Genomic DNA, 57,807 nt, shown 5'->3' with positions numbered 1-57,807 from the left:
CGATATTTATTAAGGAAGCATCTAAATTTATTGATCAGGCTAAGGCGCATGCTTTGAGGGAGAATATGACAAAGATCTTTTGTCCATGCCGTCATTGCAAGAATCAGAAATTGTTGGTAGATCCTGGTGAAATATTGGGTCACATAATGGAGTACGGATTCACCGCCAACTACAAGGTTTGGACCTATCACGGGGAATTCGCCAATCCGGAAGATGACGATGAAGAGTTAAGTTTTGAGATGAATGAGGCAGAGAATTTTATAATCGAAGACATGTCGCGTGAAAGAATGGATGTCGATGTTTCCACCGATAGTGATGATTTCGATGGTGGTTTTGATTTAGAGGATATGCTATGCCATGTTGAACCAGAGGTGCTAGCAGGCAGGTCACGAGGATTGGAGAATTGGCAGGCATTAGATAAGGCAACGAAGGATCTTCTTTACGATGAAACGAAGAGATGTGATAAGGATTTCACAATCTTGCGTTCAGTGCTTGAACTTCTGAGATTGAAGGCTAAACATGGATAGTCGGACACAAGTTTTAATGATCTGATGAGTTTGTTGCGTGTGTTGCTTCCTAAGCCTAACTTTGTACCATCGAACACGTATCAAGCGAAGAAACTCATATGCCCTTTATCTCTTGGTGTAGAAAAGATTCATGCTTGTAAGAATCACTGCATATTATACCGTAAAGAATATGCGGACTTGGAATGTTGCCCAACGTGTGGCACAAGTCGGTATAAAACGGGGAATGGGCCCGCAGATTCAGAGTGTACCGATCCAGATTCTGCTAATGGTAAGCGCGGGAAGATTCCTTCAATGGTGATGTGGTACCTACCAATTAAGGACCGCCTGAAGTGTCTATACTCAAACCCGACTGATGCTGAGTTGATGAGATGGCATCAAGAGAGCCGGAAAATAGATGGTATGATTCGACATCCCGCCGACGCTCGCCAGTGGAAGACATTTGATGCAAAACACCCAGAATTTGCTAAGGATCCTAGGAATGTAAGGTTTGCGTTGAGCACTGATGGAATGAACCCGTTTGGTGACTTAAGCAGCTCGCACAGCACATGGCCAGTCCTTCTCACAATGTATAATTTTCCAACATGGATATGTCAGAAACGAAAGTACATTCTTCTCACTATCCTCATACAAGGTCCAAACCAACCTGGAATCGACATAGATGTTTTCCTTGAGCCTTTGATGGAGGACATGGAGGAGCTTTGGAAAGAAGGGTTACGACTATGGTATGAGTTTAAGCGAGAGCACTTCAATCTACGTGCGATCATATTCGTTACCATCAATGACCTACCTGCAAACTTTTCATTATCTGGGCAGATTGAAGGGAAGACTGGATGTCTGATATGTCTGGAGAAAACTTCGTACAAATACCTGACGTCGTCTTTGAAGACAGTGTACATGCGACATCGACGGTTCCTACCACAAAGACATAGGTACCGTAAGATGGCTAGATTGTTCGATAATACAGTGGAGAATGACACTGCCCCAGTAGCAAGAGGTGGTACATACGTGTATGAGATAACAAAGAAGATGAAGGTTGTATATGGAAAGGGAAAGAAGAAGACAGTAAAGAGGAAGAAAGCTGATGGTGACAACGGTACTGCGTCGCCTTTCAAGAAGCACTCAATTTTCTTCAAATACTTAGATTACTGGAAGGACCTAGAGATTCGACATGCAATTGATGTTATGCACCTCGAAAAGAACGTGTTTGATAGCACCATTGGCACATTGCTGGACATCCCGAGTAAAACGAAGGATGGATTGAAGTCACGTAACGACCTTATAGATTTGTCCATACGGCATGACCTTCACCCAGTAGTGCTGCCAAATGGGAAGACCGAGATTCCTCCTGCTTGTTACTCGTTGACACTTGAAGAGAAAAAAGCCTTCTGTAAATGTTTACAAGGGGTTAGAGTGACTACTGGTTTCGCATCGAACATCAGGAAGCTAGTATCAATGAAGGATTTGACCATATCGGGATACAATGCGCATGACTGTCATAGGTTGCTAACGGTATTCCTACCAATTGCTATAAGGGTAGTCAAACCAGTCCATACAAAGGAGGTTATAACAAAGTTGTGCTACTTTTTCAATCGAATTTCGCAGAAGGTATTTGATCCTCTAGAATTAGGTCCGCTTCAGACATTTGCCGTCGAGACTGTATGCCAGCTTGAGATGTATTTCCCACCATCATTTTTAGATATGATGGAGCATTTGATCGTTCACATCGTCCCTCAGATTATTGAACTTGGTCCATTATACTTACATCAGATGTGGGCCTATGAGCGTTACATGTCGATCCTCAAAGGCTATGTACGCAATCGCGCTCACCCGGAAGGATCAATGATAGAGGGATACACAACTGAAGAGGCAGTCGAGTGTTGTATGGACTACATAAAGGATGCTAATGCCATTGGCATTCCTGTTCATCGACATGAAGGTAGATTGTCTGGAAGGGGTACTGTTGGTAGGAAGCAGTTCTTCGATAATGATTACAAAAAGGTGTCCGCGGCACACAACAGCGTTCTTCAACAGCTCGCTATCGTTGAGCCATTCATTGAGCGACACCTAGAAGAAATCAAAGCCTGCTTCCCAAGGCGGTCCAATGATTGGGTATCAAGAGAGCACAAGCGTCGCTTTCCTCTGTGGTTGAAAGATCTAAACCTGCCAGTTGGTGATTCTGTGGAGGAACTTACTCTACAAAGACTAGCATGTGGGCCTTCAAGTATTGTCAATTCATGGCAAGGTTACGACATCAATGGATTTACCTTGAATACGACTACGAAGGACATGAAAAGCACCGCACAAAACAGTGGGATCCGTATCGAAGTGATTGACACGAGTGGAGAAAAGAGGTCGTATTATGGGACCATTCAAGAAATATGGGAACTGGACTATGGCCTAAACATCCAAATCCCTGTGCTCCATTGTGAATGGGTTAAAGACACAACAGGGGTTTCCGTTGATGACTACGGGCTAACAATAGTCGATCACAGTAAAACAGGCCACAAGGATGATCCATGGGTTTTAGCAGAGCGTGTGGCTCAAGTGTTTTATGTGAAGGACCCTTCAGATGAAAGAAAAACTATTGTCATATCTGGAAAGCAACAGATCGTCGGCATCGACAACATCGAAGACCCCAATGATTACAACCAGTTCGACGATGTACCATTGTTTACTGATCTTCCTATGCGAATTAAGAAGGTTGAGAGAACAATCGATGAAGCGAATATGTCGTACGTTCGAGCAGATGGTGTTGCCAAGGTTATTAAGTCATAGTTATTTCGTAACCTTTAGTTCTCATTGTGTTCCAAATGTACGTGCATGAATTTAGGTCCCCCTTATGTTGTAATCATTAGCATGTAACATTTGGTTACGAGTTTTGAGCAATTTTCATGAGTTTTCTTAGTGCCAAAAACATTTGGAATGTATAATTGTGGCGAAATATTGGGAAAAAAATATATATGTACAGTTTACTTAGAGGAAATAAAAAATATGAGTTTTTTTTGGTAAAAAGATCTTTCCATGCGGACGACTTAAGCCAGCCGGATGGAAAGATCTTTTTCGCATGTGGCCGGCTTAAAAGACCGCATGGAAAGATATTTATTCCATGCGGTCCCTTAAGCCGCCCGCATGCGATGATCTGCGCCTATATATAGGGAGCGCGGGGAGCCAAAATTTTCTAAGTCCCGGCGCCCACGAAACCCTAGCCGCCAGGCTGCCAAAATCTCCCAAGTCACCGTCGCCGTCGTCACCGCCGCCAAGTAGTCCCCACCACCGCCGGCTCCTCCCCAAAGTTGCCCAGCCCCATGCCGTCGCCGCCGCCGCCGCCGCCAGGACCTCTCCACCCTCGCCGTCGCCGTCGCCGCGGCCAGGTCGCCGTCACCGCCGCACGGACCTCTCCCCCCTCGCCGTCACCGCCGCGGCCAGGTCGCCGTCGCCGCCGCCAGGTCGTCCCCGCCGCCAAGTCGTCCTCGCCACCGCCAGCTCCTCCCCGAAGTCGCCCCGCCCCTCGCCGTCGCCGATGCCGCCGCTAGGACCTCTACCTTCTCGCCGTCGCCGTCGCCGCCGCACGGACCTCTCCCCCCTCGCCGTCGCCGCCGTCGCCGCCGCACGGACCTCTCCCCCCTCGCCATCCCCGCCCCTCGCCGTCGCTGATGCCGCTGCCAGGACTTCTACCCCCTCGCCGTCGCTCGGTAACATTTACTTTTAAAAAAAAAGTGAAATGTGCAATTGTGGATTGTGGATTGTTTAATTGTGCATCGTGGATTGTGATATGTGCAATTGTGGATTGTTTAATTTTGAGAAGGTTTAATTGTAGATTGTTAAATGGAGATTTATGTTTAAATTGAGACTTATGTTAAATTGGGATTTATGTATAATTGGGACTTTTGTTAAATTGGGATTTATGTATAATTGGGACTTTTGTTAAATTGGCACCTATGTCAAATGGAGATTTCTGTTTAATTGTGACTGATGCTAAATTGGGACCTATGTTAAATTGTGACTTATGTTTAAATTGGGACTTATGTTAAATTGAGAATTATGTTAAATTGGGACTTATGTGAAATTAAGTTATTGGGACTTATGTGAAAATAAGTTAAATTGTGACCTATGTTAAATTGAGATTTATGTATAATTGGGACTTATGTTAAATTGAGATTTATGTATAATTGGGACTTATGTTAAATTGAGACTTATGTCAAATTGAGACTTATGTGACATTGCGTTAAATTGGGACTTACGTAAAATTGGGACATATGTCAAATTTTTTTACGTCAAGTTGGAAGATGTCGAACGAAAAGGTTCCATCGAACGCACCAATAGCGCCTCAAGAAGGTAACGCTCCTCAAAATTCCGGTAGCAATAAGCAGCCAGACGCTTGTAGTGAAGAAACGTGGCGCACACCAAGTGACCCGTTTCTAATGGAAATAACACAAGTCGACCCCCGCGATGATGATCCGGACTACATACCTATCGAACAGGCCGTAACTGCTGAAAATCGTTAGCCATACATTATTCCCTAACTATGATGTGACATGAACCTAATGGTGTATAGAGTTACCTAATCTGTGCAGATGGTAGTCCGACGCTGCTCGAAACGTAAAGCCGGGAGGAACAGGACAGAGCAAGAAGTTGAGATGGACACCGCTACGTCTGCACCTGAACGTACGGAGACATCTACAAGTGCAGGCGGGAGTGGGAAAAAAAGACGTGGTGAGAGAAGCAAGAATAAATTACCCAAGGAAACTTACAACGTGATTGCTCTCGATCAGGATGGGAAGCCCGTCGAGCCACCGATAGTGCGGTCCAAGTTCAGCAACGCCTGTGGCACTCTAGTCAGGACGCGTTGTCCCATTAATGTAAAGTTGTGGGAAACGGTGGACGACAACATAAAGACACTTCTCTGGAATGAGTTGCAGAAGTATTTTGTGTTCCCTCCTGGATCAGAGGTCAGGGGGAGAGATTACGCACTTAAAAAGATGGGAGATCGATGGCGACAGTGGAAGTCCGATCTAAATCGGGATTATGTTCAGAAGAATCTCCCACCATTTACGGATTATGGACATATATCGCAGGCTGACTGGGACACGTTTGTTGCGGATCATACAACAGCTGAAGCATTGGCTTTGAGGAAAAAAATGTCCGAGCTCGCGAAGAAGAATAGATATCCCCATAGATTGGGGTCGCGCAGATACGCTGGTCACGTCGATCAATGGCGGGAGATTGAGCAAAGATTTGCCGCGGCCGGTAAGCCCCTGCTGGTAGACCCCATGGTTGAACGTAGCAAGAACTGGGTTTGGGCGCGCAGCATAGGTCAAGTCTCGGATGAGGGAGACATACTATTCGAGACTCCAGACATAGAAGAAGTGACTACTAATTTGCAGCAGATAGTCGAGAAAGAAAGATCAGGACAGTTCGTCCCACGGAGGGAGCGAGATCAGCTTACTGCGGCGTTGGGGACGGCTGAACACTCTGGACGTGTAAGGGGTTTGTCCTCAAAGACAAGTTGGAAGGTCGGGTTTCCACAAGACGCACCAAGTTATAAGAAGAGAGACAAACACAAAGAACAACTATCGGACAAGATCTATGCGCAAGTGAAGGAACACTTCTACTCGTTGGCAGCTGAAAACCCGTCAGCCTTTCCAAGGTTATTCCCTGATGGCCAGCAACCCACACAATACGCACAGCAAACAACTAATGTAGCCAGCAGTGTAGGCTCAGTGCAGACAACTCCCTTCCCTGTGGATAGTATAACTGGACCAACTCCGTGCAGTCTCGTCATACCAATCGGCCGCGCTGGAAAGACTAAGGAGGTTGCAACGGGTTTAGCGATACCCGGACGTCAATTCCACAACACGGCAATCCCTGAGGATTACGCATGGGTACAGGTCGCCAAGGTCCATAGCGACCACGTTTCCTTGGAACTAGACATACCTGCACCTGAGGGGATTGAACTTCTCGGTGATGCAATGAATCAGTTTATCTTGTGGCACCGCAGAGACATAATCCTGAGCGCGGCCGTTCCTGCAGCAGGATCTTCAACCCCATCCTCATCTCAGGCAATGACAGCTGCTGCTCCTGCACCACTGTCGCCTCCTGAACCACCGTCACCTCGACATCCGTCGTCACCACCACCGCTTAGGTCACCGCCTCGCCAACCTACACCACCACCCTCCCCTTCTCAACAACCGCCTCTCCCGGCCCCGCAACCAGTTCAACCCTCTCCCACCTCCCCAGCTAAACAGCATGCTCCCCCGGCTCCGCCCTCAGTTCAAACCTCTCCACCTACACCCCAATCTGCTCTGGTAGAACAAGTGCACATACCAGATGGTACTACATCCGAACCGAAGTCTAATACTTTGGAACCTCGTCGTATAATTCCAAAGTTGATATCGACATACAACCCAAAGGAGATTGACAAGGATAAGGAGAAGTTCATGTTTTCAGCTTTCAGGAATTCTGAGAAGAGAAAAGAACTTGCTCACGTCTTGTTAGACTCCCAGAAGTCAGTACTAGTGGCCCAAGATGAAGTGCAATCCTGGTTATCTGCCGATGTGCCTGAAACTTATGAGTATGGCAAGCCATTCTTGCCAACTTATCTTATGAACAAGCTACCATGGGAAATGAGGGTAATGCACGAATGGTATATGAAGGCATCTAGGAAAGGGCTCGGTTTCATAAGCGTCGCCGTCCCGGAAGGCGCTTTCATGAGTGGTCCTAATGGGATATTTTTTATCTCTTTCCGAGACCTTTACGCCCTCTACAAGCTAGATAAAATGGACGTTAATCTCGTTGCGGCTTTCTGTCTGTAAGTCTGAACTCTTTATTACATGTTGCATGTTTCATTCGAAACAAATAAACCAAATCTCATTTCTTCTTTATTCATTGTACAGTATGCAATTCCACGAAGCTGATAGAACTGGAGCAAAGGTTGGATACGTCGATCCAACAAGAATATGCAAAACACAACACACCGTAGAGCTGAGAGAGGACTGCGAGCAATTGGTTGGCAAGACCCCTGAAGAAAAGGAATAATATGTGAAGACATTGCACAAGAGGAAGAAGCTAGAAGTAGCAACATACTTGGCAATAGCAATGTTGGCGCACGCCGACAAAGATGTCTTAATGGTCCCCTACCAGTTCACGTAAGCTCTCTCTTCTTTTTGTTTAATTAATTTATCTTCTTCGGAATTTTCTGTCTCCAATAAGCCTATCTTATATGTAGAGACCACTACATATTATTCCTTGTATATCCGAAAGACCAATTGATCATATCATTGGACCCCGCACACTATGACAAGGAGACATTTATGGAATTCCTCACTATTTTGAATTTGTAAGTGATAAACATTTCATTACTATAAATTGTTTAGGTCGATCACCAGTCTTCTAACTACTAATAAAACAATTGTTTCCTTCAAACAGAGCACACAAGTACTACCGCAAAAGAGGTGGACCAGTACATATTCCATCCCAGAAGAAGTTATCCGTCAGGACTGGCTGGCCGGTACTATCAAATTTATAACAATACAACTAATTATCGAACAGTACATATATACTAAATATATCTACTGAGATCGGTCCCCATAATTATATCGCAGTGCTACAAACAACCACCAGGAACCAACTTGTGTGGTTATTACGTGTGCGAGATGCTCAGAGTAAATGGGAGGTACAAAACAACCAGTAACCGAGTAAGTCATCGAACTCTTCTCTACAAAGAAACCCATCTCGCACACACTTCTCACTGAGTACCATTTTATTTTCCTTTCTGTGTGCAGATCCCCGAAATCCCATATATTGCACAACGATTCAACGACACTACTATCTTGAACGTGGCCGCTGACCTCTGCCGATTCATCCGTCGCGATGTCTGCAACGCAAGAGGTCTCTTCTACGACAACCAGAGTGAACTCGCAATGGACGACAAATTTAAACCTCTCAGAGAGTGGGAGAAAGAACATATGCAATAGCATGTACACTACTTATACATATGATGAAAAAACTGTGCCACTTGTATTATACATTTCGTATGTAAATTACGATTGAATTAATGGTTATGTATTACATGTTTGTTACTGCGGCACTTGTCTTATCTTATATGCTTACTACTCCGAAATACGATAATAAATCCCTCAATAATTTAATATTAATTACGAGACACATCTCACTAAAAGGCTAGAATAAATATTATTTTAGCTATTCGGAAATTGAATTTCGCATGCGGTCTACTTAAGACACCCGCATGCGAAAATAGATCTTCGCATGCGGTCTTATTAGGTCGACCGCATGGGAAAATATATCTTCGCATGCGGCTTCTTAGATGGACCGCATGCGAAGATCTATTTTTGCATGCGGCCGTCTTAAGTGACCGCATACGAAGATCGATCTTCGCATGCGGCTGCGACGGCCGCATGCGCAAATGGTGATCTTTGCAGACCATTTCGCGCATGCGGGCCGGCCAACCGCATGTGAAAATCGATTCCGCCCGTATGCAAAAACGCTTTTTGTAGTAGTGATTCTAGATTATTTAGCATATATTATGGTTTAAGAAAAAAGACAAAGATGCCCCTCACTAAATGATATATAGGTAAGAGTGGGATGATGGCTGAGGGTAGAATAGGGAAAAAACCAAATCAAAAGTAATTAATGTGACAATTAGTACTTTAGTGTGATAATTATATTGGGACAAATTTACAATTATTAGGAGATGGAGGTAGTATTACCCTTGCTAAATAGATGTATGTCGGTAACAAATACTATCTCCGCCCCAAAGTGCATATGCAAAACCCCTTATTTCGAGATAGAGATAGTAAAATACTCTTCTTATTACTTGATGTAGAACTAAACTATTTAAGCTACTTTCATTAATTCTTGTGCATAAGTTGAAAACAACTTATATGCATGTACGCTGGAAATTTTGACTTACAGGCATTAACTATTTTTTTTCCAAAAAAATAGAGGTTGTTGAGGCAAGACAAATAGTTTACTTGTATTTTAAATTTAAACATTAGTCGCCAACACATAAGTTGCATATGTTTATATTATCTCCGCTATACAAAAGTTTAATTTCGTGTTGAATATGTCAGCTGCTTTTGAATTGTTGTAAGTTAAATTGAAAAAGGTATTCATGTTTTACAACTTGCTAACTATTATTTTCAAAATTAACTTAATAAAATAGAGTCCAAAATGGATACAAATTTACGTCTATTAGTTTCGAACTTATAATGATTAAAAATAAAAACTAAAAAAATCATGATATTTGCGATTGCATATTTTATCTAATATGATTTTTAATAAGATTACGGTTAATACAATACGACCTGTCTTAACAACAGCTATATTTTTTAGGAGAGTTTATAAGTGTCAATTAGTATATAGATGTAGAACAATATATTCTCCCTTAGGCAAAATAGAGGGAGCTGTATACTTTATCCTTATTAAGTCATCATATAATCCTCCATCCCAAAAAAATACTTCCTGAATTTTAAATTTTGTCCCATAAAAAAATTAACTCTACCATCGATCCTACTTGCCCTCAGCACATAAAATAAGAAGTTTTATCTCTTCGATACTCTTTACCCACTTATCACTATTATATTATACTTACTATAATAATTAAGGGCATTTTAGTCATTTATACTCTACGCTAGTTTCATCTTGAGAAGTTAGGAATGAATTTTTTTTTAGGACGGAGAGAATAGTCTTTTTCTTTTTCAGCAATAGGTGTCAGATGATGTGATGTTGATAACAAAATTCAGGACCTTACAGGGCAGTTTAGGAAACAGGGACTTATTCCAAGTCCTTGTCACATCAGATGTTTGGGCACTAATTTGGAGTATTAAACATAGACTAATTCCATAACCTTGGACTAATTCACGAGACGAATCTTTTGAGCCTAATTACGATATGATTTGACAATATGATGCTACAGTAAACTTTTCATAATTATAGATTAATTAGGCTTAAAAAATTCGTCTCGCGAATTAGCTCTTATTTATGAAATTAGTTTTTTATTACTCTATATTTAATACTCCAAATTAGCGTATAAACATCCGATGTGACAGGGACTAAAAAGTAGACAAGACATCTCACCAGCTTAGTAGTAGTACTACTCCCTCATCCCAAAATAAGTGTAGCCATAAGTTTCCGTGTCCAACCTTAATCGTCCATCTTATTTAAATTACTTATAAAAAACTAAAAAACATAAGTCTCGTACAAAGTACTATTCATGTTTTATAATCTAATAACAATAAAAATACTAATTATAAAATATTAAATAAGACGAACGATCAAATTTAGACATAAAAACTTATGGTTGTGTTTATTTTGAAACGGAGGTACTAACTACTAATACTACTATTCTGAATTGTACTATCATGGTTGTGGAAGAGACCGCTGGCATACTTTTTGTGGGAACGGCATCCTACGTCAGAGGGACGTCCAATGCTGCTACACCGCTCGATCGGCATCGGACCGAGGAGAACAAGCACGGCAGACTTACTGTCTTCTTTACTGCTCACGCTGCGCTCAGAGACGTCGGCCGGCGCGGAGAACGACGGCGTCACGGCGACGTGCAGGTCGTCGTCGCGCGTAGGTGCATGTGGCTGGGAACATCAGCGTGTACGCTTCATGCCTTGGAGCGCACCGCCACCGCCTGCGCCATCCGGAGTGCGTGACCGCCTGCGCCATCCGGAGTGCGTGGATGCCCTGGGGGGATGCGAAATAAATCCCAGCCGGACGGCCGGTTGTGGCCCGCCGGAGACGTAGTCAACGTGGCCATGCAGCACCCATCCCGGCAGCAAGGCCCTCCTGACGATCACCATGCTCCATGCATGTCGTTCATCTTGCGGGGGTTCATCGCAAATGCCATTCATAGCACGCTTGCATGCATCCATGCTCAAAGCACAACCAAGATGTTGATTCTGCTATGAAAAGTGAGATTCAGCAGTGCTCCATTTGAATTGAGCGTGAGCTCGAGGAGGCAGCCATGGCCCATGGCTCGGGCAGAAGTGCTGGCCCCAGCGGCAGGAGGTCCGCATAGGCGAACCACGCACTCAACACGGACGGCGCCACCGCGGGATGCTGCGCTGCGGCACTGTCGGCGAAGAACTCGGCGGCATATGAATATATGATGAGGGAAGCGGTCATTAGTGAGCCTTTTCGTTTTCGTGGGTTGATTTTGTCGGCGTGGGCAGTAATGAAGCCAGTAAATCTGCCGTGTTTGTTCTCCTCCGTCCGATGCTGATCGAGCGGTGTAGCAGCATCGGACGTCCCTCTGACGTAGATCGCTCTACGTCAGAGGATCCCGTTCCCTTGTTGCGTGCATACAACACGCACACGCATATTTTTTTTAATACGTTGCACGTGCTCGTTGATGATACGGGAACAATCATGTTTTTCTTTTCTTTTTAGAAATGCTAAATGGTTGTTGATAAAAACATTAGGGCCAAAATCCAGTGAATTTCTAATCTTGGAATTCACGTCGTGATTCGTGTTCTGACTATCCAGCTTTTTCTCCCGCAACTCCGACGACCGCTGATTCGATGAGCTAGGATTTCTTTAGATAATGGAATAAAATATCCCAGCCTTTGCTTCATGAGCTACAGCCAATTATTATAGAGTAGCACATAAAATAAAAAGTTTCTCACACAAAAAAGAAGATACCTATCCATCCAAGATAAAGAGTACACAATTATTGAATTCTGTTTGTGAATCTCCATCTAAAATTGGTAATCAGTTGCATAACCGTTGCCTCAAGATTACAACTGTTAGGGTTATGGATAAGGTATATCCTCTATCTTTGGATGTACGTTGTATACTGATACGGTATACCCGCGCGTATACGGATAGTTTTCGTATACATTAAGAAAATTTATCACATGATAGGGATGGTATCTACGAATGGAAGGAGTTCTACTCAGACAAGACTGGGTCTTTACCATATCGTGAGGGGTCCGATATCTCCGAGTCCTACTTGGAGATCAACTGACCCGCGGTATATAAGGGACCCCCTGGGCAGGACCTAAGGCATCGAATATCACCGCCAACACACCCACCACAGCCTACGGAGCCGGAGCGTGCAGGAGCCAAGTCGCCGGGAGATCTAGTCGGACCAACTCGACTACAGTCTCGTCGGTATCATCGAGTTCTGCTATTCCCTTTGTAATCTGTGGTTTCCATCATATAATCCCACACCAACTGGATTAGGGCTATTACATACTAAGGGGCATGAACCAATATAATCCTTATCTTTTATTTGCTTGATGTCGTACTACGTCAATCCTCGTATCAACAGACCCCAATACCCTCTATATCCGGTCTACGGGTATCCCCCGTCGACAACGACATGCAACTTTTAAACAATCGCCCTCTTCATCACACTTTTATAGCAGTGCTCAAAATCTAAGCCAATGTGTTGCTCTCAAGATTACCTTGCCCTCCAATGTATTAGGATTTAGGGTCATAAGTTTAGGATGAGAGCAGGAGGGTGGGGGGAGGGGGAAGATCTCGAGTTTAGAGGGATGGACATGGAAGACGATGGGCGGTTGACACCGATGGGCAGAAATGTGGTGACAACACCAGAGCCACGGGGATAGAGGAGGACGGTGGGCCGGAATTAGCGGTGACTGGTGGTGAGAACTACTGAAGACGGAGAAGATAGTAGGGCGGGGGTACTCGCTGCTGGTGGCTTTGGGAAGAGAAAGATGGAGGGGGAGGCGAGGGGAGGGGAGGAGACCGGCCGGGCAGTGTGGGGCGATGGCCGATGGCGAAGGCATCACGCAGACAAGTAGAAGCTCGCGACTTGCGAGTTGAAGCAGCACTGAAATGATGAGAGAGGAGAAGAGGGGTTAGGATTAAATATATAGCGCATGAATTTTTGAAGCGTATTTAAAATTTGTAAGATTTAATTGATATTTTTCTGTCAAATGGCATACATGCATTTCTTTTTTTCATCAGCATATGCAATCTTTTGCGTACCTATTTGCATCATAATTGATACATGTACACACTGATGGGCCTTGACAGCAGATTAGTGAGGATCCCACCAGCAATAAGGCCTTGGCAGTCGAACGGGCTGTGCCAACAAACAGAATCAAGAACGCATTCACCTATAAGCCATCAAGCACAACCTAACTAGCCTGCCGTACCACGTACTTCGGCTAATTTGCTGTCTACTCCCCCCGTCTCATTTTAAGTGCAGCCATAGTTTTCCGCACTTAACTTTAATCGTCCGTCTTATTTAAAAAATTAAAAACATAATTTGTCGACGGGGGATACCCGTAGACCGGATATAGAGGGTATTGGGGTACGCTGGTACGAGGATCTACATAATACAACATCAAGTAGGCAAAAAACAAAGATTATACTGGTTCAGGCCCCCTGATAGGTAATAGCCCTAATCCAGTTGATATGGGATTATATGATGGAAACCACATATTACAAAAAAAATAGTGGAACTTGACGATACCGACGAGATCGTAGTCGAGTTGATTCGACTAGATCATCCGGCGACTTGGCTCCTGTAAGCTCCGGCTTCGTAGGTTGTGGTGGATATGTTGGCGATAAGATTCGATGCCTTAGATCCACCCGGGGGGTCCCTTTTATACCGTAGGTCAACTGGTCTCCAAGTAGGACTCGGAGACATCGGACCCGATATGATACAATGACGACCTAGTTCTATCCGAGTAGGACTCCTTACATCTGTGAACTCCATAATGAGTTTCCTTAACTTATGCCGAAAACGTCCGTATGCGCGCAAGTATACCATATCGATATGTGACGTATATCGAAGGGTGGAGGGTATACCTTACCCGTAACCCTGACAGTAGCCCCCGACTTCTGCTTAAATGAACTCGTGAAACCGATCGCGACTTCTGATGTCGAAGTTGTCATCGTTCTCGTCGTGAGGACCGAGAGACAAGGAGTGATCGAAAACGCCGGGTGAAGCTCAACGGTCATGAGTGAATTTAAATTGAAGTCCGAAAAACTGCCACGCGTAACGGACCCAGAAATTTCCGGCGGCCATCTCTCTTCTTTCCTTGGAATTCGCACCGTCGGAGGTGCGTCTATTTAAGGGAGTTTTGGGGATCCAATTTGAAGTCCGCCTGTTGTGAAAAAACTCTCCAGCCTCCAAGCGTCCCTAGTCTTCTCCGCTTCCACAAAAAACCCTAGCTAGCTCATCTCGGTCCTTTCTCCGGCAATTCCCGGCAGCAATGGATCTCGACAAGTCTACCTTCACCAGCGCGTCGCTGAAGAAGTTGCAGGAGGATGGCGCCCTTCCCGGTCGTGGGACCGTGGAGAGAGAAGTAGGAGGTACTGAACCCCAGCCTGTCCTGGGTCGCATGGTTCCGATCGAGGACTTTATTCTCTGTGGTTTTCTTCCTCCGCCTTCTGAATTTCTTCTCTTGGTCTTGAATTTCTACGGTCTTTCCTTGCTCCATTTGAACCCCAATTCCATTGCCTTCCTGAGTATCTTTTCGCATCTTTGTGAGGCCTACATTGGGGTAGAGCCGTTTCTTGACCTATTACGCTTTTACTATGAGTTACGCTGGATGGAACCAAAAAAGGTGTCTGGATGTGTCGGTTTCCGACTTCGGGATGGCCTGAAGTCATGATACATCCCCTTCCAGTGCCCCTCATCTCGCAACAAATGGCGGGGGAGGTGGTTCTATCTTCAGATAGAAATTTCGGATCCGGTCTTTATTGTTCCTGAGGAGCAACCAGACAAGATTTCATCTTGGACTGCCAAACCCGCCTTGACCCCATCCCTCCAATCTTTCATCGATATCATTGATGACCTCCGAGTACGGGGACTGTCGGGGTATGAAGTCACTACCGACTTCATTAGTAGGCAGATCCAGCCGCTCCAGGCTCGAGCCCATCCAGCCTTTGATTATTCTAGGCCGGAGGACGCGACCCGGGTTTCTCCTCAGGGTATTTTTCTTTTTAGTTAAATTGACTCCCTTATACGCGTGTTTTTCCCGACTTATCGGATTCTGGTCTCGATCTACAGGTTTGGACAACGCAACCGTGGAGCGTCGCGTCAGCCAACTGATGATCAGTGGCTCGACAACGGCGAGCAACGTCCCCGTCCCCCTTTGCGAGAAAGGGGCAGCCGAGCGCGACGCTGCCATCAATGTAAGTGTACTCAGCGGTCCTTTTGCATTTTTCTTCCGGGATCGCATTATGACTTCATGAAGCGTAGGCTCTCCCTCTGACTGATATCATGGGCCGCTCGTGGACCATCAGGTGGCGGTGTCGCTGAAGGAGAAAGTCACCAAGGAGGCGTCTGACGGTGTTTCCGCTGCTGTCACAACGAGTGGTGGCATCGTTACGAAAAAGGGGAGGAAATTCTCCTCTATGGTCGGACATTGTCGGAAGACACCCACCCCCTCGGTAAGTTCTCCTGTTCTTTGATCACGTAGTCGGAAAACTTCCACCTCACATCATATCGGTTGTACTCCAGGCCTCGGACGCGTGTCCCCCACCTCCGCGATGGCGGCGGCTAGTGACGCTTGGTGAGAAGTAAGTGGATGACTTTGAGGTTTCGTCACTTCTTCAAACTGTTGCAGCCTGTCTCAGTTGCAGCTTTTCGCAGGGCGGCGCGGGCGAAGGCGGCGCAAGACGGGTCTAGAGGGACCTCCAGCGCGTCTCCTGCCGTGGCCTCGACGGATGTCGTGGTCGTGCCCAGGAGCCGTGAGGCGACACCTAGCGGCCCAGCTAGCGATCTTGCGGCTGGTCGGGGTCTGCCGGCTACCGTCCTTACCTAGAAGGAGCTCCAGCTCGAGATGGGGCGCCTCCTCGAGGCTGGTGCTCGCGGCATTAGCCACGAGATCGTGGAGGCGAGGGCAGCGGCGACGTCGTCAGTGAATGAGCGCGCCGACCGGCTGGCGCTCGATTTGGCGGAGGTTCACGAGGACCTCCAGAAGATGCGGGAGCTGGTGGCTGGCAATGAGCGACAACGGCAAGGGCTCGAGCACCATATGTCGGAGCTTGAGAACCACATATTGGAGATCCGTGGCTCACTGCGGGTCACCTACACCGGTCTGCACCAGCTCGCCGGGGAGTGCGGCGTCAAGGCCACCATCCCGGCAAATCCCGACGAGTTCTTGCTGATGTCTTCGCTTGCGGAACTGGCGACGGCGATGGAGGCGATCCCCTCCAAGCACGTGGCCAGGATCGGAGAGGAGACGTCCAACGGGATCTATACCGGGGCGTGCCATGTCCTTGCGTGTGTGAGGCTGGCGCACCCTGAACTCGATCTGCGGAAGATCTTGGATCAGGGGGCGGCTAGCGATGCACGCAAGGATGTGATGGAGGAGGTCGGCGATCTGGGGTAGTCCGTCCTCCCGCTTTTTAAAGAGTAGGATCTTAGCTCTCTTGTACTCTTTAGTCATGCTTTGTAAAACTCTTATTGGTTCCAACTGCCTTTATGTGTGCGGTCATCACCTTAGCTTTCTTTAGCATTGTGATCTTGAGTACTTTGTTGTCGTTTGTAGAGATGTTGATGTCGAGGATGTCCAGCAGCGCGGGCAGTCTGAGTTGCCAGTGATCGTTCCGGCAACTTGCGTTCGAGCCACATGTGCCGGGGGGCGATGTAGATCAAAGTTCGCCTGTGGAAACGAGCGTGGCAACGACTCCCTTAGGTTGGTTGTCTTTGTTATCATTTCCTTTACCCTTCCATCTGGATCGACTTGATTTGTTGTATTCTCGAGAGAAGAGCAGCTTGACTTAATCGTTTCCATGCTGCGTAGACCTCGAGGGTGCGCTCGCTGACCAGGATCGTCGCATCCAGTATTGGAGGACGAAGTTTGAGGTCGCGGAACTCGAGAGGACTATGCTGGAAGTGAAGAAGGATCAGGCCGTAGAGACACTCCGGGGTCGTGAGGTGTGGTTCAACTCATATCTAAAGAGTTGCTGCACATCCATGTCTAGAGTCTGTAGAGAGCTCCGAGTACCCCGTGGGGATCCCGAGGAGTCGGCGGCCGGATATATCTCGTGGCTGAATGGGGCCTGCGCTTAGCTCGAAGGCATCGGTCAACGTATTGACGAAGCCTTGAAGCGGGAGTGTCGTCGATCAAGCCGATATGCCGGGGGGGCATTTGTTGGCTTTCCTACAAGATCATCGTCCACAGCTGCACCTCAAGTTCCTCCGCGAAGGGTTTTCTCGTTCTCGGAGAACTCCTACGGAGATAGATGGCCTGGCGAAGTCAATGGCGCCGCTGGCGGAGAAGGTCTTTCAGTCGATGGACTGGCGTTGGCCTTCCTGGTAGTCTCCGTGTCCTGTGACAAATGTCTTAGGGAAAAAGTGTAATATAATATTTGATTTTGATGGAATTGTAAGAAGTACTTGTGAAATAGAAAAGAAATCTATCTAACTAAGCTTTCTTACTCTGGATGTGGCGTGTATGAGTGTCTTCTCACTTCGCGACTTCAATTAGTCGTTTGAGTTATACACTCTCCCTAGCCTCCAGCCTTGTCATCGGAGAATTCTTCTCGGAAGATAAGGCTCTTGGACCTTTGACCTGCCTCGGTTGAACAAGCACTGATCCTAGCCCCCAGCCGTGAAGTTGGAAATTTTATTTCCGATTACACGGCTTGGTTAATACGCACGGCGAGAACTCTTACACGACCAGATCTTACATGGTCTTTCGTCTCACAGGATCCGACATGGCCTTATCGGCTCTGGGCATCCCTAGCCGAAGTTCCCTTAGGTTCCTCGGAGGCCTTGTCAAGACGGCGTAAAGGGACATGAGGATAGGTTTCAACGCTAGGTGTCATCTGGGTAAGGGATCATCGGGAAGGAACACTTTGATTGTGGTCTGGACCTGAAAAATAGGCTTTATTGAAGCTGTAAGATGTCTTACAAGTATGGATACTATTGACTTATACATATAATTTATGTAATTGATCAATGTTCTAGGAATTTGCCAACTCGCGACTATCGCCGTCTGCAATTTTAAATGCACCTGGCCACAGAACTTGTGTGATCGTGTACGGTCCTTCCCATCTGGGTGAGAGCTTGTTTCGCCTTGCTTGGCTTTGAACCCGTGGAGGACGTAGTCGCCGATCGAAAGCGTGCGTGCTCGGATGCGCTTCTCGTGGTAATGGCGAAGGGCCTGTTGGTAGCTGGCTGCTCGAACGGCAACTCGTTCACGATGTTCCTCGAGTAGATTCACATCGTTGTTTCGCTGCTCCTCCTGATCCTCATCGGAATACTTCTGTACTCGTGTACTTTGATGTCATAACTCGGTGGGGAGCATGGCCTCTGAGCCGTACACGAGGAAGAAGGGTGTCTCCTTGTTGGATGTTGTCGGTGTGGTACGCACTTCTTATCATGTGACATGAGCCTGTCGTAGACGCAGGTCTTGATTCCTTGTAGTACTATGCCGTTTGCCCTCTCGACTTGTCCATTGCTCTGAGGGTAAGAAACCGAGGCGAAGTAGATCTTGACTCCCAGCCTGATGCAGTAATCTTGGAAATCGGCACTGATGAACTGGGAGCCGTTGTCCGTTATGATACGGTAGGGCAATCCGAATCTGCAGAATGTCCCTTTGATGAATTTGATGGCGTTGTCGGCCTTGATTTCCCCCGTGGGTGTCGCTTCAATCCACTTAGTGAATTTGTCGATCGCCATGAATAGGAACCTGTAGTCGCCCTGTCCTCGTGGGAATGGCCCAAGTATATCTAGCCCCCAGCACGAGAACGGCCAAGTGAGAGGGATAGTCTGGAGTGCTTGCGCTGGTAACCTTGTGTGTTTACTGTGGAATTGACAGGCTTCACACTGTTGAACCATGTCGCAGGCGTCTTTGAGGGCGGTTGGCCAGAAGAACCCTTGTCGAAAAGCTTTTCCGACTAATGTCCGACCGGCGCCATGTGACCCACAGATGCCTTCATGTATGTCGAGGTGTCTGCCGTCGTCGGACGAGACACATTTTAGGAGTACCCCGTTTGGTGCCTTCTTGTATAGATCCTTGCCGATCATACAGTAGACTTTTGCTTTGTGGGATATTTTCTCGGCTTCTGCGTCGTCCTCGGTAAACTCTTCGCTGCCTATGAAATTTAATGAGTGGGGTGCGCTAGTCGTCTGTGGTCTCGATATCGGCAACGCGCGCTCTGCCTCTGTAACCCCCGAGCTGATGTTGGGGGCGACCGGGCTATCTTCGCCGCTTGCCTCTTTCACTGATGGCCTAGTCAGGACGTCCAGAAAGGTGCTAGGTTCAAGTGGCTCTCGTCTGGACGCACACCGTGCTAGATCATCCGGTTCGATGTTGTCTTTGCGGTATACATGTCGGACCTCGATCCCATCGAACCTTTTTTCCAGCTTCCTGACTTCTGCGAGATACTTGGATAACTCGGGGCTAGAGCACTTGTAATCTTTATGCACCTGGTTCGTGACTAGTTCTCAATAAACTGGATCTAAAGTGAACATATTCCGATGGAACTAGGGGCTGGCCTTGGCCCACTAAGATGCGATGCATTGAAGGACAGAGCTAGTGGGCTCTTTGACCGGCGCAATCTCAACATAGGCTGGCCGACACAATGCACGGCCCACACGGCGACGTCGCTTGCTTACTACAGGTGAAATCAGTGTGACAGCTCGGCGGCAACGACCAATGTGTTTTGTCTCCTCATCTGGGGATGACGCCGCCGTGCAGTGCCGACTACTGCTACCACAAAGTGCATCTCTATCCAAGACACCTCCACTACTACTAGTACTTGCAGGAATCCCCTTTAACAATTAGTCGCGTAACTCCGAATGCAGCTGCAGCTCTTATCCCGGTGAGTAGTCCTTCATACTCGGTTGTGTTATTGGTCGCCCTGAAGTTGAGGTGAATTGCATGCTTGAATTGATCTCCCGAAGGTGATGTCAAGATGAATCCTACCCCTACTCCTTGGCTGTTGAGTGCGCCGTCGAACGCCATTGTCCATGTTTCGTTGTCGATTTGGTTGTCTGACCTGTTATCAGACATAGTCCAATCGGCTACGAAGTCAGCAAGTACCTGGGACTTGATGGCTATTCGTGGCACAAAGCGGAAATCAAATTGGCTTAGCTCGACTACCCATTTCGCAATGCGGCCGACAACGTCTTTGTTTCTCACTACTTCACCGAGAGGGAAGGAGGATACAACTGTGACCCTGTGGGCTTGGAAGTAGTGGCGTAGCTTTCTTGATGTCATGATTACCGCGTAGAGCAGTTTTTGGATCTGTGGATATCTTGTCTTTGTGTCGTGGAGAGCTTCGCTGACGTAGTAGACTAGTCGTTGCACCTTCTCTCTCTCGACAACAATGACAGTGCTAACGGAATATGGCGTGGCGGCAATATAGAGAAATAATTCTTCATTAGGTTGGGGGCAACAAGTACAGGAGGATTTGATAGGTAGCGCTTGAGTGCAATGAATGCCTCTTCGGCTTCCTCTGTCCATACAAATTTGTCTTGCTTCTATAGCAGAGCGAAGAAAGGTTGTCCTCGCTCTCCCATCCTAGTGACGAACCTGCTTAGTGCCGCCATGCATCCGGTTAACTTCTGTACCTCCTTGAGTCTTGTAGGCGACTTCATGTTCTCGATTGCCTTGATCTTCTCGGGGTTTGCTTCTATTCCTCTGCCAGAGACGAGGAAACCGAGCAGCTTGCCCGATGGTACTCCGAACGTGCACTTCTCTGGATTGAGAATGAGGCGATATCGTCGGAGGTTGTCGAACATTTCCCGCAGATCGTCAATCAATGAGTCGCTTGTCTTGATCTTGACAACAATGTCATCGACGTAGGCCTCGACATTGTTTCCGAGTTGGTCGCTAAGTGCACCTTGGACCGTGCGCTGGAAAGTGTTTCCTGCGGTTATTAGTCCGAATGGCATCTTAACGTAGCAGAATACCCCGAACGGCGTGATGAATGCTATCTTCTCCTCATCTTCTTTCGCCATGCTGATTTGGTGGTAGCCGGAGTAAGCGTCGAGAAAGCTCAACAACTCACAACCGGCTGTTGAGTCCACCAATTGGTCTATTCGAGAAAGAGGGAAGTGATCCTTGGGACACGCCTTGTTGAGGTCGGTGAAATCGACACATATTATCCATTTCCCATTGGCCTTCCGCACCATGACTGGGTTGGCTAGCCATTCTGGATGGAGTACCTCTCTGATGAAACCGGCTTTAAGAAGCTTGTCGAGTTCTTCTCGTATGACTTGTTTTCGATCTGGTGCAAATCTCCGCAGTTTTTGCTTTAGTGGCTTGGCATCGGGTCGCACCACGAGTTTGTGCTCAACCACCCTGGGTACCCCCGGTGTGCCCAGAAATTCACTAGTAATTTCCAAACTTATTTGTGCATTAAATCCTCGTCCAGGAATCAGCCGAGGTGCAGAAACTGACAATTTAATATACAGATTCATCAATATAATAATGTTACATACTTACAAAAGAAAAGAAAACTGCAGCGGAATTACGGTCTAGCGAAGCTCCGGCTCCACTCCCACAGGCAGCTCAACTGGGGTATAAGCCAAACGTCTTCTCCTTCGCAACTTGTCTTCAACTGAGGTTTGATTGATTATTGCAAGGTGAGCATATGACATACTCAGCAAGCCACACAGCAAATATGCAAGTGCACAAGGATACCAAAGAATGTCATAATATAGGGCTCATTTGCAAAAGCAGCATTTAGCAAACAATTGAGAATTGTAAAACAGTAGAGTAATTAATCACAGCACACCCATGCTGCTCAGGCCCAACCATCCTGAACAACCATACCCGGCTGCACAGATCTATCTCCAAACCAGGAATGTACCATTCCAAACCAGGAGCTAAATTAAATTATTACTAGTTATAGCATCATTTATTATGGTGAGAAGTGTGAAACTAATCACGAAAGACATTGTTAGACCCGCCCATAACCGCGGGCACGGCTATTCGAATAGTTTTACTCTGGCCAGAGATGTACCACTGTACCCACAAGACACAGCCCCACAACATGTCACCATGTGCCTCAATACCACCACGGTACCTCGGAAAGGAGCTGTGACAGTACCCCTCGCACAACACAATCCACCACAGTGCACCGTTCCTGGATCATAATCACCCCCTTATAAAACAAGGCATGGACTCCCCAGCGACCCCCGTGGGCTTATCTCCGCCACTTCTCAGTCTGGTGCTCCGCAATGAACCATGCTATACAAAAGGTAAAGCCGTTGCCCACGCTGGCTTGTGGTTGGCACGGTTAATGTTTCACAACCGAAACTCGTGAACCGGTCCTTAATTGTCATGAGCACGACCATCAAAACCATGTGCTCACAACCCACCATTATCAAGTTTTAGTTGGCAAGTAATTAATTAACCAATCACGATTAACCATCGTGAGCTATCATTAAATATCCATCATTAAGTAATAGTGAAACATTAGTTATCCCAATTGTGTACTAATGTTTCTAAGCATGGCTAAGCAATTATGTCTAACATCTAGCTGAACCAATATATAAATCCAACTAGTCAAATTATAACCCGAGGTAATTAAGAAATAGGGTAATCAATGCAAATTGGCCATAACAAAGGAATAAGTTCACACCACCCGGTGACATTCGAAAATAAATGCACAGTTGAAATAAATAGAGAATTTTAATATAGGATCAACATGCTCAAAGGAATTGTGTTTGGGATCTGTGTGACTTGCCTTGCAATATTCGGTCTTCAATTAGTCTTCTTGAACACTTCCGACGCACTCACGAACCTTCGCAACGACGGAAACGACAAGCTATCACGCAATACGAGGAAAAAGACTAATAAAACCAAATAAACAATACATAAAAGTAAACAAACATGTAGATCATGATTTTAGATAAATTTAGAGACTTGAACGGCCTCATTCCGATTTCGTATGAATTAATTATGATTTTTACAAGATTAAATTCCAATTAAACCTATTAAAGAAAAGACTATTCCAAATTAATTAAATAATTTACAAAAGATTATAACTGAGATAAAAGATTAAAGCAACCTCCGGAAATAGATTAGACTATATTTGGTAGATGACATATATTAAAAAGAAATAATATGTCATTGAAAAGAGATGACAAATTTATATTAATTTTGGATGGCCAAGATTAATCTTGCAAGCGAACCTCACGAGATACCGACTCAACGAGTCAATTCTACGTGACACGGGATAACCCAAATGATCAACCGAAACCGGCGAACGGAACCGGCGGCTCTGAACGGCTCTAAACTAAAGGACGACTCAACACGGACGAACGGACGAAGCACGGAGAACACCTCATTCGAACGAACGAGCGAACGACTCAACAATGACCGCGGCTAAACCGGTGGGCTAGACACGATTCACGGTAAAGCCCCGGTACGGCAAACGATAGGCCGGTAGGAATTTAGGGATGCACCTTAGGCTTTGCAACTCGGCTACCGGGCAACGGCAACGAACAAACCACAACAACGACAACGCGGGATAGCGGCGGCTAGGTTTAAGCGACGCACGGCTACGACACGGTATAGCAGCAACGGCACGGCACGACACAACACAGCACGGCGACCAGTGGCTCGGTGGTTGCAGTAGCGGGACGGCAACAACTTGGCACACACGAGCAGCGGCCAAACAGCAGCTGGCGGTCAAGCAGTAACGCACAGCAGGAGCAACACGACTGTGGCAGGGAGGGCACAACGGCGACTAGGCGACTAGCGCAGCGGCGACAGCAAGCAACAATGGCACAACCGGTAGCGACGGTGCACAGGCTAGGGCAGCAGCGCGGCAAACAACAATGCAATGGGCACGGCTGCGGCTGCGACGAAGCGGCTTGGCAAGCGCGGTCGATGGGTTGAAATCTAAACCAAGGAGACAAGGATAGACGTCTCACCGATCCAAAACGATCGGAGAGGGAGGGATGATGACAACGTTCCGATAGCAACACATGGAGACGACAACGCTAGACAAACCACGGATTAGATTATATTGGATTAAGACCCTAGGGAAAAACCTACACCGGTGAACGGCATGGGAGCGGCGGTTGCCGGCGAACAACGGCACAATAATGCAAACAGAGGGCACTAGAAGGTAGAGAAGGAGACGACGATTCTTACCAACACTTACGCAACGACGGACAGCGACGGAAGATGGCCGACGACAAGCTTCGAAGGGTGGCGAGGTACTGTCCACGGCGGCAACGACTTTTTGGCGACGAGCAGCGATAACGGAGGGGTAGACGGCCATCACCTCGTAGCTGCGAACCCAAAGGAGGCGACGGCGACCGAAGGCGACGACGGGATGAGCAGCAGGGCCTCGCTGGAGATCAAAACATGGCAACGGTTCGGCCTTCACGGTGACGGCGACTTCCGGCGGGGTTCGGCACAAAAGAACGGGTGGCCGGGGTAGAGCTCGACTTTGCGGAGCCGAGGGAAGTGGCGGCGCTGACCGGCGACGGCCGGGGCGACGGCGCACGGCGGCTGGAGCGGCTGCCGGAGGTGGAGAGACAGGGAGCTCGCGGGGAGAGCGTTTCCGGCGACGGCGGCGGACGGGACTTGAGGGGATGGGTGAGGATGACTAGGGGGTCCTTTATATAGCCATGGGAGCTCGGGTCTGGGCCCAAATCGACGGGAAAAACTCGGGAAAGTTTATCTTTGCCGGAAAAAGGAAAGGATTTGATCTGCAAAATTGGAAAGAATTTCCATATAAATTTTTGGGGATTTCTTGGGGAAAAGGAAGAGGAGATTGAGAGGATTCCATTCCCGCAACTAATTTGGAAATAGGAGCAACGGGGAGGCGAGATTTGGAAAGAGGAGGCGGCGGCAGTGCATGCGCACGGCTGGCTCGGCTCTGTCTGGAGGAGGAAGATGGAGTACTGTAGCGCCAGGGAGGTAAAACAGACTTTGGCTGCGCTGAGAGGAAGGGAGTGAGGAGAGGAGGGAATGGGCTGGATTCGGCCCAAGCTAATGAGGAGAACTTTTATTTACTTTTCCAAATAAATTAATCAATGAGATGATCTTTCAATTGTTAAAAATACTTTCAATGCTCAAATAATTCCAAGAAAAATCTTGAACATACTTGGACACTCAAAGTATTTAATATAATAATATCCAGATCATTTAGTGATTAATTTATTATTTAAATAATTGCTGAAATATTCTTTGTATTATTAAAATTAGGAATTGAGCTCTGAAAAATCTGAGAAAATTCCAGAGAGTATAATTAATCGTGGAGAATTTAATAAAAATTAAATCCATCCATGCTTTATATTTAGGAAATTTTATTTCCCACATTTAACTTCACTTGTAAATTAATGAACATTTAATATAAATTCTATTAATAATTTATTAAATAATTTATAAATCCTGAAACGAAAATTCAGGCTGTGACACCCGGCATGTCGGACAGCTGCCAAGCGAACATGTCAGCATTGTCGCAGAGGAAGGTGATGAGCCCGAGTTCCTATTTCTCGCCTAGTGATGCCCCGATCTTGACGGTCTTGTCGGGGTTAGCACTGGAGAGTGGAACGATCTTGATTGTGCCGTCCGGTTTCGGCGTCTTGTTTGTTTTGCTCACTTTCTTGGGTGGCTCAGCTGTGGCAGGTGGGCTGGGCGTGTGCTCGACCATGTCGAGGATCCGCTTGTCGCATTGCACTGCCAGCTTAGCATTCCCTTGAATAGTGATTGTTCCCTTCGGTCCCGGCATCTTGAGCACCTGATACGCGTAGTGAGATGCGGCCATGAAATTTGCGAGTGTAGTTCTCCCAATGATGGCATTGTATGCTGTATCGAATTCAGCGACATCAAAGGTGATCTGTTCCGTTCGGAAGTTATTTGCATGGCCGAAAGTCACAGGCAACGTAATTTTGCCCAATGGTTTGGACGATGACTGAGGAGTGATTCCATGGAAGGGTTGATCGGTGGGTGTCAACTCGCTTCGTGGGATCCCCATCGCGTCCAAGGTGCTGGCGAAGAGAAGGTTGATTGAGCTGCCGCCGTTGATCAGAACTCGTGCGACCTTGATATTCCGAATAGTGGGTTCGACCACGATCGGATATCACCCTAGGATAACAGCAGTCTTGGGGTGGTCCTCTTCTAAGAATTCTATCTTCTGCTCGGACCACTTCATCTTGGGCGCAGCCCCCTGCCACATCGAACAGACTTCACGTTCCACCTTCTTGTATTCTCGCTTTGAGGAGTATGCCGTGGAACCCCCGAAGATGTGCAAGACATGGAGATCGGAGTCTAGATATGTTGAGTCTGATTCCTGAGTAGCCGCCTCAGCGTCCTTCTCGACCACACGTACTCGCTTGCCTTTTTTCAATGCCATGTGTTTTGCTAGCGACTTTTTGAAGATGAGGCAATCTTCTAGAGAGTGTCTGTCTGACTTGTGTATAGGGCACCATTTTTTCTTCGCGTCGCTGCCTTGTGGGTCTGGGCGCTTGGGAGGGTCCGCGTATTCTATTGCGAGAACTTCCGCTTGAGCTTTCCTTTTCCCACTCTTACGATTTTTCTTCTTGCTTGACTCAGGTGCGTCCTTGGCTAGTTTCTTCTCTCCTCCGTCTTTGGTTTGTCGTTCTTGCGTCTCAATGCGTCGTCCGCATGAGTGTATCGATCGACAATTTCGAATAATCTCCGAGTAGTCGTGACGCGCCTTGTTGCCAACTCCTGAGTAGTATAGCGATCTCTGACACCGGACTTGAAAGCACGAACTACAGAAGCGTCGGTGATTTCGGGGAATGTATTTCTGCACTCGTTAAAGCGCCGAACATAATCCCTCAAGGATTCACCCGGGTTCTGTGTCAACGCAAGTAGGTCGTCTTCAATCGCGTGGCGCTTGTAAGTTCCTTGGAAGTTGGCGACAAACTGCTGCCACAGGTCTGCCCACGGAGAAATCGAGTAGGGGGGAAGATGCATCAGCCATGAACGCGTAGAGCCTTTCAATGCAGTTGGCAAGTAATTCGCCAATGCGTTATCGTCCGCTCCAGCAGCGTAGAGTACCGTGGAGTAAACCTGAAGGAATTCTTCTAGGTCGGTGCTCCCATCATATTTCTCTATTGCTCCTGGTCGGAATCTTTCAGGCCATCGGACATCTCGAAGTGAACGACCGAAAGCTCTACACCCAGCGCTGGGGCGGTGGGTTGTCGGCGATCGTACGTCCTTCGCGGATGTCTATCTGATGATGAGGATGAGGAAGATAACAACGATGATGATGGGTCGCTTGGTTCCGGCATGCGATTACGAGGATGTCGGCCGGGTTCTCGAGAACCCGGTCGTCATCGCCCGTTGTTGTCTCGGCGCCGATCTCCATCATCGTCGTCATTATGGCAACGTCCTCGACAAGTATCGCCCAGCATCCGCCGTTCGCGATCGTCGTGATCGCGGCGGTTGTGGCAGTTATCACAGTCTCGGTCTTCGCTCGAACGGCCTCCTCGTTCTTCGTTATCGTGAAGCCGTGAAGAGACGCGACGTCGGGAATGGTTCTCGTTATCTCGTGTGCGTCGCGCCTCTCGGCGACCATTCAGGTGATCGCGGAGATCGCCGGTGCCGCGAGGTGGAGGGGTGGCTCGATGAGGCGATTCCCGCTGTTTAGGGTTTTCACCATTAGCATCGCCAGTTGGTGGCTGTTCCAGGTGCGCTGCAGCAGCGGTCTCTTCGAACGCGTTGTTGAGGTTGGTCCCCGATTCCCGTAACCGTTCTGTCCATCGTGCGAGATCGTCGTTCAGAACGGGATCGTAGGGGGGTTTCCCTCAGTATTGCGTTGACGGCCCTGATGTGCTGGGCCGGTGTAGTCACTTGATTCTCCGCTTCCGCATTAGCGCGCGCTGACGTGCCGGTCTCGTCGATAGCCAATACCTCGCGTGGCGTACTCGTTGATGATGATCCATAGTCTTCGAGCAGGTGCAAGACTGACGGTTCGTGGGGATCGATGTCGATTACCCCAACAAATCGATCTGAGATCAGCGTCGCTCCTTGTTCCTTGTCCTCATCCCTGAGGGGGATGCGTGACTGCTGGACCTTAGGAGGTGACGTTTTCATGGCGCTGAGAAAGACCTTGCAGCTTGAGAGGTCGTGATTCTTTGTCTTGTGAATAGGACAATAGATATCACGAGTTGGAGAAGTACGTTGGATTCCACGCTCTTTGCAGGCATGAATCTCAGCGTGGACGTTGAGAAAAACCCAGCAGGCTTGCAAGGTGTGTTTTCTGGTTTTGTGAATAGGAAAACAGGACCTTGTCACCTCGGAAGTCATCCTCGTCGGCTCGTGATTCTTGTCGGGAAGACAAGGTTTGGCCGCACTAGGATCCTTCTCGGGCTCGGATGTCGTCGACGTTCCGATCTCCGCTTCGGCGGGAGGATCCTTCGACATGGAGTCGTCTTGGGTTGTAGCCACTGCGTTCTCGTTTCCGGCCATTGATGGACCAGCTGAGATCGGCACCGTGGTGTAAACTGGGAAGACGATTTCGCCGACTTGAGTCCACACCAGCATTGTTGAAGTAGGAACTCCTTGGTTGAGGCTGGTGTTGACGCTGTTATCGATGAAGCTGGATGTCATAGTAGTAGAACCTTGAGCACCAAGTCCCCCTACCTGGCGCGCCACTGTCGACGAGGGATACCCGTAGACCGGATATAGAGGGTATTGGGGTACGCTGGTACGAGGATCTACGCAGGCAGAAAATAAAGATTATACTGGTTCAGACCCCTAGATAGGTAATAGCCCTAATCCAGTTGATATGGGATTATATGATGGAAACCACAGATTACAAAGGGAATAGTGGAACTTGACGATACCGACGAGATCGTAGTCGAGTTGATTCGACTAGATCACCCGGCGACTTGGCTCCTGTAAGCTCCGGCTTCGTAGGCTGTGGTGGATATGTTGGCGGTAAGATTCGATGTCTTAGGTCCTCCCGGGGGGTCCCTTTTATACCGCAGGTCAACTGGTCTCCAAATAGGACGCGGAGACATCGGACCCGATACGATACAATGACGACCCAGTTCTATCCGAGGACTCCTTACATCTGTGAACTCCATAATGAGTTTCCTTAACTTATGCCGAAAATGTCCGTATGCACGCAAGTATACCATATCGATATGTGACGTATATCGAAGGGTGGAGGGTATACCTTACCCGTAACCCTGACATAATTCATGAGTAAAGTACTATTCATATTTTATCATCTCATAACAACAAAAATATTAATTATAATTTTTTTAAATAAGACGAACGATTAAAATTGGGCGTGAAAAACTCATGGTTGCACTTAAAATAGGACGGAGGGAGTATAAGGTCTAGACTGCTACTCTGTAGATTTTATTACCTAGATTGCACATCGAACCGTAGTTGGCAATATTTTTATCTTTAGGACCTGTTTAAATCCCTGTCAAAATTTTTCACACTGTCACATCGAATATTTGGACACATGTATAGAGTATTAAATATAGGAAAAAAAACTAATTACATAGATTACGTGTGAATTGCGAGACGAATCTTTTAAACCTAATTGCTCTATGATCTGACAATGTGATGCTAACATTTGCTAATGATGAATTAATTAGGCTTAATAAATTCGTCCCGCGTCCACTCGCCACGCTCTACTTCAATGCCCGCCTCCGCTTCGCCTACAACCCGGCACCGCTCCACTGCCGCGTGGGCCCGCCGCCGCCCTGGCTCGTCGTCGGCGTTCACCTGGTTCTTCTGGATACTGTCCGGCCGGCCCGATGTGGAGAAAAGATAAGAGAAGGAGAAGAAAAGAGAAGGAAAAACAATATGTGCAGCTGACATGTCGGCTCCACGTATTTTTTTTAATTTTATTTTGCTAACTAGGATGCCACGCCAGCAAAGCTGGGCAAAAATACTGCCGAGGGACCTCCGGTGAACGGTTTGTAAGAGTTTAGGGATACACATTTCTGATTTTGTGGTTAAGGGACCTTAAAATATCTCGCTGTTAAATTGAGGGACCTCCCGTGAACTTATTCCCCTCAAAGGTGCAGAGGCCCAGAGCCAAACCACCTGGCTCCATGGGCACACTCCCTCTTGTTGCTTGCGTGGCGTTCAGATGGTGCGTGCTCTTTCCGTACTAACGATTGCAGCGCACAAGGGGGTTGATACACGGTCAGTCCCCCTTATGCCTTCTAAGGCCATTCCCAACCCAATGACTAGGATAGTATCAATAGTATTAAATAAGGTGTCACCTAGGATGAAAAATGATATGGCAAGTGAATAAATAAAGAAAGAGGAGGAAACCATGTCTTGCATGAGACATGGTTTCAACACAACATCCAAGACATCATGTGAGATAAGGAGCATTAAATTTAAGTATGAAATAGTAGTGTTTGTATTGGAAGAGTGGTGTCTAGTACTATTTTCTTGATGATGTGGAGTTTATGGAAACCATGTCTAGTGTTTTGGGTTGGGAATGTCCTAATACGTATGTACTTCGTTTGTTAAATAGATAAAATTGTTCACTTTTAAACACATATTTAACCATTTATCTTAGTTAAAAATGTTATACAAATATATAAGATATAAATCATGTTAAAAATACTTTGAGGGATAAACCAACTCACAAAAAATAAAACGAATGGTTAAACGTGTGACAAAAAATCGACGTTATCATCTATTAAAAAACGAAGGTATTATATAATTTATCTATATACTCTATCCGTCCCAAAATATAAGGGATTTTGAAGGATGTGATACATGCTAGTCCGGACATCAAGAGAGTTGTATATATACATGAAGCTTATACATATATACCCAAAGTATATATGCATATAAATTATGTTTATATAGTTTTTTACATATGTATAATTTTTATACTTACGTATACATTTCAAACGTATAAAAAATGATATAAATGTATGTACCAAACTTTATAGATATACTCATATACAACCGTATACGTACCGAAAAAATAATTTGTGGACCAAAAACCGACCGCGCGACTTATTAGCGATTTCGGCGCATAAAACCTCAACTCCACGAGTGTTTCAAGCTTCGAACAAAGCGACTGAACTCTGAAGTGGACGGCACGGCATTGTAAATTCTATCCACCGGGCTAATCATACGGATGAATCATGAGACGAACACCCAGAAACGCGAACAAAAGCTGTCGTCGCCATTGGCAGCCGCCTAGTATGCGTGGTGCGACGCCGGAAAAAAACGAGGCCAGAAAAAAGAAAAGAACGGGGGCCGGTGCGGTGCGGTGCGGTGTGATTTGTTTGTCCCTTTTGTCCGCGGATTTCCCGGGTTAACACGGACACGCCACACTCTGACCACAGCTCACACCCCTCTGCTCCCACTCAAAGCCTACCTTACCACCTCGGCTTTAGCGCCCATCTCAAAGCCGTCGTCTTGCCTCTCTCTCCCCCACCTCACCTGCCTCCCATGATCTCCTCCGTCGGTGCAAGTGCAACAATGGCTTCCTCCTCCGCTGCTCCGATCCTGCTGCTGGAGCTGGCCGCCGCGGTGCTGCTCGTGCTCCAACGAGTGGCTGCCGCGGACGTGGTGGTCACCACATTCCCCGGGGACGCCGCGGCGCTCGCGTCGCTGAAATCGGCCGTGGACGCCGCCACCGTGCCGGCCTACTCCTGCCTCGCGTCGTGGGACTTCGCCCGCGACCCCTGCGCCGCTTTCCCGTGCGGCGTCCGCTGCTACGCGCCGCCCAACTCCTCCTCCTACCACCGAGTCACCGGCGTGTCGCTCGACCCGGCGGGGTACTCCGGCACGCTCCCCGCCACGGTCCTCGCCTCGCTCCCTTTCCTCGCGTTCCTCTCCCTCGCCAGCAACCGCTTCCACGGCGCGCTCCCGGCGGGGTCCCCGCTGCCGCCGAGCCTCCGCGTCCTCGACCTCTCCGGGAACGCCTTCTCCGGCGAGATACCGGCGTCGCTCTTCACCCCGGCGTCGTCTCTCGAGGAGCTCTACCTCTCCCGCAACGCGCTCACCGGCGCCATCCCGCCGCAGGTCGCGTCGCTGGGCTCCCTGAAACGGATGGAGCTGCAGCACAACGGCCTCACCGGGACCCTGCCGCGGATGGACGCGATGCGCTCGCTCGCCTACCTCGACCTGAGCGGCAACGCGCTGTCCGGCTCGCTCCTCGACGCGCCCGGGCGGCTGCCGGGCTCGCTCGTCTCCGTCGTGGCGCGCGGCAACGGCTTCGCGGGGCCGCTGCAGGCCGCGGCGTTGGCCGCCCTGCCCGCGATGCGGGTGCTCGACCTCACGGGCAATGCGGTGTCCGGCGCGGTCCCAGGCGCCGCGTTCGCGCACCCGTCGCTGCAGCAACTGCGGCTGGGGTCCAACAAGCTCGGCGCCGTCGAGGAGGCGCCCGACGGCGGCGCGTCGAGCCAGCTCGTCGAGCTGGACCTCGGCGGGAACAGGCTGACCGGGCGGCTGCCTGGATGCGTCGCGGCGATGCCGCGGCTCGCGGTGGTCGGGCTTGACCGGAACATGTTCGCCGGCGGCATACCGGATCAGTACGCGGCTCGGGCCGCGGCGGACGGGCCCACGGACAAGTGGGTCCCATTTGTCAGGCTCATGCTGCAGGGGAACTTTCTCTGTGGGGCCCTGCCGAGCCAGCTGAGGCAGCTGAAGGAGGACGGCGCGGCGGTGAGTTTGGCGGACAATTGCTTGCCAAAGTGTCCACACAAGTTCTCCTTCTGTCGTGGGGCCCCGCAGAAAAGCAACGCCACGTGTCCCAAGTGCTTTCCGTGAAATATTGTGTTCTTTCTTTAATACTCACTCCGTCCCGTCCCATAAAAAGAGTTTTCCTTTCTAACATTTGACCGTCCGTTTTATTTAAAAAAATTATAAAAAAAATTAAAAATACAAGTCACGTATAAAATATTAATCATGTTTTATATCTAACAACAATAAAAATATGAATTATAAAAATATTTTATATAAGACGGACAGTTAAAGTTGGACATGAAAATTCAGGGTTTGCTTTTTTTTTTTTTTACTAAGGGAGTACGTACTGTTTGCAGATAGATAACGACTTTAATTCCCGTGTGTGTTTACTTTCGATATTTCGAAAGGAAATAATAAATGTAATAATGTGGAAATGTGCTAACTCTTTTGAACAGTGAGTTTACAAAGTTTCTCTCCTTTTCTCTTGCACTATTTATACCCAGGGGTGGATCTAATGTGGGTGCGGAGGAGACTCGAGTCCCCCCTACACCCACAAGATCTATGGATATCCATCGGAACATCTCTTCAATTTTTTCACCATAAATAATAAACTAAAGGTTTCTAAATGGCTGGAGATTAAAGAAATCGTGTAATTGAACCCCTTCAATTTATTTTTTCTGGATCCGCCCTTGTTTATACCTACTTATTATTGGCCGGATTATTCCTAGTAATTAAACTCTTTGTACTTTGGACTAGTGATCTCACACGTCAATGACTCGAGTGTTCATCCTCACTACGTTCATCTCCTTTCTCTCCTCACGTGACATCGGCATATACAGCGGCCGTCGTGCTCACGCTGCTCATCCAGCAAGATGCTCCTAACGCGCACGTACGCGCTAGGAGGAGACGCGGCGCGTTTTGTTGACGCTAAAAGCGCTCAGCGCTAACTATTTTTTTCCGTTTTCATTTTTTTATTAAAAATTCATCATGCGTCTTTCTTCTTTTCTTAAGTTGACTGAAACAAACTTTAAATTTCAGATCTGAACTCAGATTTAAAAATTTCAAGTCAAGATTTGAATACTTTTAACTTAGATTTAAAAAATTTTCGACTCAGATTATTAAATATGAGTTAATAGTTTTCAAACCTGAGTTAAGTTTTCAAATCTTGACTTGAAGTTTTTTAAATTTGAATTGAAAGTTTCAATCTTCATTTGAAAGTTTTCGAATCCAAGTTGAAAGTTTTCAAGTCCGAGTTGAAAGTTTTTAAATCCGAGTTAAACGTTTTTAAGTTCAAATTGTAAGTTTTTAAATCTGAGTAAAAAGTTTTTAAATCTTGACTTAAAAGTTTTCAAATCTGAGTTAAAAATATCAAAAAAATTTAAGTTGAAAGTTTCAAATCTTGAATCCTACTCCTACACGAGTGCGGTAGTCAACGGCGAAAAAAAAAGAAATAATGGCAGCTGCGAAAAAAAAAGAAAAAGCAAAAAAAAGAAATGGCGTCGAAAAAAAATCGCGCGTGCACGTGGGCCTTGTGTGCCAGCAGCGCGCGAATTAGCATTTGCGGGGATTCCGTAGCTGACGCAGAATCTCTGAGGTCCCACCCCTTCTCATTAATCTCGAGCTACCCAATTTCACATTGTCATGATCCACCGAATTTGGGAGTGCGAGATCACCTTTCACCTGGAAGGCTGGAAACCCTTGTTGTCCCTCGTCTTTTACCTCAATTTCCTCCAGTGAGGTCGAGCTTGAGCTTGAGAGAGGAGAACATCTGAGGGGACATAGTCGAGCCTATCTAGATGCCGGCTTCATTTGCCGACGATTCGTCCCCCGTTTGAGCTCCGTCCTTGTCCCCAAGTCCCAAACTCAAAGCTCAAAAGCTCCATAGGTGTTAAGCTCTAGCTCGACCACTACATGCACCGGCGCCTACTCAAGCTCGAGTTCCTCTTCTGCCAACACCGTGCTCGCATACGCATATATACGTGATCAAATATAAGTCAGATTTAATGAGTATAATTCGCATTTGATATTTGTTGTGCTGGATTAGCAATATTTTTATTTGGATGAACTACTCGTAATCTCTTGAGTTGATTTGTGCTCCCACTAGTTGGAGGGGTATTATTGAATTGCTGGTAAAGTAAGCAATGTGGGTTTTTTTCTCTCCACTGCGGTAAAGTAAGCAATGTGGGTTTTTTTCTCTCCACTGCGGTAAAGTAAGCAATGTGGGTTTTTTTCTCTCCACTGCAAATCTACGATAGATCATTACTCCATCTACCAATAGAAAAAAAAAAGGAAACATCTATCAATAAAAAAACGAAATATCTAGCAATAGAAAAAAAAAACGAAACGTATGGATAAGACTCTATTTCTAAATCTGTCTTGTGAACTCGTATAATTATTGAGAACATCATAATAGTATGACTCATAGTCGTATGGTACTATATAGCAGATAGCACACTAGTTGAGTACGAGAGTGCTAGAGTAGAAACAGCAGGTCAGAGCTCCAATGGCGCAACTGCCGCCGTGTTTAATTCCAAAATAATTCTTCAAACTTTTAACTTTTTCATCACATCAAAACTTTTCTACACACAAACTTTTAACTTTTCCATCACATCATTTCAATTTTAACCAAACTTTTAATTTTGATGTTAACTAAACACAGCCCGCATCACAAGCCCTCGCTAGTCATGGCGGCCCACCCGGCTGTCTGATTCTCCGCCAGTGCAAAGCCGGCCTCAGCCGCATACCGCCCGCGAGCTGGAGGAGTCCTCGTTATTACCAAGGAAAAAGTACACCGAAGGTCCCTCAACTTGTCATCTAGTTACAAAATCATTACCCAACCGTGAAACCAGATATACGACATCCCTTAACTTACAAAACCGTTCACTTTAAATCCTTTGTTGGTTTTGATTCTAGTTTTATCTGACGTGGTAGCTTAGTCGGCGTGGGACCCTCATGGCCCCACTTTGTCAGGTGACGACGTCAACACCCCTCTCTCTCTCCCTCCTCTCCCTTCCCTTCTCTCTCTCTTCTCTCCTCGAGAAGCACGCCAGCACAGGAGGGGTGCCGGCACGGTGGGCACGCCGGCGGCTGGCGGGGAAGGAGGGCTAGCGCGGCCTTCGGCGGCCGGCAGGGGGGAGCACAATGGAGAGGAGGCAGGCTCGATGGGCGGCGCCGGTCGGCGGTCGGAGCTGGTGCTGGTAGATCCTGTTGCAGCGTGGCTTGTCGATCCTAGTGAGCAGTAGGCGGTGCCGCCGCTCGAGACGTCGTCGTAGATGGCCATGGCCTTGTCGACGCTGCCACAGATTTTTGCTTGTGCAGCATTGGAGATGCTTGTGCAGTCCGGTCGAGCAGTTTGAGCAATCTCACCTACTGGTCTTATAAGGGGAGCGGACATTGTTGCTGCAAGCCATCCTATGACGCCGGAGAATCGGCTACGGGAGGTTGATCCAGGAGAATCGGCCTACCAGCACCTACTCCGCCGCCCGTGCCCGCCGCACCAGCCATCCGCCTCCAGCTCCTCTCTATCGGGCGGCCGGTCGAGCTCGTTGATGACGCCGCCCGTGGCCGCGCGCACCGACCAGCCGGCCCTTCTCCCCATGCACCATCGTCGAGGATGGGGGATGGGGACGGCCGGTCGAGCTCGGTGATGCCGCTGCCTGAGCGCCACCGCCCAGCTCCTCTCCCGCCGGCTGCCGCCCACGCCCGCCGCACCGGCCTTCCGCGTCCAGCTCCTCTCCGTCGGGCGGCCACCCATCTTCACCTGCCGCGCCCAGCTCCTCGGCTGCCGGTCGCCAAGAAGGGGAGGAGAGATGAAGAGAGGTGGAGAGAGGAGGGGAAAGAAGAGGCTGACAGGTGGGGCCCACGTGGGCCTCATGCTAAGTCAGCTGCCACGTTGGATAAAACCGGAGTCAAAACCGCCGAGAAAACTAGTTTGCACTGGTTTTATAAGTTGGAGGATGCATTGTATCTGGTTTGCGGTTTAAGGACGATTTTGTAAGAAGACAAGTTGAGGGACCTTCGGTGTACCTTTTCCTTATACCAACCCTAGCCAGATGGACAAAGGGACAAGAGATGGACCAGCCCACTGGGCCCTAGGTGGTCAACTCGAGTATCTATTGGGCTCATCTGCATACAGATTCAGGCTTCAGCCTTCTTTCTCCTGTTCATCTTCCCCACCAGCTAGTGCTCCTGCTCTGCCATGGCTGATAGCTCTGCTATTAAAAAAATTGCAAAAAATGGAGGATAGGCCAGAGCCTAATGAGGGCCTGTTTTGGAGAGCTTAAAATTCTAATAAGCAGCCGGTTGGTAATCAGCTTCTAAGAATTTAGAAAAGCTGGGTTTCCCATCTTCTAGCTTCTAGTTCATTTTCTGAATTCTACAACTACAGTTTCTCAGAACCTAAACTAAAAACTAAAAGCTAGACTGTTTGAGGGAGTCCCTTAAGCCTACCTGCTGCTGTATCCGCTTCTCGATAGAGAAGAAAATAGTAGGGAAACATGTGCTTAGAGGATGGTTCAAGATAAAACAATTCTAAACATATCTAGTTGAAGATGTAAGGAATCCTTGGGCCAATTAGCGATCTGCGCGGATGAGCCTACCACGCGGAGGCCCAACTCCGAATGCCCGCGCGCCGCTTTCGTCTAATCACTGGCCAAACTATTAATTATTAGGAATAAGTTCACTTAGTGACCTTAAAAGTGATCGAAATCTAATCCGTAACTCTAAACTATAAAACCGGGTCTCCTTTACACGTGGCGTTGAGGTGGCATTTAGAATTTTAAAATATATGTGGGACCCATTTATCAGTGACAAAAAAAAAATGCTTGCTCTGGGTTGGGGAAGTCGCGGTACTCGCCCTCGGTGGTGAGGTCGAGGTCGTCGGCGGAGGTGTCGGTCCGCTCCAGGTTGATGTGCATGGCGAGCAGCGCCTCCTCCACTTCCTCAAGTTCCTTGCCGCCACCGCCGGCAGACCGCGCCGCCTGGTACGCCCGTAGGCCACGGCGCAGGTACTCCTCCACGCCGCCTCCACCACCAGCCTCGCCGTCGCGCGCGGCCTCTATCATGCCCCTGTACAGCTCCTCGATCGGGCCAGCCACCGTGTCCGCGTCGACGACCTCGCCGCCCTCTGCGACGGTCAGCACGCGGTCGGGGAAGCCGTCCATGCGCTCGTACGGGAGATTACCACCCTCCTCCCCGATCGCGCCGGCGTCGCGCGCCAGCGCGTACACGGGGCTACCGACGACGCCCTGCACCCACGTGGCGCCCATCTCGACTCGGTGGCCGGCGAACTCGGACGTGAGGATCCGGCAGTCGACTCGGTCACCGGCCTCCACCACCGCCACCTCGAACTCTTCCCCGCCCGCGCCGCACAGCCGGTGCGCCGCCGTGAGGCACGATATCCCCGCGCCCACCACCACAACCCTCGGCTTCTTCGCCACCATCGCGAACGAAACCGCGCGCACGGGTGTGCTTACGCCTTCTCCGTCGTAGCAAAACCCAACGCCCTGAGCGCGTCGACGCAGCCAGAGCCACCAACACTCCAGCTGTTATAAACGAGGAGCAGACAGAGGAGTGGAGCAACGCGAGCAATTCACACACACATGACCCGGGACGAAGAGGTTCTCCATGCGACGAGCAAGCATTTGACGGTGGGTCACCGACTTGGACCGCGTCGACATGAGCGGCGGCGGTGACGGTGGAGGACGTCGTCGTCGTCGAGCCCGCCGCGTGTGCCGCTCGCCGCCGTCCTCCTGCTCGGACGACTGGTCGCCGTCGGCGAGGAGGCGGTAGAGGTCAGGCCGGGCGCCGCCGTCGCCACTCCCGTGTCTCTGCCGCTCACAGTAGCAGGCCGCCGCAACACGCCCGTGCCTCCGCCGCTCGCCGCCGTCTCCGCCCGCCGCCGCTCCGGCCCTCACCGCCCGCCGCAGGAGAGAGGGAGCGGCGAGGAGGGAGAAGGGACACGTGGGTCCCACAATTTTTTTATATCACTGACAAATGGGTCCCACACATATTTTAAAATTGTAAATGCCACCTCAACACCACGTGTAAAGGAGACCCGGTCAATACCGCCACGTAAGCGCCACGTCAGCAAAACCGCCCTCTACAACCACCATGGGAGTCAAATTGCACCGGCTTTAAGGGTTTGGGGGTCAAAGATATCCGGTTTTATGGTTTAGGGTCACGAATTAGATTTCAATCACTTTTGAGGGTCCCTGAGTGAACTTATTCCTAATTATTATTGAAGCCGTTGCAAGGTCATCTCCGAATGAGATTGCCTCCTTTTCATAAACATGGACCAAAGCTACGTCTATCTCCCCCACACGTCACTGCCATACTTTGCCATACTTTTCCAGAGACGAAGATGCTCCTCGGACTATTAATTCTTCCGTTCCATTTTAAGTACATTTCTGCTCAACTTTTATCTTATTTGAAATTTTTTTATAATTAATATTTTTGTTGTTATAATCCTAAAAGATTTTAGCTAGAAAAAGAAAAAAAAAGTTAAAATTTACTACCAGACACTAAAAGATTGTAGCATTTGTTGTGAGACAACCAAAGATGGTAATTAGCTGATGGACACTGAAAAAAATGGACACTGAAAAAAATGGTAATTAGCTGATGGACCCTCCTTCCATTATTTTATTATGTCCGGTTAAAATAGAGAGAGAAAAAGTTGTGTAAGTACCAAAATACCCCTGGGCACTATTCTTCCTCTCTCTCTTCTTTTCTTTTCCCCTTCTTCTTCCTCGCAGTGGAGTCAGATGCGCTATGGCGGCCGGCCCAAGCCAGGACTGCTCCACCACGGCGAGGCAGCAGCGGCAGCGCATGGTTCACCGCCGACGACAACGACACACGACGACATCCCGACGCACGTCTTCCCCCCCCCTTCTCTTCTTTTCTATCCTCTTCTTCCTCGGAGCAGGGGCGTGACGGCGGCCGACCCAAGCCAGGATGGCACGGCCAAGGCGGGGCAGCGGCGGCGGCGCATCGTCGGGGTTCACCGCCAGCGGCAACGACGCACGGCTTCCTCTCTCTCCTACCCATTGCGTCCGTGCATGAGAAATTTTTCATGTGCTGCATGGACGGCTGGTTCTGAATCGTTGGGACTTGAATAATAATATGCTCTAGTAGTTGTATAGATGGCCAAAAGGCCCGCCCGGCACGGCCCAGCCCAGGCACGGCCAGGCACGGCCCACCAGCCATCGGGCCGGCACGGCCCGATCGGCACTTCGTGCTGGGCCGTGCCGGCCCATGGGCTGCGCCTCCCGCCCAGACACGGCCCACCAGCTGTCGGGCCGTGCCGGGCCGGCCCGAAGGCGCGGGTGGCCCATCGTGCCTTTTTAATAAGTCTAGTTTTCGTCCCTCCTGTTTGGGCTGTGACATAATATAGAGAAAATAAGTCTATTTTCCTTCCCTCCACTTTGGGTTGTGACATATATATAGTGAAAATAAGTCTATTTTTCGTCCCTCCTCTTTGGGCTGACATATATATATAGGTAAAATAAGTCTATTTTACGTCCCTATTCTTTCGACCGTGGCATATAATATGTCTATTTTTACTCTCTATTGTTTATGTGTCGGGCCTGGCATGCGGCCCATCGTGCCGTGTCGGCCCAACGTGCCGGTGGAGAGGCCCAGGCACGGCCCGGTGGTCGGGTCGGGCCGGCACGGGCCCAACCCTTGATGGGCCGTGCCGTGCTTGGGCCGGGCCAAAACGCCGTGCCGTGGGCCGGGTCGTCAGGCCGCGGGCCTTTTGGCCATCTATAAGTAGTTGGTAGGCTCGACGGCATCAGTGGCCCAGTTGTAGTGAGCGGGACGATCCAGTGACGACGATGTCGTTGATGGTGCCACCGGCCTCGGGGCGCTCGCTTGTGTCGCTCATCCTGGCGTACTCCGTCATGCTCAACGCCTCAACCGCGCCTACCTCCTCACACCGGCCGTCGCTTCGGGCCTCCTCGCCACCGTGCTCCTCATCTCCCTCGTCGACTTCTCCACTTTCTCCGCCTCCTCACAGACCTTATTACCTCGACCGTCCCGTGCTCGTGCTTATGACCCTAGACAAAATCGAGACGCGACTGCCGGAGCAGTTCATGGCGCGACGCATTCGCGCGCGCAGTGAAACGCGGCGCTGGGGTGCCCGGCGTTCGCAGAGAAGCACCGATCGTGGTCGCCTAACCCGGTGGCGCTGCAGGACCCCGAGGCGACGCCGTGTAACGAGCTGTTGGTACATGTTCTTCCTCGCAGCAGAGCAGAGGCGCAACGCGCGCGGCCAACGGGGCCGGCCCGAGCCGGCTCGGCAATGGCGGGGCGGCGGTGGCGCATCGCCGGGGTTCACCACCGACAGTGACGACGCACGACGGCTCGGCCACGACGGAGCTCAGCGGCAGCGCAATGAGAAAGAGAAAAGATGAAGAAGATGAACAGAGAAAGAAAGATTGACGAGTGGGTCCATGTGCAAACTTGTCTTTAACCAAATTTTCTCTCTCCGTTTTGACCGGAAATAATAAAATAATGCGGCCGGTGTCCCGCCAGCTAATTACCACTTTTTTACAGTGTCCACGAGCAAATACACGATCTTCGGATGTCTCACAGCAAAGGCCACAATCTTTCGGTGTCCTGTAGCAAATTTTTCCAAGAAAAAAACACACCTCGTGTCTACAACCAAATCTCGGCGTCTCGCTACTGAGGGCAAACGGACACGACACCCCTAAGGCCATGTTCTATCTCCAACTCTAAACTTCAACTTTCTCATTTTTTGTTAGCACACTTTTAAACTGTTAAATGGTGTGTTTTTTTTAAAAAAAATCTATATAAAAGTTGTTTAAAAAGCAAATAAATTTATTTTTCAAATTTATAATAGTTAATACTTAATTAATCATATGCTAACGAGGTTTTTTTTTATTATGTGCAACCAAAATCTATCTCCAAATTGGGAGATCGAACTAGGCCTAAGGAGAGGAACTTCTAGGCAACACCTTCAAGAAGGGAATAACACTTGAAAGTGCCACTCCCCGTCTTGGGAAGCCAGGACAAAGTTTCCCCCTGAAAAAATCATTAAGGTGAGCAGAGGAGATCACACAACACCCCCCAAGGGGAAAGCGGCACCCGAAGATGTCGTTGTTGGCCCGAGGGCTAGGCTTTCGCCCATAAACTTCCTACCCTCCCAAGTCAAAATCGTTTGCTGGAACAGTAGCCTGCCACTCGTACATGATCGACGCACAACCACCGCGCCAACGCCTCGTCGGCCATCGACGTGGCCATCTTGTGACGACAAGGTGCTGTCGCAAGAGGACAAGTGTCTGGATCAGGGCCTGTCACAGGTCTCCTGCACCAACCTCACGATACCACCATCGCCGCCACCTCATCCAGATGACCCACGGCACCCCCGCCTCAAGCCGCCCGCCCACATCACTGTCGCCTCGCGCCCGTCTCCTCATGCCACCACTGGTCACCCGGAGCATTGTCCGTGCCAGCTCTCTGTACCCATGGCCTCCTACCGCCACCGACCGAGCCAGCCTCGCCGCCGTCGTCCTCTTGTCCACAGCCATCGGCCGCGGTGACCTCTTCGTCGCTCCCAGCTGGATCTGGCGTGGGAGGGCCCGGATCCAGCCCGTTGCCATGCAAGCTTCTCCCCCCGCCACCTGCCTCTCCTCCACCACCGTTGACCTTCCTCCTCCTAGTGACCTAGTCTTCCCCCCAGGCGTCCCGTTACCGTGGCTCTTCATGCCGCGGGGCCTTCCTCAACTCCCCCTCGCCACGGCCTCCTCCTCCTACTTGACGATGCGTGGTCAGCGCTGCCACCCCCCCCCCCCCCCCAATTTGGCCACGAGAGGGTTAGATCCATCTCCAGCGGTGTCGGATCCACTTCGACCGGCCTCGGCGGCGCTGAACCTAGTCGTCTCGGTTGTCTGCCACCCCTCCGCTCAACGACCGGTTGACGCCCTAGCCGCCAAACCTTGCACGAAGGGAGAAGGCACGCCATTGCCGTCCTCACCATCGTTCGGCTTTGCCGGCGGCTGCTCAGGCGGAGAGGAGGAAAGTGGGGGCGGGGGTGGCCTGTGATGTCGCTTCCCATGTCACCCTGGAAGGAGCGACACGGGAACCCTCAATGGATTCTATGACGTGCATATTTTTCTTTCACGTGCCTTGTGTACACGTAAAGCAGCTTGGAGTTCACGCATATACCTGCTTTGCTCGTCGCACGTTAGATTATCCCAACTGAATCCCTGTTCCACCTTAATTGCTAGGCACAGTACAGCACGCTTAAATGTCTGAATTAATGCTAACCCTGTTCCAGCTCAGCTCCATTGATGAACTACTGTATCTACCGATCCTACCCTCGAATCACTGTCGATTCTAGAAATAGGTAATAATGAAAAAAGTGAATATTAGAGAACGATCTAATATTAAATAAATATAAGGTATGAGGTTTCGAACTTAAACCGGCTAACCTACCACCTTAGAAGATCACTGGGTGTTTCTGAAAAATCGGTAATAATAAGAAGGGTAACACTCGAGACCTAAAATATATGAATACGGGAGATAAGGATTTAGACAGGTTCCAACCTCCTCGATAACAGTTAAAACCCTATCCCTATCTGAAAATTGTATATTACTATTGAGTTCTACTCTACTATATAATACATAATGGATGTACTTTAACCACTTTATATCTCTTATCGAATATGGGGGTCTTGTGGCACCGGGTCCTCCTATTCTTCACAATCACTCTGCTATAAATTAAGAAGCCACCAGATAATCAATCGCATTTTAACGTATCGCATCCCCGGCCACAAGCTAGCTGCTTGCCTGCGGCGATCCAGACATGGAGGAGAAGCCGCAGCACGGCAGCTTGGGCGGCTTGGTGGCCGGCGTGAGGGAGGAGTGCGAGAGCGGGAGGACCAAGGAGCTGGAGTGGAGGAAGGCGCAGCTCGGGGGCCTCATCAGGATGATCACGGAGGAGGAGGACGCCATCTTCGACGCGCTCCACGACGACCTCGGCAAGCACCGCGTCGAGTCCTTCCGAGACGAGGTGACCTCGATCGCTCGCCGTGGCAACTGACAAACGCTTGTTAAATTAGCTGATGATCTCTGTTCATTAGGTTTATGCTCTGGTTTATGTATATTAATTAATTGCTCGTCCACAGGTTGGGGTTCTTGCCAAGTCCGTCAGGAACACGCTGCAAAACCTCAAGAAATGGGCTTCGCCCGAGAAGGCAAGAACTGCACCTACTTAAATCCTGCACCGTGTGTTAGGGACTTTTCGCTTATGCTCATGCTTATCAGTCAAAATTTAAATTTTTAACCTTAAATTTGGAGCTGATTTTAAGGTTTTTCATCGAAGTTTATTTTTCAGCCTTTGTTTTCATATCGCTAAGAACACGTATATAAAAAATTTATTTACAAATTACTTTTTATTTCCAAATATGCTGTTTCGCTTATTCCGCGAATAAGCAAAACGATGGCTCCGTTAAAATATGCAGCAGTCAAAATTTTAAAACTTTAAACAGAAAATAAGTAAAGATAGTACTCCCTCCATCTAATTTTGATAGTTATATGGAGGGAGTAATTAGTATCGACCATTACTAGCTAGATTTATAGTGCTGTAATTTAATGTTCTTTCATGAATATATACTTTGAAAAATGATAGTCAAGCAAGCATATTCCTTATGGCAAGAAAACGGAGAAGAGATGTATAGTCTCCGGCAGGTGCAGTATAAGCTTCTGCAAAATTAAGGCCGGCACATTAATTCATTTGTTACGTACTCTGACTGGATAGTTGGGGGTTTTGTGGGTGCAGGTTGATGTGCCGCTTATTTCATTTCCATGCAACGCTCGGGTCGTGCCGGAACCAATCGGGGTTGTGCTCATTTTCTCATGCTGGAATCTCCCAATAGGTGAACTCACCATTTTGCTCCATTCATCATGGTCGGCTTGGCTGTTTTTCATAAAGGAAGTCTATTAGTTGCAGAGCAAATCATTTTTTCCTGATCCATATACCAGACTCTTTTTCTTGACAATGAAAATATAACTTCAATTGATCTCCACACCAACTGAAGAGGCACACAAACGCATAGTTAATATTTGAATCATATCGAGTCAAGTAATGCATCTATGACTTCACCACCGCACCAAATTAATTTTAAACAGGATTTTCCGGTGAAGAGTGATTTAATATGGTGTGACAACTTCTACATATCGGTATCTAATTAACGGTGAGACAGCGATAGAGATGCGACGTACTCCCTCCGCTTCATAATATAAGTTGATTTAATTTTTTTTCTTAGTCAAACTTTTTAAGTACATTCAAGCAAATTTATAGAAAAGTTTAGAAATATTTGTAACACAAAATTAGTTTTATTAAAATAACATTGAACATATTTTGATTATATGTTTTTATGTTGAAAATGTTACTATATTTTTCTATAAATTTAATCACACTTAAAAAAAATTTGACTTGAGAAAATCAAAACATCTTATAATATAAAACGAGCAGAGTATTTTTGTCCTCTTTGTCTAAAAGACCTTTCCTTTTAACCATATAAGTACATAACCCAAAAACATCTTAAGAAGAATAGCATGGATCGCAATTTGTTACAGTTTTGAAGTTCACAATGGAAACTTAACTTTAAAAAGGTTACTCGATCGAGGACCGTGATCTTCTTTTCTCGATTAAGAAAATAAAACGGCCCACATACTTAATAATTGCCTTCAGAGACGAGACCTGTGTGTTATTAGATCGTAATCGTGAGTTAGTCTCATAGCTGCCCGATGGTAACATATATATTAATTTTCGATCGTCTTATGCAATGAAGCCTTGCAAGTTAATGCAGCAAGTTCCATCGGTCTCACGCTGGTTGGTTGCTGAATTGATCACGTCCGTCACTGCAGAGATAATGAACATACTCATTATATTGCCTTAACCTTTTGAGCGCCAATACATCCAAAAATGCATTCCTACGTACAGTTGTCAGCATCAGAGTACTGTCCATCTTCCTCTATTAACTTAAGCTTTTAGGTTAACCTAACCTGTGCGTGCAACTCAATAGAAAGAAATGCACCAATTTATAACACCATGTTCATGGACTGGTCATTCAAATGAAAAGATATATATGCCATATTTAAGGAATTCTAGCGGTCGTAGTTTCTCTTAGTATGTCTAACTTTAGTAAACAGTGTAGATTCTTATAATCTATAGTTATAGTATCAAGTCAAAAGTTGGCTACCAACCAACTGTTTCTTGAGAATCTTAGGGCCTGTTTGGGGGAGCTTCTGGCTGCCGCAACTTCTCCCAGAATCTCCAGCACCCCCAAACAGTACATATTGTCACTCAGATTCTCAGAATCTGTAGTTGTAGATTCCGGAAAATAAACTAGTACCCAGAAACTAGAAAACTCAGCTTCTCCAGATTCTCAGAAGCTGGCTACCAACCAGCAGATTCTCAGAATCTTAAGCTCCCAAATAAGAGGAAAAAATTGCAATATTGGGACTGCAAACATTGGGGCTTCGTTGTTTTGATACTCCGAGTAGATGACAAATGGACCTATATGTTCCAAATAAGACGATAGGGTGAACTTCAGATTATCTCGGCACCATGTCCATGACCATAATTCACATAACCAAACACTCTTGTCAATTGCGTGGTAGTTTGCATGGTCAGTGGCTCAGTGCTCACCGTTTTCATGGCATGCCGTACGTCCACAGGCTTAGCTCTAGAGCCACTCTCCGGGGCCATAGCGGCCGGCAACGCCGTTGTTCTGAAGCCCTCCGAGTTTGCGCCGTCAACCGCCGCGTTCCTCGCCGCCAACATACCGAAGTATCTGGACGCCAAGGCCGTGAAGGTCGTACAGGGCGGGGCGGAGGTAGGAGAGGAGCTCATGGAGCACAGATGGGACAAGGTCCTTTTCACCGGTAAATGCATGACGTACACTGTGCCAAACTCAACTTGGTTCTGAAACTTCAATCCGTCGTTATTGACTGTATTTATTATGATGGTCATTTTGTTTTTCAGGGAATGCTCGTGTAGGGCGCATCATTATGACGAAAGCAGCGAAACACCTGACGCCGGTCGCGCTTGAGCTTGGCTCGAAATGCCCGTGCATCGTTGACTGCCTTGACAGTAAGAGGGAGTGTCAGGTATAGCGTTCGATCTGTTCTTCACCAGTTTTCAGTTCTGAGATACAATGCCTGGTTGGAAGGTGGAAGGGCAAGAGTGAGCTTATCTGATGATGCCTTGGTCGCACAGGTCGCCGTGAATCGGATAATCGGAGCGAAATGGTCTACTTGTGCAGGACAAGCTTGCGTTGCCATCGATTACATACTTGTCGAGGAACAGTTTGCACCATTCCTGGTCTGGTTTCACTCTGAAATCTTCGTTTGATTCTAGTGCCATTTCGCCAGATGAGTTTTGTACCACATTTCTAACTAGAGAAATTTTATAGACCTTGAGAATTTGGTAGCTCAAACTATTTAAGTACTTACAAGTACCAAATTTTACATTAAAAAATATGGTACCTTCTCGTACGTTATCAAGGATATATAGTAAATTATCCTTCTAACAAATGTCGTTTCTGGTGTATGTGTCATATCTCTGAAGATTGAACTGCTTAAATCTACACTCAAGAGGTTCTTTACCGAACCAGAGTACATGGCGCGCATCCTGAACGAGAAGCATTTCCATAGGTTGACAAACCTTCTAGAGGATGATCAAGTGAAATCCTCCATTGTGCACGGCGGCAACGCTGACCCCAAGACACTGTAAATTATTAACTCCAACCTTTTGCATTCCTAGCCAATCGTATACACGGAATTTCGGTGTATCATGCCGTGATTCTAACTGTGCAGGTGGATCGAGCCCACCATCGTGCTGAATCCACCGCTCGACTCCGACATCATGATGGAGGAGATATTCGGGCCTCTGCTCCCAATCATAACGGTACGAGTCGACAAAGATAGCGGCAATTCTTGATTGAACCAAGCACAACCCACGCATCTGGCGGAAACAACAAACGCCGCTCTTGTTTGCAGGTAAAGAAGACAGAGGATTGCATCGCATTCTTGAAATCGAAGCCCAAACCGCTTGCCATCTACGCCTTCACCAACAACGAGAAGTTGAAACAGCGAATCGTCGCAGAAACGTCCTCCGGGAGCGTCTTGTTCAACGACGCGATTGTGCAGGTAAAAGAACACAACGAGACGAGATGCGCACTCATGCTTCGTTAGAGATAAAATCTTTCACAGTGTCCTGCAGTAAAATCTAAAGAGTAAATTTCATAAAACTACATATATTTTAGCCAAATCTATTAACTTATTAAAATAATAAAAAAGCCTCCATGGTAAGTCTCACAGCCTATAAATTCAAAATAGAGTCCATATAGAAATACAATTTAAAAAATAGCTGAAATTCAGAATTAAAATAAGGAATAGTGAAGAGTAAACTAGAGTCCATACCGGTATATAATTTAGAATTAACAGAAATTCGAAATTAAAAAAATAAGAAAATTTAAAGTAGATATTAGAGTCCATATAGAAATAAAATTATAAATTTTAAAAAATAATAAATATTGGAAGAAGCGTCTATATGAACTTCATATAGAAATACAATTTAGAAATAACTAAAATTAAAAATAAAAATAAGGAATATTAAAAGATAAGTTTAGATTCCATATGAAAATACAGTTTATAAATAATAAGGAAGATTGGAAGAAGAATCTAGAGTCCATATAGGAATTTAGAATTAATTAAAAATTGGAATAAAAAATAATAAGTTTAAAAGTAGAATTTAGAGTCCATATATAAATACAATTTACAAATAACTAAAATTCCAAATTAAGAAAATGAATATTAGAAGAAGTGTCTAGAGTCCATATAGGAATACAATTTACAAATAACTGAAATTTGAAATTAAAAAAATAAAGAATAATGAAAGATGAGTTTACAGTTCATATAAAAATACAATTAGAAATATTAAAAATTAAAAATAAGGAATATTGGAAGAGGAGTTTAGTCCATATTGGAGTACAATTTAAAAATGACTAGAATTTGGAATTTAAAAATATGAAATCTTAACTACTTAAAAAATTATATCTTTCTGATCGTCACGTGCGATTTTTGGTCCATCGTCCGAGTTTGCACACGATCGGACAAAGCAATGGCGACGTCTGCATGCCCGGCTATGTCTGTTCCTCTTCTTTTTCCTCGGTTTAGGGCTTCAGGCCAAGTAGGCAGAGGAAGAGAGGGCGTACGAACGTCGGCGCGTCCAGTGGCTTAACGGTGGCGCCTCAACGCAATCCCGAACACAACACGATGGAGGAATGCGGCAACCGGCATGGGGAGCGAGGGAAGAGTTGGGAATACCGATGACAAGAACTTAGTCCGGCAGGAGAGAGAAAACTCTGAGGTGGCTTGATGTGAGGTGGGAGAGGAGGAAATGGGGAAAATGGATTCGCCGGAGTGGGCAAATGCTAGTGGTGAGATGGTACGGCGAGATACGCTATAGGGGAGGCGGAGATCACTCCGGTAGGGCAGTGGCGGCTGTTAACGACCAAATTTGTTTTTTGCATCAAGAGCGGCGTGCGCACGATGCGCCCTCTGGAAGGAAGGAGGCGGTTGGCTCAGCTGGGCCACGGCCTGGCTGGGCCGTGTTAGGGAGAAAAGACCGGAAGGACCCAAACAGTAAGGTGATGGAATTAGCCCAGGAGGGAGATGACCGGTTGGAAGGATTTCGGTCCAAAAGAAATGGAAGAGTTTTCTGAATTTTTGAAGGGGATTATTTTAATAGAATCTAAAAAGAGATGTAGTTAAAACGAAGGAGATGTAATTCAAAAGAATTTGTTTGGAGACTATTTGGGATTTGGAGATAAATTTTAACATATAGTTCATGGAATCTATGCATGTGGGAATGGAAGTTTAAAGGGACTTATTTTGGGGTATTGGGTTAAAGGAGGGGTATTTGAATAAAATACATGTAGTTCATAGATTCTATGCATGTGGGAGTTTTGGTTTATTTTTGGAAATGGAAGTTTAAAGTGACTTTTATTTTGGGTATTGGTTCAAAGGAGGAGTATTGGAATAAAGGAATAGATATTTGAAATTGGAGAAGAGTTTTTGATAGGAATACTTTAAGTACATAATTTCATATGGGTGCTATCCGTCTATCCGTGCAATTGCAGAGGACCATCCAGCTAATTTAAAGTATATATAGTTTTGTGAAATTTACTCAGAACTTAAAAAAAAATAAAAATGTGATGCCTTTTTTTTTTCTGATATGTCGCTGCAATCTGTGCATGCAGTACGGGCTGGACAGCGTCCCGTTCGGCGGGATCGGGGAGAGCGGGTTCGGGCAGTACCACGGCAAGTACACGTTCGAGCTGTTCAGCCACAGGAAGGCGGTGGTCAGGAGGAGCCTCCTGGTCGAGTTCATGTTCAGATACCCGCCTTGGGACGAGTACAAGATGGGGATGTTGCGCCGCGTCTTCAGGTTCGACTACGTCTCGCTCGTGCTTGCGCTGCTCGCCTTTTGGCTGCTCGGCATAAGGCGATGAAGGATCGATCAATCGTCTGCAGTGTTGGTTCATAAAATGTGTGATCGTCGTGCCATGCGGCCAATGCACATGCCGGGGACACTATTTTATGTGATATTTATGTATTTATTTCCAAGAAACGTGCTTGCAGTTACTAAATAAACTCAAAAAATATAACTACCTGTTAGTGCATTGCAATATTGTATCAAACAGTTTGATCATCCAATACATTCCGATTCATGTGCTCTGTCACGATTTTTCCAGTCCCACGCGTTTTATTGGCACCACCAGAAGGAGGCAATCAGGTGTCAAATCTTGAATTCAGGTTTCAGCAATAGTTGCACAATTGTAAACTACACAATGTCAGGGGATCCCCTTCTGTTTTAGGGTGCCATCATTTGGCTTATTCACATGTTTACAAACAAGAAATAATTTATGAATAAAACTTTTATATATGTGTTTCAGCGATGAAAAAAAACCTTAAAATTAACTTTAGATTTATGGTTGAAAATTTAAATTTTGGATGATAATCATAAGCATAAGCGAAAAGATGAGGGTGTTAATGAGTTTGCAAGGCAGATTTTATAGTTTTCAACTTTTCATGACGTTTTGAGACATGTTTACAGGAGTTCTGTTTCAGATTCAAAATTCATCACCAAAAGTCAACTAAATTCAAGTACTTACACAAACCATAGCCGCACTACCTATTATTGATAATCATTGTAAATACAAGGGGAATTAATAACTTATAAACACAAAGTCACAAACAGTACAGAGCCGGCACAGCAGTTAATAGAATATGCGCTTGACAGATGAATCACAAACATAGAAATCGTTGTCACAACACTTCCATGCAAAAAAAACTGCTGAAGCTGCAACATTCTGTTAAGGATCCTGTGTAAAGAGAAAAGACGGCCCCCTTCTTCTCACACATGTTAGCCATACACGAGTATTTGATAGTCTTCACTACAGATCATCGCTGTGATTGGCTATTTCCAAGAAGTTTCTGAAGCTGTCCATTAGAATGAGCATTTGCTGTATCTGTAATATTCAGCAAGCAGATTGTTGATATTTATGGAAGTGTACATGCTTACATAGAAACAACAGTGCAGCATAAAACACTAACCATCTGAGCCACCAACGTGCTGGCCATTCACGAACACCTGTGGCACAGTATGACGGCCAACTAAGTCTAGAAGAACACTTTGAATTTCTCTACCATCCTCTGCATAGCATGTATAGAGTACTATTAACTTCAAGCTGTCAAATGAATGAATTGAAATTTGATTCAGGCTCCATGAGACCAAGATGATTACCTCTGAGATCTAGTTCAACAATATAAGGATTCTCCTTGAGATCTCTAAATATACGCTTAGCACGCATAGAGTACCTAGAAGAACAAGAGTAAAGAGGCATTTGAGAAGAAGATGTCAGGAGTGGTACAGTTACAGGAGAATTCATTAGTCGTGCCATATAAGAAGTGTTTAGGATATTTCAAGGAGAACAAAGACCTAGTAATTCAACCACTCAGTCTTCGACTCCTTGGTTTCTTGTGATTCAGAATTCATCCTTAATTTGGTATACAAATACAATCATGCAAATTTCAACAATGAACTGCATCCTTGTATTCACTTTGTACAGTCACAGTTAAATGTCTTTTAATTTTGTTATATTAAAACACACATATATATCCCAAAAACGAACTTCACAATTTTTTATCCCACCAGATGGTTTGCTTCAATAATAGGAAGGAACCATGTTACAAATTAATATGCTAGGGTAACACATGTACACTGCATATAAACACATGGACACCACATTCTTCTAATTGGTGGATTATAGCCCAACTGTAAATCTGTAATACACCTTAGGAGTGATACAAATATGCAAGCATTATAATAGCATGTGTGTGTGTGGACAAATGCGTAGACACAGATTGTTTACTACTCCATTAAAAACGACCCGTTGCTACCCAAGAAACAAACCAATTAATGCCAGTTGATTTGAGGGTACTAACTAGTTTAACCACATGGTACAATAGTACAAGATACTTTATGAGTCCACTATTGCCGCTCCTAGCACTCCAGTAGGATAATCTCAACCTATAGGTTATCTTAGACCATATGTTACAGAAGCACAATGTGCAGTACGCAGACAGCAATTCGAGTAGGATACCCCCTCTGTATTAAGACTTCTCTATTGTATCAGTAGGTCAAACCATTTTATTTTGTTTTAAAGACTCGACAGAAATATGTAAAGATCTTCCAAAAAAATGTAAAGAGAACTTACCTGAAATACATTCCACAAAATTCACCAGGACTTTGTACTGCCCAGAGGGGGTGTAGTGGGGACTATACTACATCATAGAGTTAAATCTAGCAAACCAAGGCATAGCTGGATCTATTCAACAGTTTGAATAAAAACTACTCGTATATGGACAGTTTGGTAACTATTTTCAGTTCTAAGCAAACAAAATGTTCAAATTCCGTCAAATAAAACTATCCGACCACAGTTCACAAGCTCAATTTAACTTAAATTAAGCTATTTCTCAACAATCTGGACTCCAATTGCAGGGCAAATGTTCCTAATTCGCACTACACCATCTACTGCACAACAAATCCACCCTAATTCACGGTACATGAACCCGTTCTCTATTCCCGGAGATCTCCTCGCTGCGGCATCTACTCCTGCCACTCCTCACCATCAAGCACACGCACATCCCTGAAAAATTCCCCCAAAATCCAACCAGAAAAACAGGTGAAAGGAGCCGTGTAAAGGGGCGTCCTGGAGGGCTTACGGGCAGTAGGTTTTAGAGAAGATGGTGATGCGATTGGAGTAGATGGCGTTCTGCACGAAGGCCGAAGGCGAGCGCGTCGCCGCCGCGGGGTCGGCCTCGGCGAGGACGAGGAGGAGGAAGACGGCGATGGGGACCGCTGCTCTCGCCGCAACCATCTCCGGCCCCCTCGATTTCGATCGATTTCGACGTGTGGACTGGGGGGATCTTTCCGTGGTGGTTTCGCTCGCTTCTGTGTCTGCTGCTTTTCGGGTGCTAAATTGCGGGCAACGGCCCACTTCTTTCGACAATAACATCATACGCTTGGGCCCATTGGGTTTCCGGACCACTATTTATTAGCATTGCCCACATTTATACATATGTCTAGATTTATTAACATCTACTTCCTCCGTCCCATAATATAATGGAATTTGAGTTTTTACTTGCATTGTTTGAACACTTGTCTTATTCAAAAAATTTTAGAATTATTATTTAATTTTTTTACTTACTTTATTATCCAAAATACTTTAAGCACAACTTTTCGTTTTTTATATTTACACAAATTTTTTTGAATAAGACGAGTGATCAAACAATACAAACAAAAACTCAAAATCCCTTATATTATGGGGATTGAGGGAGTATAATGCTAGAAAGTCTTATAATATGAAACGGAGGAAGTATTGTATTGGGAGCTTTTTTTTTATGAAAGGTCAAACAACTCCATAGTAAATTACAAATGGGAGTGTACAGTGTAGTTTAACTCGTTATATTTCTTACGGTAGAATCAGTCTACTCGGATTCAAATACTAGACAAACACTAGTGTTTTTATTTACAGCTAATTAATATTATTTTAGTGGTGAGCGACGTTAATAGTCAGCAGTGGGAGTCCGAATGTACTCATAGGGAAGGGGATGAGTGTGCGTACGTTATGGGCATCTACGCTTATATTGTGTTTATCAAAAATAAATAAATTTTCGTTATTAGTGACTCTAATCAGCCACCAACTAAACCAAGGTCCTAGCGCTCCTCCCGCCGGTCCCTCTCTCTGCAAATGCTGGTAGTGACCAGTAGATTTCATAAGGCGCCCGAGGTCCATTGTTTGCCAAAAGCAATAGTTGTTGAGCGATATGAATGATATTTTCCTCATGTGGTTTCCTTTTGAAATTAGTTGGTTTCACGTCACCTGGCACACACTCAAGGTGTGTATTAAACAAAGAACTACAATATGTTCTATAAACTTTCATATTACCTTCCCTATAAAAAAAACTTTCATATTACCTAGATATAATATCAGATATAACGTGTCCCTCAACTTTCAATACTGAGATACCCTAGAACCCAAAATAACATTGTGTCTGGTTTTGGCTAACGTGATGAGTTAACTATGGTCAACCGGGTTGAGTCAACATAGGATTCACGTGGACCCCACATGTCCGCGGGCCACTGTTCTTCCTCCTCTCTCCCTCTATTCCCCCATCTTCTCTAGGGCGGCGACCGACGAGTAGAAGCGCGACGTGCGGCATGGATAAAGCCATCGACCGGTGGGAGAGGAGAGACTGGCAGTGGCGGCGTGCCGGCATCGGCGTCACCAAGCTCAAAGCGGCCGGAGGAGCAACGAGCATGCTGATATCGTGAGCTCTGCCCCTCCCTCAGCTGCTCCCTCTCGATAAATCCGCCGACGAAGAGAGAAGATGTGTGTGTGTGAGAGAGAGAGATAAAGAGAGAGGTGGAGGAGGAAGAAGGGAATGCCAGTTAGGCTCCTTTCCCTAACATGTAGGGCTCACATGGCTTCACTACAATCAGCTCGTCACAATAGTTAAAATCGGACATAATATTGTTATAGGATTTTAAGTAGCATATGGTATTGGAAGTTAAGAGACATGCTATACATGGTTTTGGTTTGGAGGATATAAATTAAACTGACGTTAAGATGAGTGACCTGAAATAAACTTATTCCGCAAGCTTATGGGGGTGGCAAGATGGGCCTTGATGTCTTGTAAACTTGGCCCAACCACCAAGCATGTAGCTGTCACGATCTAATACACCCGAGGTGGTGCACCGGTATTTCTGAACTCTATGCTTAGCATTGACAATTGCCTGTGTAAACGGCATCAATGAAAACCAACGAGGTGATAGCTCTCTGCTTTGCAACATATTTATGGCACATGTACTAAGCTCTACTCCGGTTGACCCCTTCGCCCCCGGTTCCAATCGATTAGACCCACCGGAACTGAACGTCTCAACCACATCCAAAAGTCCAAACAATCCCAGATAACCAGGTTCTTACATTGGAAAAGAGGAAAAATTCTCGTTATTGCGTAGAAGAAAAACATACAGTACTAGTCGTGACGAGCAAAAAGGAAGGGATACAAAAGGCTCAGATTTTCCTCTGCGCCTCAAAAATAACGCACAAACACTCCCGTCCGGAAGCGCAAAATGCAGTCATTAATTAAGCCCGAAACAACATCTACTACGTACAAACCATGGCCTCAATTGCTTTAGTTTCACCAGTAGGAGTAGGAAGAAGCAGTGGACGTCCTGGATCTCTTGCTGCCGGCGGCAAGCTGATCCGCGTACATCTGCGGCACCCACCGCTCCCGGCTAGCCGGCGACGCGTCGCCGGCGACGAGGCCGTCGCAGCACAGCTGCTGCTGCGCCATCCACGCAGGGTAGCCGGCGGATTCTTGCAGCCCTCCGATCCGTGTTACCCCCTGTCCAAACGTACAGAGCCATATCAGTCACGAGATCCCACAGCAGTAGCTCCAAATTAAATGGCGATGCATTTTACGATTTTAGTTGTGTTCGGAGAGCAAGGAGTACTAAATATTTTTGCTCGTGTCCAAAATGATCCATCTAAGTGGTCCCCCCAAGAAGATATTATCGATACAGCGTGGACCATAGGGCAAGCTGCGAGCATAACTACAAGCTACCCCCCATAATGGAATTGCTGGACTGGATGTAGTAATGTCGATGCAGACATGAACGGAATATGTGCTAGTGTGCTCGATCGATCGATGCAGGATCGTGCCAAAGATGGTTAGCTGTTGGACCATTCAAGATTATATTGACGATAGCTAGTACTGTGCGACATTTCTATGGTCGATCAGTGGCACCAACCTGACACGGCCCGTTCGCGGAGATGCCGGAAGAGGTGGCGGCGGCGGCGGCGGCGGCCTCGGCAGTGGCGTCGTCGACGAGGAAGTCCTCGACGTGCCACCCGGGCAGCGTGGTGAGGTACTCGGAGATGCTGCTGCTGCCGCTGCTCCCGCCGTGGCTCGTGGCGGGCGCCGCCGGGGCCGGCACGGCGTCGTCGGCGCTGCAGCAGAAGCTGCTGCTGTTCTCCTCCTCCGACGGCGGCGCCGGGGACGCGGCAGGCTCCGAGGAGAGCCGCACGCCGGTGAGGAGGTACCGGCTGTGGCGCATGGTGAGCTCGCTCGCCGTGTGCACCGGCACGTCGCACTCGCGGCACAGGATCGCCCGGTCCTCCTTGCAGAACAGGAAACCCCTCTTCTCCTGCATCACGAGACAACCAAAATTGATCAGCTACTACCACACCCTAATAACCCCCTCTGTATCCAGATCGAAGGCGATCGTTTGCTTCTCTTGTCTCACCTGGCAGATGTCGCAGAGCGGCGCCGTCGTCGATGTCGGCGAGCGGCCGGACACCGAGGGGTTGAGCAGCGAGAACCGGCGGTGCTTCCCGGCGAGCTTGTTGGCCCGGTGCACCCGGCGGTCGCACGCGTCGCACAGCGCGGCCTCGTCGGCGCAGCAGAACACCGACGCCGCCTCGGCCGCGCACACGTCGCACTGCACCTTCATCCTGCCCTGCCGCTCCGGCGCGCGCGCGCGCGTCCCTTCTTCTCTCCCAACGTACGTACGACCACGATCGCTCTCTCCTCCTCCGTTTCCTCTGGTCAATGGCCTCACAGCGAGCACGGGGATAGATTGGTTCAGCCGTAACACGTAGTACGCCCGTGTACAAAAGATATGTGTGGGGGCTAGCTGCGCGCGCGCTTTATATATACACTGCCGCCGAAGAGACAGAGAGAGCGCGAGGCGGCTTGTGCGTTAAGCATGGGCCGTTAAGTCAGCCGATCACGTTGCTAAATTGCGAGGAGGCGAGGGATCCGCATCCAAATCCAAATTAATTAAGCGAAATCGTGATGAGTCAAGCGCCGCGGCGAGAGGCCATGCCACAGCCGAGGTCGCGAGGAGGGCGGGGTCAGCCGGTCGGTGACCTTGCCGACCTGACGTGTTAGGCGCAGCGTCTCGCTCGCGTGGGTGAGGTGTGCTGAGGCGAAGGGTGTGCGTGTCACGGTGTCACGTGTGACTTTACGGGGGAGAGACCTCGCAATTTGCATGGCACCGCACGGCGCGTCATCCGGCCGGGGCGCGAAGG

The 57,807-nt window shown here is 47.4% G+C and overlaps 5 protein-coding genes across 5 annotated transcripts; 2 read left to right on the top strand and 3 right to left on the bottom strand.

Moving 5' to 3' along the window:
• Positions 1-31,648: 31,648 nt before the first annotated feature.
• LOC127761927 (probable inactive leucine-rich repeat receptor kinase XIAO) lies at positions 31,649-33,554 on the top strand. Its single transcript, XM_052286258.1, has one exon. The coding sequence runs from the start codon at positions 31,874-31,876 to the stop codon at positions 33,194-33,196; it is 1,323 nt and encodes a 440-aa protein (XP_052142218.1). The 5' UTR covers positions 31,649-31,873; the 3' UTR covers positions 33,197-33,554.
• Positions 33,555-37,914: 4,360 nt separating this feature from the next.
• LOC127762619 (polyamine oxidase 1-like) lies at positions 37,915-38,553 on the bottom strand. Its single transcript, XM_052287102.1, has one exon. The coding sequence runs from the start codon at positions 38,551-38,553 to the stop codon at positions 37,915-37,917; it is 639 nt and encodes a 212-aa protein (XP_052143062.1).
• Positions 38,554-43,803: 5,250 nt separating this feature from the next.
• Positions 43,804-51,206, top strand: LOC127763861 (aldehyde dehydrogenase family 3 member F1-like). The gene is made up of 10 exons (XM_052288658.1): positions 43,804-44,144; positions 44,260-44,328; positions 44,913-45,009; positions 46,817-47,023; positions 47,124-47,248; positions 47,358-47,462; positions 47,709-47,869; positions 47,957-48,047; positions 48,140-48,289; positions 50,404-51,206. Exons 1-10 carry the CDS (start codon positions 43,938-43,940, stop codon positions 50,653-50,655), a joined length of 1,464 nt encoding a protein of 487 aa, XP_052144618.1. The 5' UTR covers positions 43,804-43,937; the 3' UTR covers positions 50,656-51,206.
• Positions 51,207-51,314: 108 nt separating this feature from the next.
• Positions 51,315-53,678, bottom strand: LOC127763863 (monothiol glutaredoxin-S6). Its single transcript, XM_052288659.1, has 4 exons — positions 53,432-53,678; positions 51,951-52,024; positions 51,761-51,859; positions 51,315-51,675 (listed from the first exon to the last, which is right to left on the bottom strand). The coding sequence occupies exons 1-4, from the start codon at positions 53,584-53,586 to the stop codon at positions 51,608-51,610; spliced, it is 396 nt and encodes a 131-aa protein (XP_052144619.1). The 5' UTR covers positions 53,587-53,678; the 3' UTR covers positions 51,315-51,607.
• Positions 53,679-55,696: 2,018 nt separating this feature from the next.
• LOC127761783 (B-box zinc finger protein 20-like) lies at positions 55,697-57,498 on the bottom strand. Its single transcript, XM_052286111.1, has 3 exons — positions 57,021-57,498; positions 56,526-56,921; positions 55,697-56,119 (listed from the first exon to the last, which is right to left on the bottom strand). The coding sequence occupies exons 1-3, from the start codon at positions 57,225-57,227 to the stop codon at positions 55,913-55,915; spliced, it is 810 nt and encodes a 269-aa protein (XP_052142071.1). The 5' UTR covers positions 57,228-57,498; the 3' UTR covers positions 55,697-55,912.
• Positions 57,499-57,807: the final 309 nt, after the last annotated feature.

Source organism: Oryza glaberrima, chromosome 2 (assembly GCF_000147395.1).
Source record: "Oryza glaberrima chromosome 2, OglaRS2, whole genome shotgun sequence".
Lineage (NCBI taxonomy): Eukaryota > Viridiplantae > Streptophyta > Magnoliopsida > Poales > Poaceae > Oryza > Oryza glaberrima.
The sequence above is the reverse complement of the archived record's forward strand: the minus strand, read 5'-3'. Positions and strand labels throughout refer to the sequence as shown.

What these genes read in the sequence shown, in the direction of transcription:
- LOC127761927 (XM_052286258.1), top strand. Translation starts at nt 31,874, where the DNA reads ATGATCTCCTCCGTCGGTGCAAGTGCAACAATGGCTTCCTCCTCCGCT.
- LOC127762619 (XM_052287102.1), bottom strand. Translation starts at nt 38,553, where the DNA reads ATGGTGGCGAAGAAGCCGAGGGTTGTGGTGGTGGGCGCGGGGATATCG.
- LOC127763861 (XM_052288658.1), top strand. Translation starts at nt 43,938, where the DNA reads ATGGAGGAGAAGCCGCAGCACGGCAGCTTGGGCGGCTTGGTGGCCGGC. An exon ending in GGACAAGGTCCTTTTCACCG is followed by an intron (nt 47,024 to 47,123) that starts GTAAATGCATGA and finishes TTTGTTTTTCAG; the next exon opens with GGAATGCTCGTGTAGGGCGC. An exon ending in TCAACGACGCGATTGTGCAG is followed by an intron (nt 48,290 to 50,403) that starts GTAAAAGAACAC and finishes CTGTGCATGCAG; the next exon opens with TACGGGCTGGACAGCGTCCC.
- LOC127763863 (XM_052288659.1), bottom strand. Translation starts at nt 53,586, where the DNA reads ATGGTTGCGGCGAGAGCAGCGGTCCCCATCGCCGTCTTCCTCCTCCTC. An exon ending in TGTTGAACTAGATCTCAGAG is followed by an intron (nt 51,860 to 51,950) that starts GTAATCATCTTG and finishes CATGCTATGCAG; the next exon opens with AGGATGGTAGAGAAATTCAA. An exon ending in GCACGTTGGTGGCTCAGATG is followed by an intron (nt 51,676 to 51,760) that starts GTTAGTGTTTTA and finishes TGAATATTACAG; the next exon opens with ATACAGCAAATGCTCATTCT.
- LOC127761783 (XM_052286111.1), bottom strand. Translation starts at nt 57,227, where the DNA reads ATGAAGGTGCAGTGCGACGTGTGCGCGGCCGAGGCGGCGTCGGTGTTC. An exon ending in CGCTCTGCGACATCTGCCAG is followed by an intron (nt 56,922 to 57,020) that starts GTGAGACAAGAG and finishes CTCGTGATGCAG; the next exon opens with GAGAAGAGGGGTTTCCTGTT. An exon ending in CCGCGAACGGGCCGTGTCAG is followed by an intron (nt 56,120 to 56,525) that starts GTTGGTGCCACT and finishes ACGTTTGGACAG; the next exon opens with GGGGTAACACGGATCGGAGG.